A 70,074-nucleotide genomic window follows, 5' to 3' on the forward strand; every position below is an offset into this window, starting at 1 on the left:
AGGGTCAAAACCCCTCTTTTAATGCTCAGTGCCTACTTTTAAAGCCCCAAACCCTCACTTTTAGCATCCAAACCCTCACTTTCAGGTGCCAAAACCTCATTTTTAATGATCAAAACCCTCCTTTCACCCGCAAAGCCTCAGTTTTAGGTCCCAAACCCACACTTTTAGGGTCCAAACCTGTCTTTTAGGTTCAAAGCCTCAGCTTTAGGTCTCACAGCCTCACCTTCAGGGTCCAAACCCCTCTTTTAATGCTCAGTACCTCCTTTTTAGGCCCCAAACCGTGCCCTTTTAGCATCAAATCCAGTCTCTTAATGCTCAAACCATCATTTTCTCATTACAAACCATGCGTTTTAGAGTCCAAAGCCCTTGTTTAAGCTCAAAGCCTCATTTTTAACAGCCAAACCCTCACTTTCACAGTCCAAACCTGTCTTTAAAGTTCAAAGCCTCAGTTTTAGGTCCCAAACCCTCACTTTCAGGTGCCAAACCCCTCTTCTAATGCTGAAATCCTTATTTTAAGTCCCAAACCCTCATTTTTGGTGTTCCAAACCCCTTGTTTAAGGCTAAAAGCTTCCCCTTTTAGGTGCCAAACCCTCACTTTCAGGGTCCAAACCCCTCTATTAAAGAATGAAACCTCATTTTTAGGTGCCAAAGACTCACTTTAAAGCACCCAAACCCCTTTTTTAACAGGAAAGCATCATTTTTAACACCCAAACCCTCACGTTCAGCTTCTAAACCCCTCTTCCTCTTCCTCCCCAGCACGCTGGGCACGCGACGTCCTGAAAGCGCGGCACGGTGTGGGCCAGCTGCAGGGGCCCTGCTTTTATAGGTCCCGAGCAACAGCGAGGTGGCTCTTGGCAGCAGGAGCCCATTGTGGTGTTGATTGTGCCTGTGGGCGACGCGTGTGGCCAAATATGGGGGGTTTGGGCGCGGGGGGGCGGTGGCCTCAGAGATGGCCAGATGTGGGAGAAGGAGGAGGGTGGTGGGGCTGAGGGCTGAGTAATACCCATGTGTCGTAGGGTAGAGCATTTGACCAAGTGCTGTATTTGGAAAGACAGTATTTCAGTCAATGCTTGCTTAGCAAATGGTGGTCTCAGAGGTTCCACACAATCCTGCTGGAGTTTCTGTAGGTCTCAGTTTGCTGACTCTGTAGGGATTTGTGATCCTAAACGCCTTGCCCACGTGCATGCCATGTCCGCCGGGTTGTTTTGCTGTTGGCTGCACTTGGTGAAGGCAGGGAGGCATATTTCACCCATCAGTCCCTGAGGAGGTGAGAGGAGGAGCTGGCAGGAGCTGACGTGGTTTGAGAGAAGAGTGTGACTCAGTAAGAAGTTCTCATGGCTACTCCCGAGGGATGGGCTTTCACTCTAGCGGTGTGTGCCTATAGATAATGCCTTGCAAGAGAGCTTTGGCTGCTGGAAGGCCGTGACTCCTCTAACTTCATCAGTTCTGTGATCAAGTCATGGAACAAAGCGCTTTGCATGCCTATGTATGGCATTATTTCAGATCTCCCTTTCTAGCTAAGTACGTAGGTTTGTGAAGAAACCGGGATGGTGCAGGGAATTCTGCAAAACACATTTAGAACCAATATTGTGAGGGAAATGCTCAGTTTTGAAAATGTGCAAAGCTTTTACGGCCAAACTTACCCGTTACGGTTTGACACTCAGTTCTCTTGCGTGTCAGCTGTAGTTTCTCTTTGCCATCAGATTAAGCGCCTGGGAGAGATACAGTACAATATGCAGGTTCTAGTAGACATAGACATTCTTTCCTACTGAGGTGTAATGTCTGCTTTTCTCTCAGAATGACCCTTCTCTCTCCTGTGATTTTTTCTGCAGCGTTTGGCATCCTGTGTTGAAAAGTACAGTTTGGATCTGGCGGGCGGAGCCTTTCCCTTGCGAGGGCAGGGCAGCAAGGCCAAACTACTCAGCTGTCAGGCTATAGAAACCTTTCCCAACTGCATTGACAGAGAAGACAGCGTTGATGAAGGTTTGTTCCTGATGCCCGTGTTTGGTGATTCTAAACGAAATGGCTTTGGAATCTGAGCAATGAATGCTGTTCCATACCCACAGCCTGAAAGTCTTCAGTATCTGTGTAGGCTAACTTGTTGGGCTTGTTTTATTTCTTTTTTTCCTAAACCTCTTGATCAACTCTTACTCTATAGAAAACTTGATTAGCTAATAATTGTGTATTTGATTTGGCTTAGGATGGATACAATCTGAACTTGAAAAGGGGGGCAGCATGACTGAAACCTATCACAGAGGTGATGCTATGGTGTAAATGTTTAAAATGATTCTTAGCAAAGTGTTGTGTTTCATGAGTGGTGTAACAGAATGAAGCCAAAATAGAAAGTGGTGTTTTAAAAATATCAGATATGTTGGTTTTTATACCAATAAGAAACAATGTCTTGCCTTTTCCAGTCATATCTCCTGGCACCAGTGTCTCAGTCTTCAGCTGGCAAGTGAATACACGCGGCCAGGGAAAACCATCTACTTATTTGGGTGTATTTGACTTTGACTGCTGGTATCAGGCTCAAAAGCCAGGCTCACTAAGGTAGGTTTTTATGAAGCTGTTTTCAGTATCCCTCCCCATAATTCATTGGAAAGTCGGCGTTTAGCTTCTGCGCTTGTTTTCTTTCAGGCCAGAAGAATCCCTTCAGGACTGCCCCTATTTTGCACTGTGGTCACTGGACGCTGTAACAAGCACGACTGCTCCAAACCTCCTTCTGGATGTTGTGGTGCAGGAGCGCAGCCTAAGCTGGAGAGTTCCTCCTTCTTATCCACAACCTGAGCTGTGTTTTCACCCAAGCACCTATAATTTTGGTAGGTATTACACGGCTTTGAATAGTGATAAGCTTAAACTGAGCTCAAATGCCATTTATTGGTTCTCCTGTTCACTGTTTGTCACGCAAAAAACCCAACCAAACCGAAACACCCCAACCCCCCACCCACCCAACTCTGGTGACGTTGTACTGACCAAGTGTGTGCTGTTGTGACACCTGCCTGACAGGCGGCTGGGTCTGGGGGTTGGGTGCTTCTGTAACGCAGCCCGTGAGGTGGTGCTGGTGATCAAATGAAATGACTCTGGGCTGAAGCTCAAAGCGCAGTACCTCGATAGCCCCAGAGGGAAAATCTCTACACTCAGTCATCGTTTTTCTAAAAGAGGTTGTAAGTGATGTGATGAAGAAAATGGGTACTTGGTTGTACCTTTCCAGAGGTTGTGATGAAAAAAATGTAAACTGGTGCCACCATCACGGTGAGAGTATGGAATGTTGTCCAACGTTCATTGTCTCTGCAGATGGCACGTGCCTGCTGAGCTCTGGTGTTGTTCATGTGACGTGCAGCGGCTTCCAGAAGGAGGTGAGCTTTTACTGTATCTTTATGGAGAATGTCAAGAGATGGACCTTTCCTAAGCTTTCCATGGCGCTGCTTTTGGTGTCAGGGACCATTTTATGCTCTTCCTGCCCATCCACACGTGTAACTGCAACTGTATCCTGCCAGTTTTATGCAAATGGTGATGTTTTAGGTCTCCTCTTGGGACTGTAAACCCACCGTTGTCTCCCGTTGAAGCACGATCAGGGCCTGAATGTCTAGAAAGGAAGAGAGCGCTGCTCTAGGAGCAGGAAGAGAAAGTCGGGGAAAGCTGTTCCTTCTCTCTCATCAATGAGTGCAACTGCCTGCGTGGTCCTGAGTTCGGGTTTTGATCCCTGATTACCTTGGAAAAGAGGACAGAACGGAGAAAAGGAAGCATCGTTCCCTCAGAACAACCTTCTCCCCCGTCAGTCTCTCAAAGCATTAGGTTCCGTGCAGGACCTGACGACGGGGGTGTCTCACTCGGATGCGAGTGTCTGCGAACATCCGCTTGCGGGACTATACCTGATCATTTGCTTCCAAGGCAGTGAGCTGCAGCAAACAATTGCTGTTGGCAGCTCTACCCGATGACTTCCCTGTATTTTCCCTTCATCGGTCGGCTTTGCTGCAGCCTCTCAAAGCAGATCTTCACCCCTGTAGCCTTTGCCTTGTGCTACAGGTGCCCAATTGACTCCTCTGGGACTGCCCTCTTGTTGCTGCAACACCTCAGTCACCTTTAGCTCGTGACACCCACCACCTTCTCTCTGCTTTATCCCACCGCAGTGACTTCACCCCCCTCCTTCAGAGGTTTCCCATTTGCAGGGCACCAACCTTTCTCTCTCCTCTGAAGGATTTCCCTGAGAGATGCAACATTTGTGATGAAGAACCCATCTTCACCCAGGCAGGCTCCAAGCGAAATGCTGAGCGAGCGAGTCATCAGGCAGAGGAGCACTTAGTAGGAAGGGGAGAGCAGGCTTTCCCTGCCCTCATCTTCCTCTCTACTAGATTCCTCACCAGATCTGTGGGGGCGCGCTGGGGCAAAGAGCACTTGTGCACAGTGTGGTAGCTAACATGAACGTCTTGGCAGGTTGGCCTGGCCCATAGGCTGTCTCTTTTGCAAGCCTGATGTAGGCTCTGACATGGTGTAGACCTGGGCATGGTGTGAATGGTAGGGAATAAGGGCTGGAGACTGCGCTGGTTTTGGGTGAGAAGGGGTTAATTCTCCTCACTGCGGTGGTCAGGGACCTTTCCAGCTTCCCGCGCTCTGCCGTGTGGGCAGGGGGCTGGGAGGGGCGGGGCCACGGCCGGGGCAGCTGACCCTGATTGGCCAATGGGATGATCATTCCATACCACGTGACACCATGACCGGTGTATTAACGGGGGCAGTTGGCGCGTGGGGGCCCCCCCACTGCCCTGTCCCACCCCTCTCTGCCGCTCTGTCCCTCTCTCCCCCTCCTCCTCCTCCTCCTCCCAGCTCCACCAGGGCTCCAGGACCTGGGCAGCCCCAGGGAGGCGGCCATGGGGCCCGGCGGTGGGGCAGAGCGGGGCGGGGGGACGGTGTCGCTGGATGGTGTCCAGGGAAGGGAACATCAGTCTGATGCTCCAGCGGTGGCTTGTCTACCAAAGCCCAACCTTCCTCGTGGTTTCAAAGGGGACAAGGAGAGCTCTCCAGGCCTGGCCAGGCCCCCCGGTGTAGGGCTGCAACAGTGCTTGTGGTCGGGGCGGGTTGGGGCAGGACAGGCAGGTCCTGGGAGGCGACCAGGAGGGTTTTCTGGCCGCTCCGAGCTGTGTGTCCCCAAGGCTGCAGGAGTGGCCCAGCAAGCTCAGGGGGCAGCTGCAGAGCGGGTTGGCTGCGTGCGGGCACCTGACGCTTGCTCAGAGGGGCCGTGGCTGCCGGCGAGCGCACGGCGATGGAGAGGAGCCGGGACGAGGCTGTGCCCATGCAGCGTGCTGCGAGCAAAGCCACGAGCATCCTCCGCCGTGGCTCAGGAGAGACGGGATTTTGGCGTGGGTGATGCCAGCGCTGCCCTCGGCCACCCAGCAGGGACGAGGGGTGGGCAGGAGCTGCCAGTGCCGGCAGCGTGGCGTGAAAAGCAACGGCCCCTTGCCTCGCAGGGCAGCCCCTTGTTCCAGGGATCCACCCGCCAGGGATTGAAGGAAGGAAACCAGATTGCTGCTTACGGCTTTGCTTTGAGCGTGTTTTGGATTTGAAGAGCGCGTTTAATAAAGGGTATCTTATGTCAACAAAGTGTCCAGAGTCATTCTGTGGTTACAAGGCGAGGGCAGTCGGGGTCTTGGGGGCTCGGTGGGTGGAAACCCTTTCTGGCTGGGAGCATCCACCCACCCGTCCCCCTGCACCTCCCCAAAACCAGCCCAGCTGCTTCAAGTCTCCTAAACACTTCCCAATGTCCCTTTCAACCCGCATTACCGACCCATCCTAAATCCTGCCTCCTCCGAGCCCTGCCAGGATGGAGAAGGTGCAAATGCAAACGAAACCTCTGCAGGGAGAGCCTGGCCGGGGGTAGCGGCAGCTTCCTGGTGCGGGGTGCGGGTGGCCGGGCAGTGGGCACAGGCGCCGGGGCCCCGGCACTGCGGGGACGGATGAGGACACCCAGAGGGGACCTTTCCTGGAGGGGAAGGGGAGAAGAGGAGCGCTGAAGAGAAATCCCTCCAGCGCCAGGGAAGAAACCTCGTGCTGGGAGCTGATGCCTTGAAGGTGAGGAGGGCTGTAAGGGGGGGTTATAATTTGGTTTTAATGGAGGGGCTGATGCGTGGTGGGGGGAAGCACCTTGCGGCAAGTGGGTTGCTCGCAGACAGCCCCACCCTGCGCAGGGGGAGGGTGGGGATGGGAGCGCTGAGGCCTGAAGTGCTTTGCTGCAGGCTGCTCTGGAAAACCCTCGAGCTCTTGCTGCCTTCAGGTGTGTTTTTGCAGAGGCAGGCCCTGCTCCCGAGGGAGGTGACTTGTTAGAAGGGCAGCAAACTGAGGGTTGGGGTTGGTTTCTGGCTGTCGGTCTGCTGAAAAGGGAGATAGAGATTCCCGCTCCCCTGGGAGTCGCCTCCTCCCTCCTCCACGGCTGGTCCCAGCACCCGCCAGCTCCCAGCCTGCGGCCGCTGGGGAAGGGCGCGAGCAGAGGGGACTCTGCCTGTGTGCTGGGGAGAGGGTTTGACCCTCCCAGCTCGTCTGGCCCAAACCCCCGGGGGTCCTGGCAGGAAAAGCCCTTGTTGTCCGCACCACTGGTGGCAGCAGCAGCCCCCGAGAGCGGGTCTGGCCGCCCCCCTGCCCCTTGCTCTCAGGGGTCCTTCCCCCGTGGGGCAGTGGGCAGGAGGAGTGCCTGGTGGTTAAACCTTCCCGGAGACACCCCGAAGCCCCCCACCCCGCAAAGGGCAGGCCTTACAGTGTAAGGGGAAAGCAAACGGCTTCCCTTGGCTTTCATGGCTGCTCTTGGCCCCCTCGGTTGGGGTGCTGGGGGTCCCTCCCTGGTCTCTGTTAAAGCCCTTGGGCGGGCAGTGGTGGGGCTTGGGGAGTTCTTAGAGAGACATGTGTCTGTAATCCTTCTAATTAAATAAAGGCAGGCCCCATCCTTGAATCTGGGGCTCTACCAGCCCCCCTCCCCCCTTCAGCTTTGCCCTGGTCACTGTGGGCTCCTCAGGGTCACAAGTGGAGGGGGGTCCCAGGCAGGAGGGAAGGGCTGGGGCTGCCCCTGCACCAGCCCCACGGGGGCACCAGGATGTGGGGTTTGGGATTGCTGGGGATGGATTTGGCACTGGGTGTGGGGTACGGTGGGATCCCGCATCCTCCCTGCCACCTCCCCGCGTACCTCAACCCTGCCCATCCCCACCCCGGGGCTCCGTCCCTCAAATAGCCGAGTCTCAGCCCAAACTGGCAGGTCCCCTCCACCTCCCCATGGCCATGCGAGGACCAACAGCAGGGCCAGGAGCTGTGTTATTGTTATTTTTGTTGTTATTTGCATTCCCTCCGCCGCTCCCCCCAACCACTGCCGTGAGGGTTTCTGGGCTCTCCCTTACCGGGGGCACAGGAATGTGCAAGGGCTGGGTGGTGACACTGGGGATCAGGCATCCAAACAAGCTGTCGCCCCGCTGAGCCTTATTCTGGGGGGAAAAGCCTGTTTTGAGGGAGCAGAGCGGGTGATTCCGCTCCGCCCACACCCCCTGACTGTTGGTCGCAGCATCATTCGAATGACGGAACCCTCGGCCCCAGCTGCCCCAGTGCAGCCGGTGCTGGGCTCCTCGGCCTCGGGGGCCTCTCCTCGCCCAAAGACACGGGAGTTTGGGCTCACAGCCCGGCAGCGAAGCCGGACACCACAGCCCCAGCCCGGGAATAACGGACGCCTGGATCCACCGGCTCTCGCTGAGTAAGGGTGTGCTTGGGCTGGGCCTGTGCCCCCTCCCCGGGTTGTTTTAGGGCCGCTAGGTGAAGGGAGAGGCAGAAAGAGCAGGAAACCAAGGGAAGCTGGTAGCAGGAGGGGAACGTTAAGATATTTTGGCGAGGTGGTGTAGCCTGAGATTTTGTCCTGCTAGCAGCAGGTGGGAGAATCATTCTTGCTTTGCGGGATGGCAGGGCTGGATTTTGGCTGTTTGAGGGGGGTTTGGCTGGTTTTTTTCTTTCTTACTTTGGCTGAAGGCTTGTTGGGCAGCACTGGCCCGCTGGGGTCTGGGTGACACCGTGGCACAGGGGTTTGAGGGAATTTCCCTGAGTTTGGGGCTGCTCAAGCACCCCGGGGAGGTGTTGTGGCTCCGGTGCGCAGCACCCTGGGGATGGGTCTCGCCCAGCGGCACCCGGAGCACCCAGGGCCAGCCCTGCCCGGGTGCCGGAGAGCAGCTGCGCTTCAGGGAGCTTCAACCCTCTCCCTGTTGCTGTTGCAGGATCTGCCCCATCCCCTCCCTTCCCTTCACGTGCACCCCGTGAAAGCAGGAGCTGCCGAAGTGCCGAGGCATGGCTGAGGGGTGGCTGCGCTGCCTGCAGGCAGGAAAGGACGGAGGGCCGGAGGGCAGCGTGGGGGACTCAGACGACCTGGACGACAGCCTGACCAGCCTCATGTGGCTGCAGGACTTCTCGATCAGCGCCTGCATGGGCAAGTCCTCCTGCTGCCCCAGTGACCCGGACCCCCAGGACTGTCACAGCATCCCCAGCTCTGCCGCGCCGTGCTCGCCCCCGGCCGCCGACCCAGCACGCATGGGCATGCCCCACACTCCCTGCAAGCCCATCTCCTCCTCCACCTTGAGGACGGCGCACCACCCCACGGCCGCGCACCCTCAGCTCACGCAGGACATCGACTACAAGACCAACCCACACATCAAGCCACCCTACTCCTACGCCACCCTCATCTGCATGGCGATGGAAGCCAGCCAGAAGCCCAAAATCACCCTCTCCGCCATCTACAAGTGGATTACTGACAACTTCTGCTACTTCCGACACGCCAATCCCAACTGGCAGGTACGAGATTTGGAGACTTCTTGCCTTCTCCCCTCTCCCCACGGGGCTGGGGAGGGCTTTCCACAGCCCCCACGGTGCAAGGCAAGATCCCGCGGGGATGCTGGATCCCTCTGGCAGGAGAGCGATGCCGGCAGCCGGCGGGGAAGGGCTGTAACGGGAAAGAGCTTGGGTGTGCAGAAATGCCACGGCCATGAGGGCGGCGGAGGGAAGGAGCCATTCTAGGGGAGAGCCCGGGGCCGTGTTGGGAGCGGGGAGGTACCCACTGGTCTGCTGGTCCCTCCGGCTCCTCTTGGCGCTGGGGCGAAGGCGTCTCTGTGCCCAGCTCCACCTTCCTGGCGCTCTCGTGGGGTCCTGAGTCCCTCGGGGGTGAGCACACATGAAATCGCCAGGCCGAGTGCCTCTGGGGGCTGAGGAGCAGGTGTAGGAGAGGGACGGAGCCGACCCCCAGGCAGATTGTTGCGCAAATCCCTCGCTGCGGAGGTCCAGAGCAGAAATGCTGCTGCTTTCCAAGCAGGGCAGAGGGCAGGTCTCCTGACCCCGGGACAGGCAAAGGAGGCTCCATCACTGTGACGAGCCGGTGAGGCCTCAGAGGGAAACCCAAGAGAGGTCAAATAGGGCTGCTGTCCCCAGCCAGCACAAGCGTGCCCTCGGGGGGCAGGGGCCAGCTCCCCCACGCTCACCAGCTCTGGGGACAGCCTGAAGCACAGGGGCTTTTCCCAGCCACCTTGGCTCGCTGCCCTCCTCCGGCACACGACGGGACCTCCGGCACGGGGGGCTTTCTCGGCTGTGGCAGGGCAGGAGGGACCCGGGAGGCTCGTCCCTCTGCTCGGGTTATTTGCAGCCCGCGCCCGCAGCACACCAGCGATCCCGGCAGCGGTGCTCGCCCGGGCAGGGCAGGGCGACGGCGCTGCAAACCCCCTGCCCGGGTGCTGCCCACCTTCTCCCTGCGCAGGGCGGTCGCCAGCGCCTCTGGCAGCCCAGTGCTTTCTGTTCTTCTTTTTTCCTTTTTTCTTTATTCTTTTGTCTTATTATTATTCTTTATTCTTTTTTCTTTTCTTATTTTTTCTACTTTTTATTTCTCCTTTTTCTTTTTTCTTTTTTCTTTTTTCTCTTCTATTTATTTTTTCTTCTTTTTTATTTATTCTTTACTCTTTTTTAATTTTTTTTCATTTTTGTTTTTTCTCCTTTTTTTTTTCTTTTTTTCTTATTGCTTCCCTTGCCTCCCTCTCTCTTTTTGGTCTCTTCTCTACTTTTTTAGGTCTCTTCTCTCTTCGGTTTGGTCTCTTCTTGGCTGTGTTCTCATCCCCTCTCCTCATTCCCATACATGAAGACAGCCTGGAAAGGTCATGCCACCTACTCTGGGGGGAGATGATGGAGATATCCCTGTGGGAGCTGAGTGCTTTGGAAAGGAGCCAACACACCCGGGCTTCAGCCCGGAGGAGGGGTTTTGGGGGTGGCGGGGGGGTGCGGTGTGGGTGTGCGCATGTTTTTCAACAGCTCTAAGTGTTCAAGCCTTGGTTTTCCTCTTCAGCACTACGGGTTATGGATAAATAAGCATAAAGGTATCTAGGCAACATTACAAAAAAAACCACCCACCTCTACCATATCCAATCTCTTAATCCAGTCTTAGCTTTGTGGAGTCCAACGCTGGGGCATTTACCCAATAGCTGAGTTTCCTTTCGAATTAGTCACATCACTCCAGGCACATTCAGGGCTTCAGAACCACTCGACTGAGGCTGCCTGGCCTATGGTTTCCCGGGTCCTCCTTCTTCCCCTTTTTGAGGATTAGAGTGACATTTGCTTTCCTCCAGTCCTCGGGCACCTCTCCTGTCCTCCACGACCTTTCAAAGATAATGGAGGTTCAGCCTTGGTTTTTTTCCTGTTTTGGGTCTAGAACTCCATCCGACACAACCTCTCCTTGAACAAGGGCTTCATCAAGGTGCCCCGGGAGAAGGGCGAGCGAGGGAAAGGTGGGTTTTGGAAGCTTGACCCCCAATACGCCGACCGGCTCAAGAGTGGTGCCTTCAAAAAGCGGAGGATGCCCCCGGTGCAGATCCACCCAGCTGTCACCGACAGAGCCCAGCAAGAAGCACAGAGCGTCGCCAGCCCGGCCACTTCAGCTTGCGCCTCCAGTAACAGCCTCAACGTCAGCGTGGAGTTACAGCAGCTGCTGAAAGAGTTTGAAGAAGTCACCGGTGACCAGAACTGGAACCTAGCGGATGGCAAAGCAGGGCACAAGCGCAAGCAGCCCTTGCCCGAGCAAACGGCCAAGGCGCCTCGGCTTTCCAACCCTGCCTTGCTGACCCAGGAAGAGCAGACTGAGCTGGCATCACTGAAAGGCAGCCTTGACTGGGAAGCCATCCTCAACACCACCCTGAATGGAGACTTCTCCACTTTTGGGGACCTGGAGCTCACGCCTCCCATCAGCCCCATAACACGCGACCTGGACTTGATGCTACACGGGCACCACATCGCCTCTCCCCAGGGGCAGGAGCACGTCCTCACCGAATCCAACCACGACAACCTGGACTTGGATGAAACCTTCATGGCCACGGCCTTCCTGCAGCACCCCTGGCACCAAGGGGCAAACGATTACCTCTCCAACTCCGGCAACGTGGAGGAGGTGTTTGAACTCAGCGACGGCTCTTTGCCAGCAGATGTGAGCGACTGGAGCAGTCTGGTGTCCCTCTTATAAGGGGCCAGTCACTCTCCAAAGCCCGCACAGGCTTTAGTAGGATGCTCCCCCAGAGCTGCTGGGACTTACAAGGGACAAGAGTTTCTAGAGACAGAGACATTCACAGGGACTTTTACCAGCTTCATTGTAAGATTATTCACAGAAACACCGTGGGGAGAAAAAACCAACACCACAGGAACAGCTTGATAGAGCTTTAAAGGCCACGTCAGAAGTCTCTAGTCCATGAGTTTCCTCAGGAGAAGAAATACAACACTGCTTATTTTTTTGCTTTTAAAGGAATACATGTGAATTGTCTTTTTCTTTTTCCCCGTGGCAATGGACACGGCCTACGTTCCTTCAGGGCTAACAGAGCACCCGCTAAATCCCATCCAAGACATGAGATCCTGGTGGCTTAGGGCTCGACAGACTAAGTGCAATTTTCTTACCCCTTCGTCCCTCTGTTTCTCTCTCTCTTTTTCCTATTTTCTGCCTAGGGTAGGTCATAGGTATAGTGTGATAATTAGCTAGCAAGTACGTAGAGGTCCCTTCTAGATCCTCTGAGTTCAACCTCCCTCCTAGGGAGGTTCTACCTAGGGAAGAACAAAAGGTTTATAAATTCAGCAAGTCTGCTTCTTTAGATGTTTTTATAGAATCTATTATCGATTATATATTCAAAGGAACCTGTATTTTTAGCACTAGAATTTCCTAAGAGTGGGGTTAGGGGAAATGCAGTTTGGGAGTTGGTTTATATTTTCATTGTTTAAAGGCTTGTGTTCATCGTTCTGTAAACCAAGACCAGGCAAGGGAGGATTCCTGCAGCAGCAGCAACAGGTTTCATCAAGGGTCCCGGAATTGTCCGCGACAGGAGAGGAGCAGCGGGGACGGGGTCGCTCCCACAACTGGCTTTGGTATTTTTTCTACCCAAACCCCTCGCTGCCGTTGCCAAGGGGTCTAGACCACCATAAACCCTCTCTGCCTTTCACTAGCTGACGTAGGCTGGGGACAGTGTCCCGGGGCTGGGGAGCAAGGGTCATGCCTCTTGCGGGTTTTGGGGGGGGGTCACTGTAGGTGTTGGTATCTGTATTGCTGATGCTTCTTTTTATTTGTTGTTTTTGTGATATTTTCCTGTTTTGGGGCCTCTATATGATACTGAAGAACTGCAGATACACGTGTGCAATTTAACGTTTTTCATGGAAAGTTATTTACAAATTAAAAACAAAAATGGAGAAGAAAAAACCCCTTCTGCCTCCTTGTTTCCCTCCAGCACCGCCGGGCTCTGTCTGACCCTCTCTCCTGTGGGTAGGGGACACCTCAGCAGCCCAGCCCTGGCTGTACACCCAGCCCCGGTACGGGGGTGCCATCACCCCCCTCTGCAGCGACACAGCAATTCTCCACGGGGAAACCGAGGCACAAACCCCCACCTGCGCGGCAACGCTTACACACCGCCCGTGTGGCACCAGGGTGGCCGTGCCTGGTGTCCGAAGTCCTGGGAGCTGCTCCCAACCCCCGGAGCATCCTTCCCTGCCCCTGCGGGGAGCTCCTGGGGGTGACATGATGGTAGCGCGTGGGACTGTCCCTCTGCTTGTGCCAGGGTCGGACCCGGCACCGCAGCTGCCCTGAGAAACACAAGTGGATGTTTTTATGGACATTTTACAGGGAAGGGCCATAGACGAAGGGAGTGATGTCTGTGTATGATGCCAAAGGCTGGGGAGGGGAGGGGTGGTGGTTGGTGAGGTTGCGTTGCATCGTATGGGACCTGGGCATGGCGAAAACGGTGTGGAATAAGGGGTGGCGACCACGCTGGTTTTGGCTGGGAGAGGGTCACTCCTCTTCGCTGCAGCTGGCGAAGCAGCCAGGGACCTTTCCAGCTTCCCACGCTCTGCCCCGTGGGCAAGGGGCCGGGGGGGCGGAGCCACAGCCAAGACAGCTGACCCTGACTGGCCAATGGGGTGCTCATTCCGTACCATGTGACGCCACGACCAGCCTATTACCCGGGGCAGTGGGCGCACAGAGGGGCGGCTGCTGCTCAGGGACCGGCATCGGCGGGTCGGCGGGTGCTGAGCGGCCGCGTCACGTGCCGTGTGTCTGGGTTGTTCATTCCCCCTTCCCCCCGCCCCGGGTTTCGCCTCTCTCTCCTTATTTTCCTTTTCTTTGCATTATTGCTGTTGTTATTATGGTTTTATTTTAATTATTAAACTGTTCTTATCTCAACCCACGAGCTTTCTCACTTTTGCCCTTCTGATGCTCTCCCCATCCTGCCGGTGGGGGGCTGAGCAAGCGGCTGTGTGGGGCTCAGTTGCCGGCTCAACCCCAACAGCCTTTGCTTGTGGGCAGCCAGGCTGGGTGCCCCTACCAGCACCGCCTGGCCCCATCCCTCCCTGGCGCTGCAGAGCTTCCGAGCTACCTGCTGCTCTCAAGCCAGCGAAAGAGCACTGGGCCTACGGGCATCACAAAGAAGCGGTATTTGATGTGCATGCATTTGCAGCAGGATGATTTGAGAATCGGAATACACTTGCCCTCTGAGACAGACTGCTGACATTTCAAACAGCAAACTACTGGGAAAAAAAAACAACCCAGCGATTGCTTCATCAGTTCAACCTGACTTGGCAAGTTTCATTGAAGAGGACACAACTCTGCTTTAGAAGCAGCACCAGCAGTCGGATTTTCAACAACAGGAGACAGTGCAGGGTACACCAACAAATAAAACAACAACAGAGAGACGAAGACCCTCTGAAACAACACATGGATGTGGAGCGTGTCCTCCAGAATCAAACACAGCAGCGGGGGGAGAGGGGGGTCTCTGCCTTGTTACCCTGTCCCTAATACCTCACCTTCCCTTTAGCTGGAGCCTCTCTTGCACTTTGCTTTGTGGGTAAACAAGTTATAGCACATCAGATTTCGTCTGTTATTTATCGCTCGCAACAGGTTAAAGTGTGCATTGGGGTGTGCATGGGGATATTCGTCCTCAAGGGATAAGGAAATCAACTCATTGTTGGAACCCTGAAACCCAAATTTGCAGAGCTTGACTTGACTTATGGAAGCAATAGCACAGAAAAAAAGTGCTTTGTCCGTAATTGAACAAACGCTAAAACCAGGGGAATCAAACACGACCAGACAACTATTGCTATGAAGGGGGCCACTATGCCAGTGCAGAGAGGGGGTCAGACCTCCATCTCAAGAGCCATCCCTGAAAGCTGGCGGAACTGCCGAAGAAACTGTGAGTCTCTGCTCAAAGACTACTTTCTTCTCCCTTTTTAATTTCACTGAAGTACATTTGCTGACCATGCTGACTTCACAGCAATCAAATCCCAGGTAACTTCTCAGTGTCGGGTGACAGTTGAGGACCAAATCTGAAGCATCGTCCACCTGAGTTCCCCACGGCTCAGCTACAGATCCCCATCTGGCATCTTCCCAGTAGTGAGCTACTGAACCACACAAAAATAATTCTTACCTGTTGTAATCCTGCTGCTGGGCAGGAGCCACTGTTCAGGAGCTGAACACAAATGACTGCCATCGTGCTTAGGAGCGATTTGAAACACTGCCCTTCTGCCACCTGCAGCACAGCTAGTTCTGCTTAGCAGGAGGATATTGTCCTCCACGCGTCTCCCAACTCTGGGGGCAAATTCTTACACAAATAACTACTTGCCAAAGTCCCGAGGAAAACCAAGTGTGGGCTGAGACATCCCCTTTCCACGTGGCTCTCTGCTGACAGGGGAAAACCCACTGAAATTCGCAGACTGACTGCATTCACCAACTGCAACTCGCACAGCAGCTTTCAGGAACGGCTCCAGGGCACAGCAGCAATGGCACAGATTGATTTTAAAAGACCAGAGGCGTGATCTGTGGGTGTCACAGCCTTCCCCAGGCAGCCCTCCCGCTCCAGGTACCCCAGGCACACCCTCTACTTTAGCAAGAAGAGGCCCAGCAAAGCCTCCCCACACACCGGAGTGGAGAGCGAGCACCAGGGCCAGCACACGCACAGAGACGCACATTACCTGGGACGAGGACTGCATTCACATCAGGATTATAAAAATAAACACAACACACTTAAAATGGGTATTTCTTTTCCTCCCTTACTCCATCCCATCCGTTTCCAGTCCCTAACCACACTTCTCATTATTTTCCTCAACGCAGTAAGGTTATTTGGACAACACAGGAAAAAATATGAGGGTGGGACAGTATTGGCCAGGTAAACCCACAGAAATACGAACTCATCTCACTTTTGTCACTGTTACAGAGGAGACGACAGGGTGCTGTGACACAGAGAGGGACAACATCACTGGGCTGCTGCGGGAGGTACGTGCTAGTGTTTTATCAGGTCTGAGTTTTCTATTTGCTGCTGCACAGTCTATGTTCCATATCCCAAGGCTGAGGATAGCTGTTCTCAGAGCATATCCTTTTAGAGCCCTCTCAGGTCCCTTTTTACCTATTGCCTTTGTTAGGGCAACGGCCTTTTCTCTCCCATATACAGGGCCCCTCTCCTCCCTCACATCACCCAGAGAACAGACCTGATGACTTGTAAAATAGGGACAGAAAATGTCTGTAATCTCAGTGCTGAACCCAGGGCAGAGAAGAGGTGCTTATCTCCAAAACCTCACCTCTGCTCCTGTCCTAAAAGCCCAGGAAAGAGGATACACAGACAGTGATCCCCCCCTTCAGGGACTTCAGGTATTTTGTCTCTGCTGCGGAAGTATCAAAAATACAAAGTCTGTGCTACCGTTTTGGGTTCTTAAATAACCAACCATCAAAATTCGAAGGTACCTTTAACCAGGCTGTATATCCCCAGGATTACAGACAGCTACCAGACACAGTACTTCAAGTTCTAAGAAAGAACAGCCATAGCCCAGACACTCTGAGGTGCAAGTTTACTTGAGTGACAAACATCAGTGACCTGACAAAGAAGTCACAGAAATGTCAGCAGCAGCACCTTTAGAACAGTGTTTCTTTGTGGAAGCCCAAGCCCTGTGCTCAGATATCTGCCATACTTAGCCGTCACAGCGCCAAAATACTAAATCTGTTACGTGTGCTGTATCAACTGAAAATAGGAGTGGAAACGTCACCTGAAAGTAGTTCCTAGGATTAGGCGCAATTTAGGAGCCCTGTGAAAAAACCCAGAAAGGTCTCAATTGCCAGAATTTGCTTTAAGATAATCTGGAAAATGCTGCAGTATTTTAGGGAGTAGTTATTACATTTGAAAACTTGCTGAGATTTCACACACTCATTGATCTGTAGCTGCGCTCTACTCGTGATGAATCAGACATACAACCACGGATATTGTTGACAAACAACTCATACACCATCCAAAGTGCCCCATGAGCAGAGGGCAATTCGGAGGCTGCTGTGGAATTTAGGGGCAAAGAGGAAGGCTCATGCTGCCTGCCACTGCTAGAACACCACCGGGCTCGCACTTACAGCCACGCACCTCCCGAAGGGGAGGAAGGACAAGGACATACTTTACATCACCACACAAGGGTTGCTTCATCCACTTACCTTGAGGAACACACTCCAAGGCCAGTAACGCATTTTGGAAGGCCTCTCCACCACTACAGCCTCCATTCCTCGCTCCCAAACAGGAGCCACTCTAACAGTGGTTTCTGCAATGTTTCCAGCTGAAGGAACAGAAAGCTCATCTGCCTGGTTCATTTTCCGTGTCAGAACAGCAGTGCCATTCTTGCCTTGAACCGCATACAGCTATTTACCTGATCCTTGACGACAGCAGCACCTCTCCTCTCATTTAGGGCAGCATTACAATACCAGGAGAGGGTGCCGCCCAACCAGAAACGGAGCGTGCATCGACAAGACAGCGCTAGGCACACCCATTTCAATTAACCCCCAGAACAAGGCCACGTTTAGAAGCGCAACACTGTGGTGTCCAGAATTACTGGGGAGGGCCTGAAAGCACTGCAACAACTACTGCAGCAATACACCCAAAGCTTGCACGCAGAGCCACATAAATTCAGGGTTTTTTGCTTGCAGATGCTTCATGGGCACCAGGAGGCTGCTGTAGTGTTTGTGCAAGAGACGCTGTAACTCACCAGTGTACTTCATTTATTCAGAGCCAACACCAGAAAGACATGGCAAAACCACAAGCTAACAATGGCTACTCATTGTTATGTGGTGGAGAGGCAAATCTTTAAGAAGGCTGGAAAACACGACCGTTCAAATAAGGCCGGCGGAGCTGACATACTACTGGGCTGTATGAATACATGAATGACAGCAACAATCCTGTAGCCAGGATTGCATTTCAATAGCGGTAATTTCAATCACTGCACCTGATTCTCTCTCCTCCGTAAATCTGAGGAACACAGAATACAGAATGACAACCTGGAGCACAGAGACCAGCTTAGGGCAGAAAAGAGATCTTAGAAAGAGAACTACTAACATTTGCTAACATGCGAAACTGATTACTGCGTTTCAAGTTTGGAAAGGATTAACGCTTCCTTCATAATACCTGCACAAACACAATACTGTTTGGGATATTGTTCTTTTGCTCTTGCCTGAAACGGACATTGTCTTTAGGAAACTAGTCGCAATCACTTATGAAGGAAACTGCTTTTTTGCATGGCTCGCCAGCTGGCACCCTTGCTCTTTCCTCTATGGCTAGTATGCAAAAACCCCAGATTTGGGGCAGAAGAATACCTGCCATCTCCTGCCCCCTCTCCCCAAATGCAAGAAATAGTCAAACACTGACAATCAGACTCTTCTGGGATGGGAACAAATTAGAAGTTTACACTACAGTGCGTATCTGCCTTTAGTCTAAAAGCAAGAAAAGCAAACACATCGAATAGGGAATCTCTCCAGGTACAGGAAGCAGGATCTGCAACTCGGCTCTCAGAAAAAGCAAGCAGACGGATGACGACACCACAGAACTAGAGTTGCTTTGCAAAACAGCAGTGCACACGTGTGTGTTAAGTATCAACCGGTCAACTAGCGTTGGAGATGAATGCTTGAACGGTCTAAAAACACGTGTAAGACTGCATCTGGGGTGCCTCAGTTTGAACGGGACAGCTCGAGGGCACGAATGTGAGGGTGCCTCTGTACCGCTATACTTTGCGTCCCAGCCTCTCTCCTCGGTTGGCACAGGCCAGTTGCCAGATTTGCCCGAGAGCTCCCCAGCATGGCCACAAGGTACCGGTACCACCAGCGCCAGGTATCCCCACGGCTGGGAGCAGCATTGTCCCCACCCTGGGGCAGAGAGGGGCAGCACAAAAACAACCCCCAAAAGGGCCCCATCCCGCCCCAGTGGTGGGGATGGGGCAGCTCACCCATGGCAGCACCGCAGGGCCGCCTGTACCGGCTGCATCCCTTCCCCTTTGGAAGGAAATTCACCTCTCCACAAAAATCATGCTTGGGAGGGAAATTGTGGGCATGGGAAACCATTGGGATAGGAAACCATCCCAGGGCTGAGAAATCATTGTTGGCATGGGAAGCCATCACTGGGATGAGAAATCATCGTTGGGATGGGAATTCATGGCGGGGATGGGAAACCCTCATCCGGATGAGAAATCAGCACAGAGGACAGAAAATCATCAGCAGGATGGGAAATCATGGTGATGGTCAGTTGCTGAGGCATGACAAATCCAGCCCTGGCAAGGCTGGCTCAGGCAGGTGCTGGCGGAATGATCGCCCTGGGGACAGAACCCCAGAACAGTGTTTGCCCCAAACAAACCCCACACTGACCCACCGCCAGGCAGGTACAGCATCAGGCTCCTGCTCCTCGTGGTGCTCCTGCCCTCCAGGTAACCCCCCAACGGGCTCTGCCCACCAATACCTCACCCCACCACCCCTCTTTGCTTCCCCCAACAGAGAGGTTCCCTCTCCGGCTGCCCACGGCATCGCAGGTGCCCAGCATGAGCTTCACCACCCCAGCCATGCCAGCACCGGTCAGTGCCCACGTGCTGCCCTCTGTCCCGGGGCTGGCAGTGTCTGGTGAGCCTGCCCAGCTCCACACCGTCACCCACCAGCTGTCCCAGCCCACCGTCTGGCAGGCGGTGCCAGGGCCCCTGGGGGCCCCGGGGCAGGTGGTGCAGCTCCCCAGCAGGGTGCCACCTCCCCCAGTGGCACAGCTCCCTCAGTGGGTGCAGCTCCCCACTGGGGTGCAGCTCCCTCAGTGGGGTACAGCACCTGAAAGGCATGCAGCTCCCCACTGGGGTGCAGCTCCCCGCTGGGGTGCGGATGCCCATGGGGGTACAGCTCCCTGCTGGGGTGCAGCTCCAGCTGGGGTGCCTCTCCCCCATGGGATGCAGCTCCATGCTGGGTTGCAGCTCCCCAGTGGGGTGCAGCTCCCCAGTAGGGTGCAGCTTCCCCATGGGGAGCAGCTCCCCCACCGGGTGCAGCTAAACCATGGGGTGTCGCTCCCCACCATGGCTGCTCCCTGTCCCCCTGCCTACGGCTGGGGACAGCAGGTGGTGCCACAGGCGCTGGTGCCCCACCAGCCGAGGGGGATGGGGCCACGGACCCTGGACCAGCAAGAGCCCATGGACCCCACGGGCTCCTGCCTGCTGCGTGCCCCTGCCCACACCGGCGACCCACCACCGTGCCGCCCCACGGCTCAGCCTTGGGTCCAGGAGCACCCTGTGCTCCACACCCTGCCCGGCAGCGCCCAGAAGCTATCAGAGGGCTTCAAGAAGGAAGTGGTGGCCATCGAGGACAGTGTCCCTGCTGCCAGCCCCCACCAGACCGCCCTGGCTCTGCCAACCTGCAGAACCAGGATGGAGCCTAAAGGTGAGCTCTGGGGGGTGGCAGAGCCCGCGGGTAGCTGCCCTGTGCCAAGGAAAGCTTGCATCACCCCGCGCTTGGGTTGGATCTCTTTGCTTTTTCAGCAGTGGAGACCACCCCGGCAGCCCCAGAGAAGCCCGTCGACCTGCCCGAGCAGGGGCCACAGGCCTTCGCTGAGGCCTGTCCTGAGCTGGCAGAGGACACCATGGCCAGCTTGGTGCTCTCCTGGCTCAACACCTTGGAGAGCGAGGACAGCCTCCCCGATGGGCCTGACAGCCCCAGCCTCGCCGCCTTCCTCCACGAGCTCCCTGACCTCTCCGAGTACGTGGCGGAGGGCGGCTGCCCCAAGGAGCCAGCAGCGGCGGCGGGGCTGGGGGTCGGCGAGGTCTCTGTCGACGACGTCGACGACTTCACCAGCTTCCTCAGCCGGGTCCCTGACTTCTCCGAGTACGTGGCAGAGGGCGGCTGCCCCCATCAGCAAGTGGTGGCAGCAGGGCTGGGGGACAGCGAGGACACCATCCCTAATGGCCTTCATTTCCCCAACAGCCTCATCAGCGCCGATTTCCTCGATGACCTCCACAACTTCTCCATGTACACGGCAGATAGCGCCTGCCCCCAGGACCATGCGGTGGTGGCAGGGCTAGGGGACAGTGAGGACACCACCCTGACCACCAGTGTCCCCAACGTGACTGCCGAGGCCCTTGATGAGCACCCTGACCTCTGTGGGTACGTGGCGGACGGCGGCTGCCCCAAGGAGCCACTGGTGGCGGCGGGGCTGGTGGATGGCGGGGACACCATCCCCAATGTCCTCGACTTAACAACTTCACTTAACAAGCTCCCCCACCTCTTGGAGTACAGGGCAGAGGGCGGCTGCGAGGTGGAGAAGTTGGCAGCAGTGATGCTGGTGGATGGTGAAAATATCCTCGCCGATCTCCCCGACAGCCTGGACACCACTGCCTCCTTGCAGCGAAGACCCTGACCTCCTGGAGTACGAGGCGGAGGGCGGCTGGTGCAAACGCCGCCTGCAATCGGGGATGCTGGGGGATGCCGACCCCTTTAGGGGTGTGCCGGCCTCCCCCTTGCAAGACACCAAGGGGAACCAGGGCGGGGTGTCGGCAGTCCTCCCCACCTGGCTGCCCTTGGATATCTCCGAGGAGAGCTCTCCGGAGACTGCAGAGGAGACTTCTGAGGACAGACCTGTGGACAGTCCCCAGAACGATCCCCTGCAGGCTCCTCCGGAGACTGCAGAGGAGACTTCTGAGGTCAGTCCGGTGGACAGTCCCCAGAACGATCCCCTGCAGGCTCCTCCGGAGACTGCAGAGGAGACTTCTGAGGTCAGTCCGGTGGACAGTCCCCAGAACGATCCCCTGCAGGCTCCTCCGGAGACTGCAGAGGAGACTTCTGAGGACAGTCCTGTGGACAGTCCCCAGAACGATCCCCTGCAGGCTCCTCTGGACAGTCCCCTGCTCAGCGTCCTGCAGTCCCCACTACTGACGCCCTTGGCCAGAGCCCAGGTGCACCCCCAGCGTCACCAGCCCCACATGGCCCAGCTGCTGGAGGAGGCGCTGCGGAGGCAGCCCCGGGTGGTTTTGACCCACTTGCCGCTGCCGCCGGGTGTCACCTCCTGCCGGGTGGGGCCCAGGTGGGGAGAGGTGGGCAGCAAGCAGGCAAACCACAAAGGCAGAGCTGCATGGGGATGGCACGGGGCAGGCAGCAGCGGGCTGCAGGCGGGAAGCAGCAAGCGCAGAGCGTCCAACATCAGCAGCGTGCCCGCCAAGCAACCTAGAAACCAGGGCAACACCAAGGGGCAAAGGCCCTTCATGCACCAGAGGGGACAGATTTAAAGCAGCCGTCCCACTCAAACACCACAGCATGGAGGCCTTGAACTGCTGCTCTGGGACTCCCACCCCACGCCCCACCCCAGCCTTGTGACCCTCAACTGCTCCAGTCCCACAGACCCATGCTGGAAGCTACAGCCCCCCGCTGCCCGGGGGCTGCGATACGTTCCAGGGAACACACAGCATTGCCAGGTGCCAGCACAGCTGGTGTCAGGGCCCAGCCGGGCCCCGCAGCTCCCGGCAGCACTGGGCCGCACGCCCCTGCAGCACCCCAGGGAGGCCCCAGGAGGCCCCGGCCCGGGATGAAGCCGCGGAGCAGTGGGCGCAGGGGCAAGGCGGGGCAGACACGCTCACCACTCCAGTGAGACACGGGAGTCCCCTCTGCCCACCCTGATGGGGCCAGTCCTAGGCCCACTGGGTGCCACCTCTGATCCCACTGCCTTGACCCTGCGCCGCTGCCGGCATCCCCACCGCAGCCTGGAACCGGCATCCCCAGGAGCAGCATCCCCACCCGGTGCTGAGGACGCTCCGCATCATCCTGAGGGTGCCCTTGCTCAACTCCAGCCACAGTTTCCACCTGCTGGGGCACACAGTGAAGGTGGTGGGGCTGATGCCCCAACCACCCAACCCGGAACCCAATTCCTTGATGGCAGCCCCGAGACCCAGCGCAGCACTGGATGCCTCAAGCCCCCGCTGACGGCAAGAAGGACACGGCACCGGCGGCACCATCGAGCAGCAAGGCACGCACCAGGTCTGCCGCCAAACCCCAGCAGCCGAGCGGGCTGTGCTTGTCGCCCACGGAGGCCAAACCCCACGGGAGGGGCTGCCGCAGCAGCTGCACATGCCGCCACAACCTCCCAACGACTCCCCGCTGTCCTTCGGGCCCTGGGGGGGCTCACGGCTGCGCCCACCCCGCTGGAGGAGCAGGAGCAGTCGGTGCCCATCACACGCAAGCAGCGGCCCCAGCGGGAGCGTGTGAAGGCGCTGGCCCAGGAGGAGCGGGAGCGGGCGGCCCTGCAGGTGTCACCGGGCAGCTGCACGTTTGTGTGCAGAAGGAGGCCAGCATGGACATAGCCAACGACTACGGCTACCCATAACCCACCGGCCCAGAACCGTCCCCCCCTCTTCGGAGCTGCCTTTTCCTCTCTAGCATTTGACTAAGGACAGAGCAGTGCCGCGGTGACGGCCTCGGTCAACACCTTCCTTCTGGCTGCCCTGCGAGGTCTTTGCACCTCTCGTGGTCAAGACAGTGTGATCCTGCTCTACCTCATTTGGCTGCAAGAAGAGTAAAGGAAGAAGCAGCTCCCAGAAGCTTCAGCAAACAGTTTGGCAAGGTCTTCTAGCCTGCTTCCACAGTCACAAGACCCAGTGCTGTTAGTATAATGTCTCATTGCCTTCTCTAGAAAGGCACTGAAGCAGAATGGCCTCCCTGTCACTGCTCGCTACCAGCAGCAACAGAGGCCTCAGAAAGGCCAGGATTTCGAGTCTTTCACCAGCAGGCCAGGAGTAGTGTGTTCTACGGGATGTGGCCACTTGTAGCCACTTGCAGTCCAGACACTCAAGGTGGTTTTAGCTTCAGCTGCGGTGGTTGTAGGCACTGAAGCTTAAACCCAAAAGGAAAGAGAAAAAGAACAGCCCTCCAGGCACACGCTGTTCGGAAGTTAAAGCAGAAGAAAGGCCAGCGTGGCACACGCTCAAGGACAGGGCTGCCTATAGCCCTTTGGCAGGGAAGCTTCTCCCCAGCCAAGCGCATTTCTCCTCCTCTCCTACAGTTCTCCTCCCTCTCTGTCCCCGTACCTTCAGCTGCAAGGCCTGACTGTGATTCAGCACTGCCTGGAAAGTGAACTGTCCCAGGAGCCTTCCCTGCTCCTCAGGTTCCTACTTCAGGCCCAAGAGAAACACGGGGGTGGAGAAACCAGAGCACCTCACACACTGTGGGAAGACTTAACTTCAGTCGGTGAAGCACGGGTTTATTTCAGCTACGCAGTCAAAGCAAGACGAGCGGAAGGAGCAGACAAGAAGCTGCACCTAGGTAGCACGCCACGCTTGCCTACTCAGCGAGTCTAGGCTGCCACCCAGAGAAGGAGCAGATGTTCCCAGGGGGAGGGGGGTAACCTGAGGGTCACAAATGCCCACGGGGATTGAAAGCCAGAAGGGCTAGGACAGTGCGCTGTGCCACCTCCTCTTCCCTGTGGCTCCCCGAGTTCCATCATGCCCCAGAACCTTCCTTTCGAACAGTATATTGGACAGAAGCGCAATACAGCTCCAAGGAGCTTGCTGCTTCTGCGAGCCAGGAGGAGGCCAGAGGCCGCTGGACTCTTTGACCCATACTCACCCCCGGCTTAGAAACGCTGTGCAACACCCAGCCCCCCACTCTGGAGAAACCACTCACGTAGACAGCCATGTCCTTTGGAGCTCTGCCGATACTGTCTCCAGGGAACGTTGTCCTGAAACGTGGTCCATGGTGACTGCTCTGGGAAGGATTGGCACAGACAGCTTGATGAAGGCTTGTCCCCGACTTCCCAGCAAGGGCCAGCACTTTCCCGCATGGTTTTCAGGCTGGAAGGAGAAGAAGAAACTACGTTCACATGGAGAAGGGTGCCCTGGCTCTCATTCCTGCTATGACCATCACAGGGTTAAGAACTGATTTGGCCAAGCAGCTCGGCTCTGAACCGCAGACGGTGCCTTCGGTCGGAACCTGCGGGTACCAAACAGAGAAGCAGCCGTGAGAATTCACGGGTCACAAGAGCACGTCAGTGGAGAAGCACTTGCATGGCAGCGAGCTGGGTGCGCTGCTTGAAGAAGCTCTCTGGCCTCTCTCGGTGTGCAGCAACTCGCCAAGAACAAGCAAGGGATGGTGCAGCTGAAAGGCACCGGCCCAGAGCAGGTGGCAACTAGGGTCCCACCTGGACAAGCCTTTCCTGTAAGGAGAAGCCATTGCTCCCCCCATTCAGTCCCACCTCCTCCCACTGGCACCAGCCAACTCTTCAACTTGTGCAGGCAGCTCAGGGGCAGTGCCAGGACAGCTTGCAAACGCAGCGTGAGGCCCTCCAGCAGGGCAGGCTCTCAGCACCCGCTTGTGCTCACTAAGAGCCCCCGTGAGCTCACGCCCGAGACCTCTGCAGGCACCTTTTCCACTCTGCTTCCATGCCATGCTGACAGTTTTCACGATGACTGGGAAGACAAAGACTGCAGGACCAAGCGACCCCGTTAGAAGCTCATCCAGAGGACCTGGGGCACTCCGGGGGAGAAAATACTCAGCAGGGAGAGACAGGAGGCGAGCAGGTCCATGCAGGAAGGCAGGAGAAGAAAGCTTCGAGGAGCAAAGGAAAGGGGAAAGGCAACGCTCACCAGCATCTTTGGTTCCTTCCCCCACAACTTTTGTTTTTCTGTTTCTTGGTGCTCCCACGTCAAGAATAAGCTCAGGAGACCTCACATAATCCAGCACCGGCAGGGAATAGAAAAAGACTTTTCCTTTCCACATGCAGAAGAGATGCAGAGGCAGAGACCAGCACCCAGCTGCTCCAGCCCCAGCCCTCTCCCACATCCCTGTTTCTTCTTGAATTCCTTAAGAGAGTTGGGTGTTGGCTTTGCAGCACCTCTCTCTGCCTACGGGCATTTGCTCAGTGGGAGGGAGGGTGGGGGGTTAACCCATCCCCTGCCCACCCCACGGGTGGCTGAGCTGGGCTGGGGATGGCTTACGTCCACAAACAGGTATTTTTTATGTTTAAGATAATATGATTCTATTTTTATAAAGAATAGATTTATTTTTTTACAAATAAATATTTTGAAATTATAATATTTGTATTATGTATATGTCTAGGTATAATATCATAAACATATACACACATACATAGATATGTACCTATGTATCCTACCACAAATCCTCAGAGGGAAAGGGAAGGGGGTGTCAGGAGGGACTGGGATGCAGGAGAGGGGTGACATGACCCCAGGGGCCCAGGACTCACCGCAGTTCCTGCTCTCTGCACTGCCAGGCACATGGCACAGCTCAGGCACTTCTGTCTCTCTCTCTGTGTCTGTCTGTCCCTCCCTCCCTCCCTCCCTGTGCTGCAGCCCCGCTCACTCGACTGCCTTCCACCTCAGGGAACCCACGGGTGCCTCACAGCTCACACGGGTCCCACACAGAAAGGAGACCATAGCAACAGGCTGTAGGACAGACAGGGAGGAGTTAGAAAATACAGGCAGGGAGTCAGACAGAGAAAGAAAGAAAAAACCAGTGATGGGAGATGGGAAGAGAGTAAAAGTAGCAGTTCTGGGCAACTGCCCCATTTCCTGATCACTGCCCAGGAACTGCTTGCACCGTATCCGATCGTTGCTCATGGGCTCTTCCCTGAGCCCCTCTGACCGTACGCCGGCAGCGTGGCGTTATAACCTTGCGAGGCGCTCTCCAGCACTCCCTGACCATGATCACCAGAGACCTCTCTCTAACAAACCATCAAGTGCCTCCTCTTCATAAGCGAGCCACCAAATGCACACACAAGCACTGCTCTCTGCCAGGAGAGCCCTCACTAGCAGTTTAAATTAGCAATCAAGACTGGCAAGCACACTTGACAGCAACACTCAGTTCCAGGGTGACAAGACACATAGATAAAATCTAGCCACTGCTTCACACCAGGAAAGTGATAAATGCCGGTCTTTTGCGTTACGCTGACATGGATGTTAATAACGGGAGATAAAGGAACTGACCGGCCTCCAGCTGCGTATTAGTGACAGCTGCTTCCAGCTGGTTCTTTGACTCAAGGCTTACCTGGACCACGGAACTGCTGGATCCTGCGGAGATGAGCATGTTGTTCTCGTCCTTTAGGAAGCTCCTGTGAGACCAATAGGCTGGATCAGAAGCAAAGGCTTTCCTGTGCCCTGGATTCCTAGGGTCACACACGCCTGTGCTGCCGCTGTTCACAGAAGTCACACACCTGCTTCCCGCATCCTTCTCTCCCTGCCTATTAACATTACAATTGCAGCGTCAAACTACCAGCAATCAGGCTTTCACTAATAACTCATGGTTTCGTCTGGGTTTAGACCAAGTTCAACAGCAAGGCACAGCTTCATCTCCTAAGCACACCACAGAAGATGCTGAGGTGGGAAGGCTTGTAGATGTGGCTCATCTAGCCTAACCCACAGCCGCCTTTAGTGACGTATGCCTCGCTTTAGCTTTCGTTGTGCAGAACAATCCCTAGAGTCACACTGATGCAGCCTGCTTGATTTCTGGGTGCAACAAGCCCTCAAATACCAGATTTGTGGTTTCCTAAGCACAACTCTGTTGGATCGGTCAGCTCCAAAACTTAAAAAGCTCAACTCACCTCAAAAATGTTAACCTGCGCCCCTCTCCTATTTTGGAATATCCAGACAGCGAAGCACCACGGAAGCCTTGTTCACCAGACAGTTGCCTGACAAACCCCTTTGTGACACAGAGCAGCAAGTCAACAGGAGCGCAGGCTGCACAAAGTCAGTGCCTGGCAGCAACCTCATACAGAGCAGGAACTCCACTGGCAGAAAACCTCTTCAGCTTCCGCTGGACTTAGGAAGGGACTTCCTAAAGCCTCTTTCCTCCACGGCTACCCCAGCAAGCAGCAGTGGGGCAGCAGTGGGGCAGCAGTGGAGCAGCGCTGCCTGGCTCCCCTCCTGCACCACTGACAAGCAACACAGCAGGCATGGTGCAAAAATCAGCCTCCACCAATGGCCCCGAGTGATCCGCATCAGAGATTCAAAAGAAGGAACGGCGCAACAAATCCACAAACAGAAACACACTGTTTACTACCAAGGCGGAGCAGCCGGCATGGTGTGTGCTATCCTAAAGCACTCTGAACATGAGGGACACAGTTTCACCTCAAACACAGCAAGTGAAATCCACCTGAGGGTGGCACCCCAGCGCCTCTCAAGGGAGGCCAGCCGTGCAGCCGACCTGCTGAAACAACCAGCCAGAGAGCGCAGCGTGACCACAGCAGTGCCCAGCGCCTTACGAGACGCACTGCTGGCACTGCTGCAGGGACAGGGTTTGTGTCCACTGGAACAGAGGCTGCCGTCAACCCAGCGGCAGCCGCCAAACCCAAAATAACCCTTAGACCTGGTAGCATTGCCCCAGTCCAGGAACAAACCCTAAATCCAGACGCACCCCACACCTGGCTGCTCCCACCAGACCTAGCAGCATGCACCTGACACAGCAACACCCCCAAATCCTCAAGTTTCCCCCAAAATTGGCAGCAACCAGCAGACCCAGGCACACCCCCCAAAAACTGTCAGCAACCTGTCAGCACAATCAATATTTATACAGCTAAATAACAAAAGGATTAGACAATACTTTGTCTTCACTGCCCCCCAATCCATTTTCTTTCTCTTATTTCATTTTTTTTTCCATTTTAATTTCACCTTGTTTTGCTTGTGATTTTTATATAAGACCTGCTTTTGTAGAAGCGTGAAAGGTCTCTGTGGTCCCTCTGCTCATGAATCCATTTGCTAAAATAATGTTTTTGAAATCCTCTTTTTTGAAAACCTCTTTTTTAGGTATCTTACTGACCAGTTCATTCATGTCTAATATTGAAAGCTTTTGAAAAGCAGGAACGGGTTTGTTTCTATACAGGACAGCGTTGCTCAGAAATGGACCCCAGTCCCTGCTGGCCTCAGCGACCCAGTGGCACACACTCCTGTTACCGGCTCATCTGGTGGCTGGCTGTAAAGAAATGTCATCTTTTTTGCCGTGGCTGGGGGTGGTGATGGTGGTGTTGCTGGTGTTCTGTCACACCTCTATAATCCATAAAGGAACAGAGACTTTAAGGTGTATCATGTTACTGGTTTGACAGGACTTGCATGCTAGAGAAGAGTTGCTCAAGTGACTTGCTACTTTTACAACCTCTTGCTAGAAGGAGCAAGAGGGAACAGGGAAGGGTGTAGAGGAGGACTGGAGCAGCCCCGTAGCCGGTGTGTGCCGCCAGCATCGCCCTCGTACAGCCGTCTCGCCAGCAAAACGCAGGAGGAACAGAGCAGCTTATGGCCACTGCACGAAGCAGCTGCAGCGCAGGAAGGGGAATTTAACTGCGAGGCTGTGGGACACAGCACGCGTGGTAGCCAAAGCCTCGCGGGAATCATGCGGAGATGTCAAGCTCTCTAAAGGACCCTGAGATATGAACAGGAAGAACTTAGCAATTGTTGACTTGGTATTTCTTGCAAACGGAAGCAGCTGACGGCTTCCTCTTTATTTGCTTCTAGTCCAGTCCTTGGGCCGATAGGCCAGACCTTGCAGCAGGGCATACCTGCTGGAGAAAAACTGCTAAAACCACCTCTTTGTTGCTGCTCCTGTAACCAGAGCGATCGAATTAACCAACCATAGATGTTGCTATACTCCTTGTACAGCCTTATCCAACTGGACGTTAAGTCTGGGGACATGGAGTATACCAATCAGTGTATTCTTTGATCTGCGTTTTAGTCCCTCGGTAATCATTAATGTGAACGAAACAATAGACAATGTGCTTCTGTCAGAAAAGGATGACAAAATGTGGTTTCGTGTAGCGGACTGAGAAAACTGGCCAGGACTGCCAAGATTAAGAGCCAAGTAGGTAAAAGGTAATTCCGACAGGGGGAGATCGCGACCACCGACTCACGGACCACCACCGACCCAAGTAATACCACCTACTCAAAAGAGAACAACAAAGAGGATAACTGAGTCTGCGCAGTAATTTACATATGGAACGAGCAAGTTTGTGCTGATTGGTAGAAAGGACAATAATGAATATCTATGAATATGTAATTTTTTGATCTATAAATTGTACGGGAAAGGTGCGTAAGGTACGCACGTTAGGAGCAGCGATCCCGCGTGCATCCGGCGCTGTGAATAAAGAATGCCTGCTCTTTAATACTAAATTGCTGTTAAAGAGTTGTTTCTGATTTTACCACGTTTTTCGGTAACACTCCTACCAGTCTGTCACGATCCACTGTCGGGCTGAACAATTTGGCAGAGGTTAAACCCCCTTGCTTTCCAACCGACCTCAGGGAATTCTGGGAGGTTGGGGGCGGCTGGGCTTAACTTCTGACTGACTCCAACGTGTTGCCGTGGCCACGTTCCTTCTACATTCTCGGGAACAGAACTAAGACTCAAAACGGAATCCAAGTGCCAAGTCCCTTCATTTGGCCAGCGATGGAGACGCGAGAGAAAAGCAGAGAAAGAGAGAAAAAAGGGAGAAAGGGGGGAGAGACAAAACGAGAGCGACACCAGAGTGTTGTAATACCTACCGCCGCGGGTCTGGGGCGGTCCGTCCTTCCGCGGGGTCCGTCCCTCCGCGCGGTCCGTCCTTCTCTGCGGTCCGTCCCTCCGCGCGGTCCGTCCTTCTCTGCGGTCAGTCCTTCTCTGCGGTCCGTCCCTTCGCGCGGTCCCTCCTTCCACGGGGTCCCTCCATCCGTGCGGTCCGTCCTTCCACACGGTCCGTCCCTCCCCGCGGTCCGTCCCTCCGCGCGGTCCGTCCCTCCGTGCCGACTGTGAGATTTGATTCTGCGCTTTTGAACAACTGAGGAGACGATAAGCAGTGAGTCACGTGTCTCTCTGATAATGTTTTCCTAGCGTAAGCTTACCTGGGGCTGGGGGCATGATATAATTCAATAGGCTGGAAAAGGAGAAAGAGGACAGTTACCCTTTTTCCTTGTGGTAAAGCTGCACTTGAGCCTGAGCTCTCAAGAAACACTGCTGAGTTTATTTCAGTAAAACTGAAATCGAGAGGTTCTAAGGCAGTGTTGCAAAGCCCTTCAGGATTCAAGGGACACCTGGAGTTATAAACGTGAAACGCTCTTTTTTCCAGGTCATAGACGTTAAATAAGTCCATCAATTGCCCTCTGAGAGCTTGCTTGCATATTTTTATGTATTTCAATATTGCTGGAAATTTTTTCAGTTTTCAAGTCCTTTAATGACGGTTCACAGTTTTTAGTATTTCGTATAAAACCAAGCTGTTGCTGCTGACCCCACCTATTGAATAGTTGCGTGTTTTAATTGCCCAAGCCTCTGGCTGAGTATTCATGCCATTGAACGTTACTCACTGAAGGTGTGTGCGTGAGGCATGAATCCAACCTTCGTACCCAGGTGGCAAATAGGAGTTTCCCCAGGGACGGATCCAGAGCAGGGAATTAAGCTCTCACTCTGCACTGCGCTTTGGAGGAGGAGCGGGTTTGTGCCCCTTCTCTGAGTGGATGGTGAGCTGAGGGGTGTTTCGCCCTTAGGGAACCTGAAGTTAAGCCAAAGAATGTCGAGTGAGTTCAAAACCCTGCCCAAGCCTTTGGAACATCCCGGCTCTATTCACTGAGGCAAAGGAGTATTTTAGTTGAGCAACACTTATGCTGGGTAAAATGAGAGGATGAGAGGCTTTTGCTGCTTCAAATACTCATGGAAATGTCATTTTAAACGTGGTTCTTCAGACGAGATAAGTCTGCACCTCTTTTCTTAGCAGGACAAAACCTTTGAGCCTGTTCCCAGAGATAGAAAGAGCACAGGAATTCCGTGGAGTTCCATGGTGGAGGTGAAAGATCCCAACCCAAAGGGTGCTGTGCTGACAAGCAGTGGGAAATACGCGATGCCAGCTCTTCCTGCGTAAGTATGGAATGAATTGGACTGACCGAGCAGTGAACAAGAGAAACCACGCGCACAAGTGTGAGTGGCAATGCAACCGAACTGGCCAGCGCCTGCAGTTACGGGGGAGGAAGCACTGTCACTGCGTCTTAATCTTAAAATCTGTGACACTGTCTAACGTCGCAGTAGGGTGGTCCCCGTGTTCATGCCCCTGGAAGCTGGTTAAACCTGTGCTGTGCTAAGAACGTGTATTTCTGCAAAGCATTTTGGTGGTGTTTGTAGCGGAGTTGTTCTCTTTGAGAGGTCGTTTTGGTTCTGTTTGATGTTGCAAAGGCTCCTTGCAAAACGTAAGAAATTGCCGCTGGACTGAGATGTCCTCCCCCTCTGACTTCTATGAACTCCCGTGTGTGGAAGAGACAGAACTTTTCCTGTTGCTGTAAATTAAGAAAACACTCCTGTGTGCTGAGAGGAGCGGCTGTTTTAAACTGCACTTGGTAGCACTTCTGTTTTGCTGCCATGGATCTCCTTCTGGAGAAGCTGTAACACAGGCTCCTTCCCTTTCTAAAATGTAATCACTCAGAGACTAACTTGATCGGAGACTAACTTGGTGCTGCGCCTGCAATGTACATTTGCCGTCTGGCAAAGGAGAGGTGGGATTCATTTCACCTGATTTCTCGCTGTCAAAAAGTTATTTTTCTGGTCTGAGCTAATTTCTTGCTTGATCAAAGGAAAGGGAGAGTTCTGCAGCAGGAAAATTGTTCCCCCCTCCCTCTTCTGGTGTTGTGGCTCTAGAAGAGTAGTTTAATCTGAAGGCCTATGTTTTAGAAGGTGAATGTGGAGTGAGAAGAATTCCACCTGTTCTCTTCCTTTGATAAAATCCAAAGCTTGGAAGAGTTTTCTTTGACCCATCTTTAAACTTTTCTCTCCCACCAGGCCCTCTCCCCCTCCAGGGAAGCTTCTGTGCGAGGAAAGAAGGAAAAGCCTCCCTTTTTGCCAGAGGAGCCATCGCCCTCTTCTTCCTCCTCATCCTGCTCTGGTGATCCTAGTCCAGATGAGTTGTTGTGTCTCATTTGTGAAGATACAATGTCCGATGCCGCTGTTAGTGCCTGCTGTGGAAGCAGTTCCTGTGACGGATGTAAGTGCAGCTCCCATGGTTGTTACTTCAAAACATCACATCTGATCTTCTGAAAGCAGAAAGAGGAGATCAGGGAATTACTTTGTCACCAGTTCTATTTAAGACTTAAGCAGAGCCTGAATAGGAAAGGACTTGTCTCACTTAAAGGGAAAAAAGGCAGGAAGCTTTTTTCCCTTTTTACGTATGTAGTTAAATCCTCTTGACAGGTGGAAGGAGGAGTTTGAGAAGAGAGCCTAACTGCGCAGGTGATTACAGTATTAGATATCAAACGCGTTTGGTTTGTCCGCAGCCCTTTCCCTCACACAAAATTATAGAGCCATCTCTGGTGCCTTCCTGTGGTCTGCAGCCAACGGGGAGCTGGGCATTTCATCCACACTCTTCTCCACGGGAGAGGTGGTTAAAAACTTCAGAGCTGTGCCGGTTGTAGCTGGGATAGAGTTAATGCCCTTCAGCGTCGCTGGCATAGTGCTGAGGGCACACTGATGTTTCAGCTGCTGTTAAGTAGCGGCTCCGTGTCGCTAAGTAGCGCCTCTACTAGTCAGGGGCCTCTCCAGCTTCCCGAGCTCTGCCCGACAGGTATGAGTGGCAGCGCCAGGGACCCCTCTGCCCGCCCAGCTCCATCAGGGGTGATGCCCAGGTGCGATGGCAGAAGGAGGACCCGAGCCGTGCGTCAGTTGGCCAGAGTGAGTCGGCCAGCATCAGTCGGCCAGCATCACCTGCCCGGACTCAGCTGGCTGGCACCAGTCAGCGTCAGCGTCTGTTGTCGGGAGTCAGTCAGGACTTAATCCTGTCGGCACCGCTGACCCCCCGTCTGGGGTGTGGGGCTGAGCGCGGTGGTTCAAGTGCCGCCTTAGGCCCGTCAGTCAGGGTGGCTGTGTCAGCCTTGGCTGGCAGCTGTCACCTGTGTTTGGGCACACGGTGCCGTGTCCTGCTCTGCTGAGGGCGGCTCCTCATTCCCTGCCTGCTTCAGCTCGTTTTCCTGCATCCACATGCCTGGGGTTTGCTGGTTTAAGGCAGTGAAACGAACTTAATCAGGCTTCCCTTAACTTTGTGTCTTCTGCCTAGTGAGCCGTCGGACGGAGCTTTGGAGGAAGAATGGTGACAAGCCCCTGCTGGTGTGGTGGTGTTTTACTGGTGTGGAGGAGAGGATACTTCAGTTGGTCGGAGCGAGTCCCCAAACCCCTGGGCCTGTCGCGTGGGCTGCCAACGTTTCCGCAGTTCCCCTCGTCGGGCGGCTGTTTGCAAGGGGTGTGTTTGAGCACTGGGGGTTCAGCAGCCGCCGGGCCCTGGCCCTGGGCAGCCTGCTCTGGGTGACCCTGCCTGCGCAGGGGCTGGACCAGCTGCCCCCAGGGATTCCGGAAGGCCTTTCTCTCCCTTGTGACTCCGTGACTCTGGAACCGGTGCTGCGAGGGGCCAGCGCTGTGGGAGCACTGGGAACGTTGTCTTCGCTGGGCTCTGCCTCTGTCAGGACGGCTGCGTGTGTGCTCTGCCCTGAGACACTCGGCGCCTGCGCCCGTCTGTCCAGGTACGCCAAGCAGTGTGCAACAGAGCACACTTTCAGGAGTGACCTGAGGAGCTTTTGCTAGCTTTGCCGTGTTGGAGAGGGACTGCAGCTCCTGCATGCAGGAATAGTCGTGTTGGAGAATAACCATAGGAGGCAGCTGGGTAAAGTGGCTCTAGTGTCAAACGCTGATGTGTCTTGGGTTTGGGTTTTTTCATGTAAAGGGAAATGAAATCTGTGGTCTGCATCAGATACGGGATCGGGGCTGTTGGGGGCTGTATTTCTGGGGAAAATGTCACTGAACCAGTCATTAATAGTAATTCAGAAAGCTCTATAATTGTGATCTTTCCCTGCTGTTCAACAAAGCGGATGCTGTTTTTCTCAACAGAGCATAGTTTTTCTTCCATTTCTTCTTCTTTGGCTTCTTCCCACTCTTTGTCCTCTTTCCTTAGACAATGTGACCCGAGCAGTGTCAGGCAATGGTGTCCCTTCTCTGACCACCAAGTAACTAACACTTCCCTGAGATCACTTTAGCTTCCACATCTGGCTGAGTGAAAGAATAATGCCCGTCAGCCTCAGCCTCCCTCCGTGCGAGAGTGAGCCTCTACGTGCACGAGGGAGTCCAGAGTTGACTGAGAGTGCCTTGGGTGCTGCCCTTTCTAAAAGCAAAGGGGTTTCTTGCAGCTCTCCTTGCAAAGTGAGTGTGTGGTTTCACACGTGCATGAGCTAGCAGGACGGCTTACGGCCACAGAATGGAGATGGGCAAATCCCCTCTCCTTCTCCCCGGTGCAGTGTCCTGCCTCCTTCCTTGTGCCAGCTTTTATGCTTGCTGGCTCTCTCTGCAACCCCGTTTCACTCTCTAAGCTGGTGGGAAACTCTCTGCTCTTGTGGGTGCGTTCCCTGTCTGCTTGGGGAGTTAATGTGGCTCCTAAGGAGCTCTAAAACGTGTGCAGGTCAGGGCAAGGGAAGGCACAGGGATACAGGAGCAGAAGGAAGGAGCAGATGGAGAGAGGGGGGCAGCAGCAAGGCCTCTCTTTTGGTGGCACTGAAGTGAACCTGGTTTGTGACATCACGTCTTCAGCTGCGACTGACCGTATCTTTAGCTTTTCCTTCAGTAAGCCCGTAACATTGTTGGCCTTTGAATCTGACTTTCATGTACTACATGTCAGTCAACGGTGACATCCCAGAACACTGACTTGGCTGGATGTGATTCTGCTCAAACATGTAATTTCTCAACTTGTTCTTTCTTATTTATTTTCTGGAGCTTTTTAATGCAAAACTCGGTCTCTGACTCGTGCCGCCTTGCTTGACTTGACTCCAGTGTCTTGGGCTTTTTCCCCGTGTTGTTTATCCTGTCAATACCCCTGCGTCCCTTTTTGTTGGTGATCTCGTAGGCATCAGAAAAGCAAAGGATTCTCCTTTTGCTCTGCTGTGAGATCCAAACCTGTCCTGAGTGCCCTTTTGTTAAGGAAAAGAGCCGCAGGAGGTGGACGGGAGATTATTCACGGCAAAGGGATGAAAGTTCTGTCAATCTCAAAAATGTCGATGGCTGTCAGGAGCCTCTTTTTGCATTTTTTTCTCTATTCACAGTGAAGAATGCGAGACCTCGCGGCTCAGGTAACGAGCAGCCTGCTGCAGTTTCCCGAGGTGACCATTCAGGCTCTTGGGGAAGATGAGCTCACCCGAGGTTCTGTGCTGCGTGGGTGGTTTTCCAGAGGTGAGCCTTTTCCTTGAAATTGGGTCTTGCTGTGAAGTTGTTACTGCCTGGAGGTGACCTGAGGCACGGGGTCACAGTATCAGCTGTGTCAGGTTGGTGCTGCTCAGGCGCGTCAGGTTTTGAGAGAACAGAAAGGATGAACTATGACAAAATGATGAAAAATGTTAACATTAAAACATTAGTAGAGTTAAACTTTGAAAGGACAACAGCCTGCGCCAGTCTTGAGCTATTAAAATAACACGGGCAAGTCCGTGAGCCCTCCTCAACTTCTAATTGAAGGAAAGGCAGTTTTCAAAAAAGTCCTGGTGTGGTTTTGGGCTGTATTTATTTGTACCATCATAACATCCCGTGCAGAACTAGTTCTTCCACAGTGTTAGAGAGGCAACCCCCCCTGCTTTTTCTTTCCTAGCCTGACTAAAAACAGAAGGAAGAGGAAAGCCCTGTTAGGCGCTGCAGCCAGGTTTGCAGAGTATTTAATGGGACGCAGAGGAGTGTCCCGGGAGAGCTGCTGAGAGCGGCTGAGCAGATGAGGTAGCTGACTTTGTCGGTGATCTGAAGGTAGCGCTGGGGGCCTGCCTGGGTGTCCGGGCGCCTGTGAAGACCATGTAGGATCTCTCTGTGTGACTGTAAGTGCAGTAGTTGAGTTAATACTCCCTTTGTGTTGGAAGTAGTTCAGTGAAACTAAATGTGCTAACTTCTCTCTGTGATCAGCGTGTGTAAAAGTTGAAATTGGCTCCCGCAGTGCCCATTTTAAGGTAATTCCTTGTTGAAGTCCAAATCCCTGCCCAAAGTAGGCGTGTGTCAAGCAAAGTTAGTAAACTAGAAAAGAATTGGCTGAGATTTTGCCATATTTGAAGTATATGCTTTAGGAGTTGTATTCTCCTATGTATTTAGATGATTTCTAGCAAAACCAAGCTGAATATGGTATAAAGACTAGAGACCAATCTATTGTAATCTTTATCCCAAACAACCAGAACTCTTCAGCGCAGGAATGACAAGTCCAAATGCAAAATAATAAGGTGGTTCATTTTACGATGCATTGGTTGAGGATTCAGTGGGTGATTTTCAATAATCGACCGGAATTGGGTAAGCCTCTCTTGCTCTGTGAGGTACTTCTGTTGAAGCAAAGGGGCAGTGATTGTGATTTTCCCGTTGTTTTCAACCCTCTCTTGGGAGTTTGCTTTAGCCAGCCTTTTCTCTTCTTCCAGGGAGAGATGGGCTGGCCTGGCTGGCGTGTGGCCCTCAGCTGGAGGTCGTGAGCGCTGTGACGGGAGAGCGGCTCTCTGCACACCGTTTCAGTGGAGCCCGTGAGCAGCCTCCCACCATCCGCGTGGTGAAGGAGGTTTCCTGGCAGACGGGAACGGGGCTGCTGGTTGGCTTGAGAGAAGCAGAGGGAAGTGTTCTCTGCCTGTACGACCTTGGAACATCAAGCGTGGTTACAGCAGTAGTTCTGCCAGGAAGGGTAGGTCCTTTTTAATGGGGGAAACGTTGTCAGGTGCTGCATAACGCTGTTTCAGGAGCAGCTTTGGAGCGTCTCTTTGCTAGGACGTCCATTTTCTCTATTGTGTCATCATACTGTCACTGCAGAGTGTCCAGTCGAGAGCACCTTGATGTGAAATCGTGGGGTTAACGGTACCGTTATCCTTTGAGTTTGCTGAGAGAGTCAAACAAGTTTTCTGGTTTTACAGTAGAGCACGTAGTTACCTAATTCTCCACTTTGACAAAAAGGCCTTGAAAACTACCTTTTTTTTTAGCCAGAGTGACAAAGACCTCGTCCTCACCCTGCCTTTCAAGTGTTGGTAACATACATGTCCTGAATGGTTCATTATGTCAGAAATACTGTCTTTAAAATATCTCAGACTTCCATGGCTGTGCTGTAGCTGACTTCGGCACATTCCCAGGAGTCTGGGACTAGCAAGCAGGTGACTTTAGAGCAAAGCACATTTTTCTGTTGACTTAGGATGGGAAAAAACAGGCTTCACTGCGTTACCTGGCAGGTGGTTACAGACCGACTTTCAGCCTGAAGCCCTTGAACCTCTGCTTATTGCATATGGTGCTTGTGCGGGTGGGATACTCTGGTGTAATGTTGCTAATTTTCCCTGCCTTCTCTAACCCATAAACTCAAATGACGTCCTTTCCCCTCGGCTCCTTATCTGAATGTAGACAAGAGTCACCTTAAGGTAATGGAACATCAAGGTTCACTCTATCTTTACCACCTTAGAATCTGCGACAGATAAATACTTCCGTATTACTCAGCTTTCCAGAGCGTGATTGGGTTTGACTTGCTAGAATCCAGGCGGGGTTTGTTTGTCTGTAGCGCTACAGTGTGATTGCTGGCAGTGCGCGTTTGTGTGGTGGTGATTTCTAACGAGCTGAGCTGGGTTGGTGCTCCGCTGTGTGGGTTTGCCGATCGTCCTGATAAATCTCAGCGTTTGAGATGGAAAGGCAAGCTGTGTGCTGACATAGACGTGCAGCCATTCAGACTTGTAAAAGCAAACCCGAATTGAAAATATTAATGGTATTAAATTGGTTTATAATGGTTGCATGTTTCAGAGCTCTGGAATGGTATTTTCCCCACTCTTCCTGGTTTGTGTGAGGCAGAAGGGCAGCTTTCAGAGTGAGGGAGCTGAGACAGGATTTCTGTGTTCGTTCCCAGAATGAGCTGGCAGCAGTGTAGGAGAGTGTGCAAAGCGAGTGCCTGGTGCCGTGGGAAAATAGGCAGTTCCAGGAGCTTCTACAGGGAAAACTGAAGCGTTAAAACTGGGAACCTGTATGCAAAGGTGGAAAAGGTGGATTTGGGGCCAGTTGTACAACAACAAAACGAGACCTTAAAAGAAAAAAAGATAACAGCAACACGGGAACTTTGGCTGATTCTGCAGCACGATATGTGCAGTGTTTCTGCTTTCCTCCTGAGAGTCATCAAGGCTTGGAGCAGCAAGAATTCGAATAATCAACGCACTTTTGGTGGTGCTTTGAGTAGCTGAGAAGATTGGAGATTTCATCTGATTTCCAGGAAGTGTGAAACAATATAAAGTTGTCTCAATTACTGCGGGCACTTCTAGGAGTAGAATTCGAGTGGCCCAAAGGAAAGGTAAATTCTGTAGCAGATTGCCAGGCAGCGCAGTCACAGCAAGTGCTTGATACGGGAGAGGAGAGAACTTTGGGGCTTGGAGGTTTGGTCAATTTTTCCCCACCTCTGGGGAGAAAAACCAATATATATAAAAAAAGGAATCCTTGTGGTGCTCACTGCTCTGTTCCATTGTCGTGTAACAGGTTGGTGTTGATGTAAAGCTCCCTGGTGTCACTGTGTGACATTATGCAAGGAGGCTGAAGGGCAGCCCGTGTTCTTTTGTTGTGGAGCCTTAGTGCAGGAGCCCTCACGTGCTGGTGTCTCTGCTGGAGCAGTCAGGGCCGTCCCGGGAGGGGCTGCAGGTGCTGAAAGGTCTGTCTTCATCAGGGCCTTGTACTAAAGCTGCTGGCAGGCGGCTCCGCGTGTTACAGAGCAGCGTGCGCTTCTCCTCAGCGGGAGCTGGCTTTTGGCGAACCAGCTGCTGGGCTTTTTGCCGCTGTTTCGGCACTGAAAACTTTTCTGCTTTCCCTGGTTGCTCTTTTGATTCTAAATGAGGACTGGTGTAACTTTTCCTAAGCTGGTATCTCCCTTCCACTATCTGTAACAATACTCCATTGCCGTGGCAGCGGTGTGTCTCCCCTGCAACTTGGCCGCTGCCGCGTCTGACTGAGAGCCGAGATTTGCCCTAATACCTGTTTGGCAAAGAAGGCGTGGGCTGTATCCCAGTGCTGACGGGCTGGGGGCCGTGGGAGAGCGAGAGTGAGTTTGGTCTTTCTTACTCCAGTCCCTTAAATACGGTCAAGTTTCTTGCATTTAACGGATTTTCTGTGTTGTCTTCGAGTTAATGGTTTCTAAGTAGAAAATGGAACTTGGTAAGCTGTGATAATAGACTGCACCATTGCAGTTGGAGTGAGCTCAGCGAAATCCCTGCAGGAAACCCAGTAAACGGAAGGCAGTAACGGATTTTTGTACCGGACATTTTTGGGGGTTGGTTTGTTTGTTTGTTTTGTCTGGATATAATTGGGATCAATGCTGTGTTTTTAAGTCTGAGAAACCTGTATTTACTTTCTTGCTTCTGATGGGCTGGTTCTGGTTTCACTTTTGAGTGATTTCTATCAAAGCTTGTCAAAGAGCTTAAATACTAACTTGTAGTTTTCCTGTAGGTAACTGCTGTAGAGCCCATAACTAACCCCGGAGGAGCCAGCGTGAGGCCTTGGCACCTGCACCAGGCTCTGCAAGGGTTTTGTGGCGTGGCAGCGGTGGCGACAGATGTTGGTCATCTGCTTGTGGTGGACCTTGGTTTGGATGATCTCTCTTGCAGTCAGAGGGAGAATGAACCATCGGGTGAGCTTGCGGTTTCTAAACTTGAACGGAAAAGTAAGAAAACTTGTGTCTTTTAAATCAACAACACGCATCCCACTTTGAAGCTACTGCTGTGCAGACGTGTATGGCTGCTGATTACAGGTGGCGGTTTGACATCGTCTAGTCCTGAATGGATTAAAAATGGGAGTGGCTTCATACTCCTCCTAAGGTTACAAATACCCCCTCCCACCAGGGTCCCTCTGTCACGGTGACTCTCGCCAGTGAGGGGTAGGAATTTGACCATCCGAGTCGGTGCAGCTGCCTGACAGGAAGGTGTGTCGGACGTGCCCTATTTCCTGGGAATGTTCTTCTGCTTCTGTTCATTGACTTGGGGCAAAGTTTAGGCTTGTTTTTTAAAGTAAATATGCCTTACCAAAATCCCTGCATTTGACCAAACGGAACCTGTACTTGGTGTACTCGGATTGCATACGCTGTTTTTGCTCTTACAAGAGTGGCCTCGGGAGCTGGTGTCACTTCAAGTAGCTTCACCATGAGGCCCAAACTCCTGATGTGCAGAGCCCAGGAAGAATTTGTCTATGGAGGTTTCGCTTTCACCTGGTTTTGAAATAGGAGCGAGGATACCTGTCCAGTCAGAGAGTTCCTATGTGCTCTGAATGCGTACAAAATGGGAAGAGCAGACAAAGTATTGCATCAATGGGTATTTTGCCGGGGGTGGTAGAATTAGATCATACATGTTGTCACGTCAGTGTTTCAAATGCAACCTGAATGGCATAACGCATTCCTTTATTGTGTGGTTTTGTGCGTGCAGGTCTAGCAGTTGTCACTAGAGCTGCTGCTGGCGTTTCACAAGGAAGAGCAACCGTGACCAGAGCAGGGAGACATCTCTGCCTTCAGTTACAGTGTTCTTCAGGAACAGCAATATCGACCCTGTGCTACATCAGCAGAAGCAACCAGCTCGCCGTGGGTTTTTCCGATGGCTCCCTGTCACTGTGGAATATGAAAACTCTGCAGCGGGAGTAAGTCGGCCTTTGCACTTGGTCACGCCTGGAGGTGCAGGGCTCTCAAGGCTCTGCTTGAGGAGGAAGTCTGTTAATTTAAAGAGCCCTTTTTCAGGGAGGGAAATGTGGAGTGTAATCTTGGAGTGTTTAGGAATCCCCTTCTGAAGTAACCATTGAGCCATACCTGGATTCAGTGGGCCGCCTTCTCCCCAGCGGGCTGGGATTGTTCTCCTTATTGTGCCTGTGGGCTGAGGAACTGCGGAAAGCTCCCTTCTCTGGGTTCTGTCAAGCAGTTAGGGCGTGAGAGAGCTGCTTTCCATAAGGCAGTTTGTTCCACCAGCAGTATTCAGTGACAGCAGGAAATGTGTGTGTTTCAATGAAAGAGATTGTAGACATTATTTCTCAGAACCAGCTCCTGCAATGAGGGCACCCATTGAAAGGCTGAAGTATGTTAATGATGGGATTGTGGTGATAATATTCTTTAAAGCGTCCAGGTTGAAAGGAGTGAGACATGAAAGCTCAAGAGCTGATCTGTGGCTGAAAAGACATTCTCTCCCACATTTCAGCCTCGACCAAAAGAGGGGACTGACCCATTCCAAGGCAGCGATGCATGGGAATGAAAGTCTGCTTGGAACACTTGGAGGTGGAATAAGGGTTGTGTCAAGGGATAAGCAACAGAGAAATTAGGGAGATGATTTCAGCTCTGCCAAAGAGCAATCCCCCCTGGAATATCTGACCCAATTCAGATCGGGATTCACTTAAGCAAATCTGCAGTGACTCACCGGGAACTATTGGCGGCATGAATAGAGAGTGGAGGGATAGTGAGGTGGCAAGAATAGATTGTGAAGGTGCAAAGAAGGTTCAGAAGTCTGGAGGAGAAATGCTTTAGATAGTCCAAGTAAAGAAACAAGACACTACTGGTGTTTGGCACTGTTTTCAGCTTGTGCAGAAGAGAGGCTGCATTTTCAGTTCAATATTGAAGCAGGCGACAAGAGTAGGAAGAATCTTTTGCCTGGCAGCTGAAGGAATCTTTCATGTTCCTGCGCCGCAGGCAGAGGAGGAGATAAAGCCAGGTTATTGCCCGTGATGGACAGTAATTTCCTCACCTCGTGGCTGTTGCATCAAAAGCAGTCGCTCCCGTGACTCCCTTGTTTGAGACGGGAGTGTGACCTTCTGTGCCTTGAGGAGAAGCACGTCAGGGGCTCTTTGCTCAGAAGATGCTTCTCCCCTTCTACAAACAGGCAGGGCCACCAGGCTCACCTGCTTTCTTTGGTTTTTTTAACCCTGCAGGCACCACTGTCAGCTTGAAGGAGGAAGGATTCCTGTCTGCGCCGTTACTTTTCAAGAGCCTGAGCATGATCCTCGCAACTGTTGCTACTTGTGGGCTGTTCAGTCGACGCAAGAAAGGTGAATAAAAGCTTACTATTGGCCACTGATTTTTCTTTTTTTTTTGAGTATTTGTTCACCTAGAGTTCACCCACATGTATTTGTTTTGTTGAATTAGCCGTGCAGGAGATTCTCTCCGGTATGGAAGGAGCTGACGGTGCGATTTGTACAGGATGTAACAGGGATGAAGAGGGACCTACTAGTTCCTCCCTGCTGAAAGGCAGCAAAGCGACAGTGGCTCTATTTCTGTGCTGGCATTCTTAAATGGCTTCCTTTGTTTCCTGATGACTGCTTCATGGTTTGCTTGATATTCACACCGTGGTGTTAAGATACCATGGAGCGCAGTGGAGGCTGCAGCTCCAGAGCACTAAAGGTGCGGATCCACCAGCCTGCTGCCCCTAAAGGAGGAGGTGACAGCATGGCCGGTTCCCTGGTGCCAGCCTGAGCCTTGGTGAGCCAGCTCAGCTCGGCTGGCAGGGAAGGTGTTCAGCAGCCAAGTCGGTGGTTTCCTGCTGGGCTAATGACTGAAACGAGGGTGTGGAAGGTGCCGTGTGTGCAGGGGCGGGACTGGAGCTTTGGTGGGAAGGGAAGGGGAGAAAGATCTGCCCCCTTCCGCATCAGCAAGCTATTTACTCAGCTCGGCTGCTCATGGAGTGGCAATCTTTATCAGTTTGACTGTAAAGCAGTTTTGATTGCGAGCTCTTCAATGTGAAGAACTGTTCCCAACCATTTTTATTCCATAGAACACCTTGAAGCTTCCAGATTGTATGGGTAGCCTTTGCCCCAGAAGCTGTTAGTGTCCAAATTTCCTCCTTTGTGGTTTGGTGGCTAAATGTGACCAATTCTCAGGTTTTGGGAAGGGCTGTTTTTCTTTTGAGCCAGACAATGCTATTAAGGAAACCTCAGCCTAGATCTAAGGAAAGGGTAACGAGGACTATAAAGCAGCTTTGTAACCAAATGTCATCATTTATACCTTTTCCAGTGAAGGCGATGCCGTGAGTTTACATCTGTTGCAGTTAGCGTTCGCAGACAGGAGGCGCTTGGCTTCAGGACAAGTCATGTACGAGGTAAGACGTGCACGTCCGTGAAAGGCTGGAAAGAGTCCTTTTCCCTAAGGGAGTATCAGTGAAGTTGGCAGGGGGAATATTGACCATGACAATTCAGAGATGACTTAAAAAGAAAGAATCTTTTGCTGAGTCTTCCTGGGCACGGCCTTTGTCCATACTTTTTGAAAAGAAGTCGTACAATTTCATACCGCCGTGTCGTGTGTTCCAGCCAGGGCCGTCTGCAAAGAGCCCGTATAAGTTCAGTTCCTGAAGAGGCAGCAGCTTTTACAAATAAAATGATTCTTCATTTAAACACCAAGTGAATGGCATGTAGGAAGAGAAGACAGGGCTTTGAGTAGCTCTGTTTAACCAAACTGCAGAATTGAATAAGGTTCTGTCTGTCTCCCTTCCTTAAAACACGGGCGTACAGCTTTATTCTGTTCCAGTCTTCAGGTTTAAATTCTTGCTTTCCCTTTGAGCTCTGTCAGCAGGACTTCACATGACGCTCACCTGCAGGGTCTCTTCGGTGCTGGTCCTGAAACTTAGTAGCTCTAGAGAGAACTCTTTCTACTTTTTGGCTGCGTTACCTATGAACTCTGCTCTTGAAGCCAGCAAAATACGCAAATACAGTAAAGAGTAGTCTGATTTGGTCAAAAAAGTATATGTAAATTTTTAGAAGTGGCTCCAAAGAGGTTGTGTTTAAAATAGAGATGAAGTAGCCTTACCTCTCTGTTATCTAACAGATAGAAGACGCGTTTTTAGAATGTATAATTTTATTCAGTGTTATGCCTGAAACCCTTGCAAAATCTTTTTGATGGGAAAGTAATCTTAATTCAGAGCATGTCTTTCCTGTTGAGGTGCAGTAGGAGAGGATCTGTGCTCTACAGCCTTGATATTTATTAGCAGTATTTCCTAGAATGGTTAAGAGAAAGCTTGCCTGTTCTCAGAGTAGGTGAGTTAAATGTAACATATCAGGTCATACGAGAATGGATTGTCTCGTGCCAGCTCATGCCAGTTCCTTCTAGAGCTCTGAAACTTTAGGAAACTTGGGTAGAATGAGGTACAATCAATTTTTTTATTTTCTGGTAGGTTTTTGGAGATTTTTAGCTGCTTAGCTTTTGGTTTTGTTTGGTTGGTTTTTAATTGTAGAGCTGCTCTTTGTCCACAATCCACACGCCCATGTGTTGTAGGGTAGATCATTTGACCAAGTGCTGTATTTGGAAAGACAGTATTTCAGTCAATGCTTGCTTAGCGAATGGTGGTCTCAGAGGTTCCACACAATCCTGCTGGAGTTTCTGTAGGTCTCAAAGTAGTTTGCTGACTCTGTAGGGATTTGTGATCCTAAACGCCTTGCCCACGTGCATGCCATGTCCGCTGTGTTGTTTTGCTGTTGGCTGCACTTGGTGAAGGAAGGGAGGCATATTTCACCCATCAGTCCCTGAGGAGGTGAGAGGAGGAGCTGGCAGGAGCTGACGTGGTTTGAGAGAAGAGTGTGACTCAGTAAGAAGTTCTCATGGCTACTCCCGAGGGATGGGCTTTCACTCTAGCGGTGTGTGCCTATAGATAATGCCTCGCAAGAGAGCTTTGGCTGCTGGAAGGCCGTGACTCCTCTAACTTCATCAGTTCTGTGATCAAGTCATGGAACAAAGCGCTTTGCATGCCTATGTATGGCATTATTTCAGATCTCCCTTTCTAGCTAAGTACGTAGGTTTGTGAAGAAACCGGGATGGTGCAGGGAATTCTGCAAAACACATTTAGAACCAATAATGTGAGGGAAATGCTCAGTTTTGAAAATGTGCAAAGCTTTTACAGCCAAACTTACCCGTTACGGTTTGACACTTAGTTCTCTTGCTTGTCAGCTGTAGTTTCTCTTTGCCGGCAGATTAAGTGCCTGGGAGAGATACAGTACAATATGCAGGTTCTAGTAGACATAGACATTCTTTCCTACTGAGGTGTAATGTCTGCTTTTCTCTCAGAATGACCTTTCTCTCGCCTGTGATTTTTTCCGCAGCGTTTGGCATTCTGTGTTGAAAAGTACAGGTTGGATCTGGCGGGCGGAGCCTTTCCCTTGAGAGGGCAGGGCAGCAAGGCCAAACTACTCAGCTGTCAGGCTATAGAAACCTTTCCCAACCGCGCAGCCAGAGAAGGCAGTGTTGATGAAGGTTTGTTCCTGATGCCCGTGTTTGGTGATTCTAAACGAAATGGTTTTGGCATCCAAGCAATGAATGCTGTTCCGTACCCACAGCCTGAAAGTCTTCAATATCTGTATAGACTAACTTCTTGGGCTTATTTCAAAGGAAAAACTGGGTGCTGAAATTCTGTGGGACTTGTTAAAATAAACCCTATTTTTCCCTTCAATGCTTGCTGACATGCTGTAGCGATGTATGGTGGGGTCACCTGTATAACGCTTGTCAGTCATTTTATTGCTCCTGCTCTCGTCTTTGAACAGTAAGATCATCCCCTCCATTGCTTAGGAGCGTTCCCTCAACTTTCTTTTTTCCCCTCTTCCAACCTATGCCTGCACCTGCATCCAGCTGGTGGCCGGTCAGGAGTGCTGTTCCCCAGGGCTCGGTGTTGGGGCCAGATCTGTTTGATGCCTTCCCCAACCACCTGGATGAGCCGGCAGTGTGCCCGCGTGGCCAGGAAGGCCACCAGCATCCTGGCTTGTATGAGAGATAGTGTGGCCAGCAGGAGTAGGGCAGTGATCGTCCCCCTCTACTCGGCAGTGGTGAGGCTGCACCTCGAATCCTGTGTTCAGTTTTGGGCCCCTCACTACGAGAAAGACACTGAGGTGCTGAGTGTGTCCAAAGAAGGGCAGCGAAGCTGGTGAAGGGTCTAGAGCACAAGGTTTAGTTGGGATCTTAGGAAAAATTTCTTCACAGAAAGGGTTGCGAAGCAGTGGAACAGGCTGCCCAGGGAAGTGGTGGCGTCACCATCCCTGGAGGGAGTTAAAAGACGTGCAGATGTGGCGCTTTGGGACAGGGTTTAGTGGTGGACTTGGCAGTATGAGGTTTACAGTTGGGCTCGATGATCTTAAGGGCCTTTTCCTACCTAAATGATTCTACGAGTCTATGATCTGCCTGTGCACTTTGCCCTCTCTGTGTCTAATAGGTTCCTAAACCTACAAGCTCTTAAAGCAATAGCTTCTGGCTTCCCTCGTCCGGACCGACAGTTAAAACTCCTCTGGTGTCTTTCATTACCTTGCAATAATGAGATGTGCATCTCTGGGTTTGCACATCCAGTGATGCTCTGAGCACATCTCTGAGCCGGCTGCAGTGATAACTTTCACAGCCTTTTGTTTGGGTGTGTGAATGCCCTTCCCTCTCTTCTTACTGGCCTTAACTTATGTCTGCTTGTTACAAAGACGACACTGGCATGACTTTCTAGGCTATTTGTGTTTATTAGCTTTGACTTAGTCCTGAAGAGGCAGCTTCCACCTCTTTTGGGGTGCCACCCTCTAACAACAGCGTGTCAAAATCTAATGAAAACCCCTTTGGATTTTCTCCACTTGTGTCACGATTCTGAGGAGAGGGCCTTCTAAAACCTTGTCAAAAACAACCAACACACGCACCCACCAAAAAACCCAAACCAAAACCAACAAAAAAGGCCCTTTTGGTCCCCTTTTCATGAAGTCTGAGGCATGGAAAAATGCTTGTCATTTTTCTGATGGCTCCTCATTAGCTTTTATCCAGAAACTATTCAAGTTGTAGGCCCACATGAGCTTCTGTTGGATGTGGGTTGAGGTTAGAAATGCAGCTGGCTTCTGATTTATGAAACTAATTGACATCTTCAAAGGCAGTTTCAGCGGCTCACACAAGTGAAAGGGCACAGAAGTTCACGATGACACACAGTAAAGCGTGGGAGGCTCCCTGAGCAGCCCTGATGAACTCAGCAGAGAAGAGAGACCCATTTTGCCAAATGACCTGTCTCCTGGTTCCCTGCTCTGTCAGGGTAAAGGATGCACCCCCCACTTTGCTCACATCTGGAGAATGCCTTCTCCCCAGAGGCGACAGACCATGCCACTTCTTGAGAGAACCCGAGTGTAACATGGTCAATGTTTGATGTTAAACTCTTTGTTCCAATCTCCTGTTTGTTGGGGTTGGGTTTTGGTGTTTGTTTTGTGTGATAATTGTGTTCTTTCATTCTGACTGTGCTGGAAAGGAGCTATTCGTAACACTCGTAATCGAGTCGAATCTGGAAATTAATCATGCCAGCTGAGTGATCAAGTGTATATGACAAGAATTTGTATGCTTTCTAAAAGCAGCAATGTATGTTTTCCTAGGGTGGTGGGTTGGTTTTTGGTTTTTGTTTTTTTCTAACCATCTTGATGCACTCTTACTGTATGGGAAACTTGATTACCTGACAATTGTGTATTGGATTTGTCTTAGGACGGATACAGGTTGAACTCGCAAAGGGGGGCAGCATGACTGAAACCTATCACAGAGGTGATGCTATGGTGTACATTGTTAAAATTCTTCTTAGTCAAGTGTTGCGTTTCATGAGTGACGTAACAGAATGAATCCAAAATAGAAAGTGATGTTTTGAAAATGTCAGATAGATTGTATTTTCTCCCACTAAGAAACAATGTCTTGCCTTTTCCAGTCATATCTCCTGGCACCAGTGTCTCAGTCTTCAGCTGGCAAGTGAATACACGCGGCCAGGGAAAACCATCTACTTATTTGGGTGTATTTGACTTTGACTGCTGGTATCAGGCTCAAATGCCAGGCTCACTAAGGTAGGTTTTTATGAAGCTGTTTTCAGTATCCCTCCCCATAATTCATTGGAAAGTCGGCGTTTAGCTTCTGCGCTTGTTTTCTTTCAGGCCAGAAGAATCCCTTCAGGACTGCCCCTATTTTGCACTGTGGTCACTGGACGCTGTAACAAGCACGACTGCTCCAAACCTCCTTCTGGATGTTGTGGTGCAGGAGCGCAGCCTAAGCTGGAGAGTTCCTCCTTCTTATCCACAACCTGAGCTGTGTTTTCATCCAAGCACCTATAATTTTGGTAGGTATTACACGGCTTTGAATAGTGATAAGCTTAAACCGAGCTCAAATGCCATTTATTGGTTCTCCTGTTCACTGTTTGTCACGCAAAAACCCACCCAAACCGAAACACCCCAACCCCCCACCCACCCAACTCTGGTGACGTTGTACTGGCCAAGTGTGTGCTGTTGTGACACCTGCCTGACAGGCGGCTGGGTCTGGGGGTTGGGTGCTTCTGTAACGCAGCCCGTGAGGTGGTGCTGGTGACCAAATGAAATGACTCTGGGCTGAAGCTCAAAGCGCAGCACCTCGATAGCCCCACAGGTACAATCTCTACACTCAGCCATTATTTTTCTAAAAAAGGCTGTAAGTGATGTCATGAGGAGAACGGGTACTCAGTTGTACCTTTCCAGAGGTTGCTGTGACAAAAATGTAAACTGGTGCCACCATCATGGTGAGAGTATGGAATGTTGTCCAACGTTCGTTGTCTCTGCAGATGGCACGTGCCTGCTGAGCTCTGGAGTTGTTCATGTGACGTGCAGCGGCTTCCAGAAGGAGGTGATCTTTTACTGTGTCTTTATTGAGAATGTCAAGAGATGGACCTTCCCTAAGCTTTCCATGGCGCTGCTTTCGGTGTCAGGGACCATTTAATGCTCCTCCTGCCCATCCACACGCGTAACTGCAATTGTACCCTACCAGTTTTATCAAATGTAATGTTTGAGTTCCCCTCTTGGGAGTGTAAACCCACCGTTGTCTCCTGTTGAAGCACAATCAGGGCCTGAATGTCTAGAAAGGAAGAGAGTGCTGCTCTAGGAGCAGGAAGAGAAAGTTGGGGAAAGCTGTTCCTTCTCTCTCATCAATGAGTGCAACTGCCTGCGTGGTCCTGAGTTCGGGTTTTGATCCCTGATTACCTTGGAAAAGAGGACAGAACGGAGAAAAGGAAGCATCGTTCCCTCAGAACAACCTTCTACCCCGTCAGTCTCTCAAAGCATTAGGTTCCGTGCAGGACCTGACGATGGGGGTGTCTCACTCGGATGCGAGTAGCTGCGAACATCTGCTTGCGGGACTATACCTGATCATTTGCTTCCAAGGCAGTGAGCTGCAGCAAACAATTGCTGTTGGCAGCTCTACCCGATGACTTCCCTGTATTTTCCCTTCATCGGTCGGCTTTGCTGCAGCCTCTCAAAGCAGATCTTCACCCCTGTAGCCTTTGCCTTGTGCTACAGGTGCCCAATTGACTCCTCTGGGACTGCCCTCTTGTTGCTGCAACACCTCAGTCACCTTTAGCTCGTGACACCCACCACCTTCTCTCTGCTTTATCCCACCGCAGTGACTTCACCCCCCTCCTTCAGAGGTTTCCCATTTGCAGGGCACCAACCTTTCTCTCTCCTCTGAAGGATTTCCCTGAGAGATGCAGCCTTTGTGATGAAGAACCCATCTTCACCCAGGCAGGCTCCAAGCGAAATGCTGAGCGAGCGAGTCATCAGGCAGAGGAGCACTTAGTAGGAAGGGGAGAGCAGGCTTTCCCTGCCCTCATCTTCCTCTCTACTGGATTCCTCACCAGATCTGTGGGGGTGCGCTGGGGCAAAGAGCACTTGTGCACAGTGTGGTAGCTAACATGAACGTCTTGGCAGGTTGGCCTGGCCCATAGGCTGTCTCTTTTGCAAGCCTGATGTAGGCTCTTCCATTCAGATTGGGTGATCTGATGTCAGCTCCACGTTGGAAATAATTGGGAAATGCAGAAATTTGTCACACCCTTTGCTGAATTGAGACTAGATCATTCAGAGGCTTGTTAGGCATTTGAGCAGGGATTGCTTGTGAATGTGAGTAAGACAAATCTCAGAATTAGGGACAAGAAGCTTGGTTTGGGGTTTTGTTTGCCACCGTAAGTTGTACTCGGTGTGTTTCCTTGTCTGAGACTGGTTTTCAGAAAAAGATGGAAATCTGATGTGTGTATTCGAATGTGTAGAAATGGCTTTGAATGTGATGATTTTATTTAGAAGGGAAAGATACTTCTGAATGTGCTTAAAAAGCCAAAGAAACAAGCAAACAAAAAGCAAAAGCCCTAAAAAGGAAAATTTGCTGAGGGCTCAGTCTTGGGCCCCTCGGGACAAGAAGGACATAGAGTTGCCGGCGCGTGTCCAAAGAAGGGCACCAAAGCTGGGGAAGGGTCTGGAGAACAGGTCTCATGAGGAGAGGTTGAGGGACCTGGGGTTGTTTGGCCTGGAGGAGAGGAGGCTGAGGGGAGACCTTATCGCTCTCTGCAACTGCCTGACAGGAGGCTGTTGTGAGGTGGGGCTTGGTCTCTTCTCCCAGGTCACTAGCGATAGAACGAGAGGAAACGGCTTCAAGCTGCATCAGGGGAGGTTTAGGTTGGATATTAGGGAAAATGCCTTCACTGCAAGGGTGGTCAGGCGTTGGAAGAGGCTGCCCAGAGAGGTGGGGGACTCACCATCCCTGGAGGTATTGAAAAGACATGTAGACGTGGCACTTGAGGGCACGATTTAGGAGACATGGTAGTGTTGGGTTGACAGTTGCACTCAATGATCCTAGAGGGCTTTTCCAACCTTAAGGATTCTATGATTCTATGTTTCTATGATCATTTCACCTGGAAGAAGTATCAGAACACCAGCTGCACTCAGCTACTCCTTAACAGTGCACGTCTGTGCCTGCCTGTGCTTTGCCCTTCTGAAGGATTGCCACGGCATTAGAACACAGTGTTTGAAGCACCTAAAACTGAAACCTATTAGAACATCAATGTTTCACTTCTTTTCTGTCGTTTTGGGAAATGACAACTTAATGTTTGGGGTGTCGTAACTCCTTCATGTCTTCATAGCCTGGAAAGCTGCTTGACCTTGGCTTCACTGCTTCCATGCAAATGTTGCAGAGTTCTGTTTGTTCTGGCCCCTTCGCGCATTCCTGATGGCAAACTTCTCTGCACCCCATGTGCCATGGGTATAAGCAGGGCACGTTGCTGGGAATAGTTAATTGGAACGCAGTAAACTGAGAGGATAATGCAGAGGCATGCAAATAAAGATTAGAATTAGCCTTTGGGAAGTTGTCGTGTCAGGGGAAAAATTCCATGTGCTCCTCAAAGCAACAAGCAGCCCAGCCTGTGATGCCTGAGTGAGTGTAGAGTTAGAAACAAGCACTTACTGTTGGTGGTTTGGATGTTGAAAGCAGGTAGGATTCTCCTTTGATTTCGCCTGTTACTTTTAGGAGGAGCAGTTAGAGGCGGTCTTGTCAGCTGCTGCCCAGACAGGTTCTGTAGGGCTTCTGACTGGCTGCATTAAGCTTTGGACATCTAAAGGTAAGACTTGTTATGTGGTTTTTATGTTGCATGGTTTCTTCGTTTGGAATTCTTGATTCATTTCTTTTTTGTTCTCTCTTTTTAAAGAGCAGCCAAGTTCTGCTGCTAATTTACAGTTGGCCCTTGACTGGACGTGGAGCAGAGTGATCTATACAAAAGGTGCATTTGAGCAAATCTGTGAGTACTAGTGCAGCCATGCTGCAAACCTAGAATCAGTCTTTCCAGTTGAGCTTATTCAGTGATCTGCTGGTAGATGGTCTTGCCCGCAGATCTGGAAGTGCACTTTGAAACTCTGAAATGGCTCTGTAGGCTAACGATTTCATACTTGTTCTTGAAAAGGTGTTGCGCTGTTTGACGGCTCCTGCAGCTCCACTGACCCGCAGAGGTTACAGGCTCTGCAGCACCGCCAGTTGCTTTTGAGCAACCTTAGCAGAGTCTTAAACTGTTTTCTAACAGAGGCACAAGAGCTCGCTGGAAAAGGTTTGTCACAGTATTTCTAACTCTCTGGTGTGTCTTATGAAGATTTGGAACGATGCTGGGGCTGTAATTGTGGAAAGAGGAGCTGTTGTTGGTTTTGCTGTTTGGCAGAAAGTCAAATGTAGCGGGGAGAAGGGGCTTAAATGGGAGGGGTTGGGGCTGCCACTTAACGCGCGTTGAGTTCAGGGCACGAGTTTGTTGGGGAGCTCGTGCGAGTGGGTGGGGAGGCTGCGTTCAGCAAGGAGCTGTGCAAGCACCCGGCTTGAAATTACAGCAACGGGCTGTGGCACTGTGACAAATACTCCCTTTGATTGTCAGCTAGCAGTGCGTAATTGCATGCAAATATTGGATTGGAAATTACTAAAATCAGAGAGGAAGCCTAAATGAGTAACATGTGAAGTGAGTTGCATGAGTTTCTGTAGCTGTTTCTATTAGAACTTGTTCCTGGCATATTGAGGAGAAAAGAGAAAATCCCTTTGCTAGAGTAAACCTCTCTGCTACGTGAAGAACAGGTGCCTTATCCATGAGTGGATTTAGTAGTTCCGACTTCACTTTTTTTTATTAAACCTTTAATGAATCTTCTTCTTTGTAGGGGTTGCTTGTGATTGTGGGCTTTTTCTTCAGTTAAGGAAGTGATACGGAGTGAAAAATGCACAGGCAAAGATTCCTACCGTGTTATTTTTCTACTTTCTCTTTAGTGCAATGAGGGGACTTTTATAAAAAAACAAAAGAAATTGCACACCAACAGTCCTCTTAAGCTTCTTTTCATGTTTTGCAGACTTGACAAACAAGCTGGCGGTGACCAGCCTCGCAGCTTTGTATGCACGAGTGGTCCTCTGGTTCTGTGGGTCCCGTCTCCTGCCAGAGGGCTCAGGTAAGCCTAAACTGTCACGCATCTGTAGCAGTCAGTGCTTCCTATGAACACGTGCTTCCCCGTGGTTTTGTCAAGGCTTCATCAATACCAAGTCGTGCCGGTTCAGTGACAGCAGATGCTGAAGTTCTGCTGCTGAAATTGAGATTTCACTGTTTTTTCAACTCCGTCGTGTAGAATGATGGAAGCAGTTTCTTTCCGGGGTGTTTCTCAGAAACAGCACTAAGCCTCTGAGTGAAGGAGTTGCTCGTGCCCACAGCTTGAAATCCTTGGGATTGTAAACAAGTAACTCCTAAAGCACCAACATGGGAATGCTTGATTTTACAGTAAAAGCCTGACGTGCGTGTTTTGAACTTTTTACGGATTGTTTGAGGAAAAAAATACACCTTGGAAATAGTTCATCATTTGGATGGGTTATAAACCCTATTGTCAGCCTTAACTGTCTTACGCATGTTCACATGACATGTTTAAAAACCCATTCCCTTTGAGAATTGGGGGGTTTTTTTTAGAGTGAACTTCAGCTGACACTACATGTTCTGGATGCTACATCACCTGTAAGCTTGAAATGGCACTTAGGACAAGGAGGAATTGACTCCTGTGTCGTAGGTCTCTTTTAGCAAAGGCAGAAGGAGGATGGGCTTCTTTCAAAGTCGGAGGCTGGCCTGTGCTTTTGATGCTCAGCTTGTGTGTTCTTCTGTCTTTTTAGTCAAAAACTGTAGGTTGAAAATGTGATATGACTTCTTTAACTTACTTCTTATTTATTGCCTGTAGGTGATGAGATGCGTTTCTCTAGACCTTTCTACAATTATCCTCTGATTCGGAGCTACTACGCTGGTCATCGACAGAAACTGGAGTGTTTATCAAGGTAGGACGTGCAGGAAAGCTCTAGAGCAGTTCCGCTGCAAATTCAGAAGCGGCAGCAAGTGGCTTTTCCATCAGCAGCTGTATTTGCTATGCTTCATGCGTTTGCTGGCAACACTCTTGACTGGAGTGATGCGTGTGTCCTGCTGAACAGAGAGGTTCCTTTCCTGTGTTGAAATGTTGATATATACCTCTGCTTAGTGCCCTTTGTTGGTGTCATCATTGTTTTGACGTGCATGTAATTCATTGGCAATTCTGTGTCATTTGTTACCACTGGAAAAGGTCGTGTGGTGAGGACAGGATCAGTCACGGCCAGGTCAGCAAGGCACGGCCTTTGCAGAGCAATTGTTCTGGACACAGAAGAAAGCATGTTTTAGGAAAAAAAAACAAAAAAACAAAGCAAAAATAATCTCTCTCAATGACCAGTGATAGATGGCGATAAGGGGATTGGCCCAAATCTCCTACTCCCAAGCACCGCGGTGTCATTGAAGGAGATGGGCAGAGTCACATGCAGCTGGCACAGCCAGCGCGCTCCTGGCTACTGGATAAAAGTGCCTTCCTCACGGGAACTGCCTTTCCTGGGCTGGCTCACGAGCATAATGGTGATGTGCCTTGGGTTAGGTGAGAACAGATTTTTCTTTGGCAACTGTTCTGTAACCTAAAGAAAGTCCTCAAGTAGCCGTGGCCATGGCACCATGAGCAAGGTGCAGCAGGAGGAGCCCAGGTGGAAGCTGCTCTATGTCAGGCATTGGCTTTCAAGCTCCTCTTCCTGCGCGTCCTTCTCAGGTAACTCTCGTACAGGCTCACGGGCTCCTTAGAAGCACCACCTCCAGCGTGCTGCTTCTGCTCGTCCTCCTCGGGAAATGAAAGGCTGGCGTCGCAGCCCGCAGGAGCCTGCGATGGGCTTCTGAGCAATGCCGTGTTTAACAGGCCAGCCCTCCGTCACTGTGATGGCATGTGCAGAGGCACAAACGTGCTGCTTCAGGTGATACCAGAATTCAGCTGTGGGCTCAGCTTTCTGACCGTGACTGTTTTTCAGTAACAAAAGCGAGGTGCTGAGACCAAAGCCTGACATTTCCGTGCTGTGGTCTCACCGCTGTGTGTGGGAACGCTCCCACTGGAGGCGTGGGGTTTGGGTTAGCTTTGCTCACACTGCCCTTGTATTACAAGTAATGCGGCACAAAAGAAAACCTGAAAACTAAAAGGTCGCTGCAACTTTCCCCTTAATAAGGGAGCTTTTTGGATTCCTATTTGGAGCTCCTTTAATAATTCACTAGGATCTAATGAGCACCTTTCACCTGACTCCAAAATTTCTTTCCAGTCTATTTCAAGTCACGATCATGCCTTTGTCTGTTTGTTCCTTTCTTGGAGTCGTGGGAGCTTTAGCTGGGTTTGTTTTGGCTGGAGGAAATCTGTGACACCGAGAAGCTGGAATTAGTGTTTTCCTCTGTGCAAATCCTCGCTAGGTTTTGTTCCAGAAGAAAATGGGACTCTGACTGCCTGATGGTCGATGGCATGGTTTCCCAGTTAGGAGACCGAGTTGAGAAGTTGTGGCAGAGAGATGAAGGAGGAACGGGGAAATACCCACCTCCTAGTTTACGGGTGAGTGTTGTGTTCGCTGAAGGCAACAACAACAGCCACAACAAACCCCAGCCCCAGCCCAGCCCTCCCCCAAAGCCAATGATTTCTCAAAGAGAGGAGTTTTAAAAAGCTTCTACCTTTTCATTCCAGGCACTGCTGGAGCTCTATTTGCTAGAAGGTGTTGAAGAAAGCCACAAACATGCAATTGTATCCCTTGGAGTTATTTCTGTTACACCTCCAGTATACGCGCATCAGGGGTCTGAAATGTCTGTCACCTACGTGTTCGATGCATTTTCTAATTTGTGCTTCAAACACACTGCGGATGAACACGTGTAGTTAAGAATTAAGTCGCAGACAGAAGCATTGTTTGATTTCTTTGTACTGTGGATTTTTTAGGAATTTTTAAAATGTTTTGTTGCAAAGTCTTTTCTGATGTGAGAAAACAGGTCTACTAAGCAATGTTAAAGGTAGAAAGCTCCCCTAGATTTTCTCAAAATGTAAACTGTTTTTCATTTTTGAAGCACCCACAGCTGTAGCAAACAGCTGCTTCCTCAAGCGCTGCACTAGAATGTGCTGCTTCAGAGCAAAAGGATTTCTGACAGCGGTTTACCAGGACCTGATGTTGCTGAAATCATCCATTTTCCAGCACAGCTAAGAGGGCTTGCTTTTGTGCTGTTACAAGTGCAGGCACACAGAATAATAGAGAGAGAGAAGGGAAAAGCCATTGGGCAGAAACTGAATTTTTAAGCTGCCGAAATACACTGTGTTGCTTTGGTTGTTTGTTGCCTGAGCCGAGAGGGGAGCCTAGAGAGCAGGGGCTTTAAAGCTGTTGCACCCCGGAGCTCTCTGATGAGAATAGACCCCCCAAACCAGCTGTCAGAAAGAGAAAGTGACACTGCCGATGAGTGATCCACATACTGGTTTAAATCCAGTTTTAATCATTCAGAGCTAAGCTGTGCTGTAAGGACACCCGAATTTCACTTGTTTTATATACGCTGGAAAGGAGGGAAGAAACCAACTGTAGAATTTGTTTGCTTTAATAATCAAGCATTGGCCGTTCTCGTGTTTTGAATGTCCAGCTGGTGGCTCCAGTGACTAAAGAGGGAGCCTGAGTTTCCAACGGAACTGTTTAAATATCAAAAGGCAACCTTTCTGAATGCCTTAGAGAAATCAGAGAGTCTGTCTTTCTGGTTATTTATTCAGAATGCAATTTTGTTGTTAGGGCCTGACTATCTTCACGTTGCAACAGCATAAAACGGCAAGACTAATACAAGAGTATTTTCTGCGTCCTACCACTATGATATTCTTATTTCCTTTTATTATTTATTCCTATTATATTAATCATAGGAATAATATTATTTCATGTGATAAATTGTTGGTCTTGCAAATTTATTAGCCTTAATTAGATACTTGATATCAGACAATTTACTTGCTGCTAGACATCATACATTCCTTTCCGAACAAAACAGAAACTTCCGTCGACTCCTTCGCAGCTGCCTTTGCCATCCCTTCGGGCCTTGTTAAGCTTATCCAAGGATTTTGGCTTCTAGACCACAAGGACTATGAAGTAAGCATGTGACAGTTTAGTTAGGCATACGTTGTAGTGCAAGGCTATGATCTAGCAAATGACTTTAAAACCCTGGTGCTTAGCTAATAACAGGTGATAAAACATGGGAAGCTTCTTTTGTAATCCTGCTTCAGCAGCACCTTCAGCAATACGTGATGATCTGCAGTTTGGTTTTAATTACGATGAGAGGAAATGGATTAAGACAATGAAGAAGTCAGCGTTAATAATGCTTGAGATGTGAATTGCCAAAGCCGTCTGTTCAGGTTGTTCTCAGCAGAGCAGTCGAGCGCTTTCTCAAAAGCAGTGGTTTGGGTACTTTAAATAGTCAAATGACCATCCTGGCAGCAAGATTTGAGACAGAAGACCGCAAAAGTGACTCTTCAATCTAATTCATGTTCCTTCTGATGCTGAGGGTTGCTCTTTGCCTGTCACAATTTTAATACAACCTGTCTGGGAGAATAACTTGTATTTATAAGAAGTGATGTTTGCCTATGGGGATTTGGTTACCCTAGCCGAGTGTGAATCACTCCTTTTAAAAGACTCTGGTTTTTTTCTGTATGGCTAACTGATTTTTTTTTCCTGCAAATAGTAAAGAATTTATATTTACCTGTCCGGTATCAGGGACATTCACCCCTACTGAAGAAACTTTTGAACAGTTTTGTTGTGTGCTTGTGTGTCCAGTCTGATCCCCTCTATACAAACAGGCTGTGGCCAGGCTGGAAGGGGCCCAGAGAGGGGCCACCAGGATGATCAGAGGACTGGGAAGCTGCCATACGAGGATGGGCTGGGAGAGCTGGGTTTGTTCAGCCTTGAGAAAAGGAGGCTCAGAGGGGATCTCATCCCCATGTACCAGGACTTAGGGGGTAGCTACAAAGAAGGTGGAGACTCCCTTTTTACACGGAGTCCCATAGAGAGGACAAGGGGGATGGACACAGGTTGCTCTTGGGGAGATTCCGACTGGCCACCAGAGGGAAATTTTTCACACTGAGGACAGTCACCGTTGGAATAATCTCCCCAGGGACGTGGTTGACTTGGCCACGTTGGACACCGTCAAGAGTCGTCTGGACAGGGTGCTGGGCCATCTTGTCTAGACTGGGCTCTTCCCAGATAGGTTGGACTAGATGATTGCTGAGGTCCCTTCCAACCTGGGATTCTGTGATCTTAGTAAACCTGATCTCCACCTTCTGCAGAATTCCCTGGCCCTGCTCTTTCACCCAGCTACAACCAAACCTGTGTCGTGGCAACACGTGAGAATTCTTCGGTCCCTCATGTGCCAAGGAGAGCATGGGCGAGCCCTCAGATACATGCAGGTGATGAAGCCACCATTCGCAAGCAGTTGTGAAGAGCGACTTTTCCTCACTGTGCTGTTGTCCAATAGGTAAAGAAATATCTGCCACCATTTTGGCATTGAAATACTGTGAAAGGTGGAGAACAAACACTAGAAATCACAATCCCCTAAATTTCCTTTAAACTTTGAGCACAATAACTGTGGGGCATCTTTTTAGTTATACTATTAATACGCCTTTACATCTCAAAAAATTAACTACAGGTGCATGGCGGAGGCTTGGGCTCTGCTGCAGGAAGACGCCGCTCAGTTAAAGGAGGAAGAGCTATTAAAAGACATGTATGACATCTGTCGGGAGATGGGACTAGTGGGAGACTTCCTGAGGCTGCCTTTCACAGACTCTGAACAAGTAAGTGTGGGCAAGAGGAAAATCTGAATCCCTTCTTTGCCAAGAGAAGAGGCAGGGTCATCATATATGTTTTAAAATGTGTTATTTCTCATAGAAGTGTTTGGAGAAATTTTTACGGATTCATGAAATTCTTTTAGCCCGGCATCTGCAGCGTGCCAACTGTATGGCAGCAGCACGGCTGAACCAGGCGACGAACGTTCATCTCATGGTAAGCGTAAAAGTCCTGCCGAGTGTGCCAGTTTCTCTCAGGGGTTACTGACCGGTTTAACAGCGCTCAGTAAGAATCCTGCTTTCTTTATCACACCCTTCTTTGAAATACTTGCAATAAGCCTCTGCACCTTACGTTACAGCTGAACCTAAAAGTTGAACAGAATGTGTCACTACTCCAGAGCTACCCCGTGCAGTTGGAAATTCTGTGTTCCAGGCTGTTGTTGACTCCACTTCGAACAGTTTGTTTGTGTCTGAGGATTAAATAAGTATCTCCTGTCAGCCACTCTTACCATTCAGATATTCAGGGACGTACGTTATGTAGGGTTCGGATTATTGGAAGTTGTTTGGGTCACTGTGGAATGAAGAGTGTGGTTTATGTCATCTCCTGTATCTCACACGCAGCTCTGGGTGCCAACCCACAGGCAACATTTGCATCATGGGTTGATGTTTTTATTATTTCCTCAAGTTATAGCGTGAGGTCTGCAATTCCACAGCTTTCATTTTACCACTTTTTGGACAGAAATTCTTACCTAACTTCTGTATCTCAAAGTAGCCATATCAAATTCTGTGTTATGGGAACTTCTGTTGCGGTTCTGTGATCCATGTGCTGCTTTCCGGAACCATAGTTCTCCAGGGAAGCAAACTTATGGGGTGGTTCTGGAAGGTTGAGGTCCTGCATTTGAAAGCTTCCATCCAGGGGGAAGGGGTGTGTAGGCAGCTTTCTCTTCCTCATTTTAATCCTCACTTCCTCTTGTCCAACGTAACCCGCCGCTGCCCTGGAGATTCAGTCACCTGGGGCAGTGGCGTTTCAGGAAAAACAAGGGAAAGGCTGCTGTTTTGTCAGCCACGTGAAACTTGTGGGTGCTGACAAGTGTGTCAGAATGAGGTTCTGCAGGGTGCCGGCATGGTTTTACCTTAAAGTTGTAGGTTCTGCTATTATTCTAGTCTTCCTTCCACTTGCCTAAATATACAGGGTGAAACTTCTTGCTTTACGCTTTTTGTTCACCAGAATGATCGTGCTCCTCGCTGGAGACAGAGAGCAGTTGCCAGAAATTCTCTCTCAGCCCAGCACGGCAAGACCCTTCCTAGAGGTCAGAGGCAGCTGGCTGTAGAGAGAGCCAAGCCTTACCATCTGCCTTCGTCCGGACCAAGAGAAGGTAATTTTTAGGGGGGGAATATAACGCACAACTAACCATCGCTTTGATTGCACAAGGCTGATCGTTTTTCCCTCGTGCTTTACAGCTGCAAGACCAAAGCCATTCTCGACAGTAACAAAACCAGCTAATACAGGAAATGTGCATCCACGGGCACCTTTCAGCAGTCGTGTGTTGGCCAAAGTTAGAGAGTTATGGGTAGGAAATGAGCAGAAACCCAGTTGAGAGAGAGTTTTTCTGTTATGATGATGTTTGTTATGCAAAATACATATATTTATATTATGGTAAATATGTTTAGAGAATTTAAGAGAGCTGAAACTAAAACAATGATTAGCATCAAGCTATTGGTGTACACATCTTGCTAGACTTGATTGTGTGATCAAATAGTGATCTCTTCCCACTTGCTGACACCTTTCTGCTTTGTTTCTGCCTCTTTTACTTAAAAATAGGCAGAACGGTAAAGAGCAGGAAAGAGGCCAGTAGCTGTCAGATGATTTTCCTACAGGTGGTGTGGCCAAATCAACCTCAGTTCTGGTATATTTGGACTTGAGGGCAATGAAGGTCAGTTACTGTCCTTCTCTACTGTCCTTTTGCCATGAGAAAAGACCAAGACCTTGGGCAGATCGTACTATAAGGACATGCCCAGCGTGCAAATAAGGCCGCAGATAACTAAAAGTAGTTTAATCCCCCATCAGAACTTCTTCTCATGGAAGATGACTCTCAGGGTTGTCAGCACACTCCATTTATTTGCTGCAATTCATCCCTTCCCATGTAACCAACCATAAATAGCTTCTGGTGGGGAAGAAGCAAGCTCCAGGCAGGAGCCAACCCATAGTCTCTTGTGAGTTGTTAGGCAATGCTTGTAACCTCTTAGCCTAGGCCAGTCGGAAAATGCAATGAAAGAATAGAATTTCTCGTAGTAAGATAGCATTTGTTTCTTATGTTGTTGGTACTTTTGTCTTCTGTGCAAAACTTGCAGGTTTCCATCGCAGGAATGCTGTTCTCACCAAAGCAGTCACGATAATGAGTGCCTTTGAGATGCTCGGAGAGAAATGTTCTGCGGTTCCTTCTGAATTACAGCTGTTCCTGAAATAAAAAGCGTTTTCCTATGCACTGTGCTTTGTGGGTGACCCATACGTGAGGCAGAGGGAAAAATGCAAGTGGCGGTTCCTGATGTGCCTGTTGGTTCAGGTCACTCACTCCTGGGCCGTGCATCACCCGGCGTGGTTCAAGAGCAGGCTTATCCCACAGCAGCCATCGGTGTGGTGTGCCTTGCTGTTGAACTTGGTTTAAACCCAGACTAGACCATGAGTTATTAGTGAAAGCCTGATTGCTGGTAGTTTGATGCTGCAATTGTAATGTTAATAGGCAGGGAGAGAAGGATGCGGGAAGCAGGTGTGTGACTTCTGTGAACAGCGGCAGCACAGGCGTGTGTGACCCTAGGAATCCAGGGCACAGGAAAGCCTTTGCTTCTGATCCAGCCTATTGGTCTCAGAGGAGCTTCCGAAAGGACGAGAACGGCGTGCTCATCTCCGCAGGATCCAGCAGTTCCGTGGGCCAGGTAAGCCTTGAGTCAAAGAACCAGCTGGAAGCAGCTGTCACTAATACGCAGCTGGAGGCCGGTCAGTTCCTTTATCTCCCGTTATTAACATCCATGTCAGCGTAACGCAAAAGACCGGCATTTATCACTTTCCTGCTCTGAAGCAGTGGCTAGATTTTATCTACATGTCTTGTCATCCTGGAACTGAGTGTTGCTGTCAAGTGTGCTTGCCAGTCTTGATTGCTAATTTAAACTGCTAGTGAGGGCTCTCCTGGCAGAGAGCAGTGCTTGTGTGTGCATTTGGTGGCTCGCTTATGAAGAGGAGGCACTTGATGGTTTGTTAGAGAGAGGTCTCTGGTGATCATGGTCAGGGAGTGCTGGAGAGCGCCTGGCAAGGTTATAACGCCACGCTGCTGGCGTACGGTCAGAGGGGCTCAGGGAAGAGCCCATGAGCGACGATCGGGTATGGTGCGAACAGAGGCTGGGTGCCCGTTGTGCGCCAAGAGCTCTTCAAAGCCCCCCGCACTCGGGAGAACCACAAGCAGTGCCAGGTGGGATTAGCACAAAGTGATGCTACATGGAGTAAATGGGTCGCACTGATCACCCAGCGGGCTTGAATAGGAAACCCCAGTGGCCCAGGAGTCTTGGAAGTGACCATGGGCTGGCCAGAAGGCAAAGACTTTGGAATATCCCCAGAGGAGGGGGTGCCACGTGCTGAAGAGGCCCCACTGTATAACAAACTCTCAGAAGATTAAAAGCAACACGCCCTGTTCATTGTAAGCGCCATGTGCTTACAATGGTGGATGCAAGGACCGGCTGGCTGGAAACATATCCCATCCCCCCCGCCCCTCCCCAGACACCATCCTGGGTCTGGAAAAACAAGTCCTGAGGTGACGTGGCACCCCAGAGAGTGGTCAGACAACGGACTCATTTCCGAAACAACCTCATAGACACCTGGGGCAAAGAGCACGGCACTGAGTGGGTGTATCACACCCCCTGTCACGCACCAGCCTCTGGGAAAATGGAGCGGTACAATGGACTGTTAAAAACTACGCTGAGAGCAAGGGGGGGTGGGACATTCAGGCCCTGGGATGCACATTTGGCAAAAGCCACGTGGTTAGTCAACACGAGGGGATCTGCCAGGCGAGCTGGCCCTGCCCAGTCAGAAATCCTACATGCTGTGGGAGGGGATGGAGTCCCTGTAGCGCACGCAAAAAGTACGCTGGGCAACACAGTCTGGGTCCTCCCTGCCTCAGGCAAAGGCAAAGCCATTCGTGGGATTGCTTTTGCTCGAGGACCTGGGTGCACTTGGTGGGTGATGCGGGAGGACAGAGAAGTCCGATGTGTGCCTCAAGGGGGTTTGATTTTGGGCGAAAACAGGCAATGAACTGAATGGGGCAATGCGAACTGCTATATAATACTGTGTGTCACCTCTGTGTTGTATCCATGATATCAGAGTACGAGCCTCCCAAGCCATGGACGATAAACTGCGACACAAGCAGAGTGCAGCAGTGACGGAACGGTGCCTGACTCGGCGTGCAGCAGCCCAGGTATGGGACCTGGGCATGGCGTGAGCGGTGTGGAATAGGGGGAGGCGGCTGTGCTGGTTTTGGCTGAGAAGGGGTTAATTCTCCTCACCGTGGGGGGCGGCTGCCTTTCCGGCTTCCCGCGCTCTGCCGCGGGGGGGGGGGGGGGGGGGGGCTGGGAGGGGCGGGGCCGCGGTGGGGGCGGCTGACCCCGACTGGCCAGTGGCAGGTTCACTCCATACCACGTGACACCACGACCAGGATATTAAGGGGGGTGGGGGGGGCAGTTGCGGCTCGGGAGCGGCGCGGCGGCGGGTCGGCGGTGGGGGAGCGGCTGCGGCGCGTGGGGTTTGTTCCGGCGGTTCGTTCCCCCTCTCCCGCCCCCCCCCTTCCCACCCCTTTCCCCCCACCCCGCGGGGCTTTGCGCCTCTCGTTGTTCTCCTTTACATTGCATTTCTGTTGTTGTTTCTTTTACTTTCATTTATGAAACTGTTTTTATCCCAACCCACGAGCGTTACCCTTCTGATTCCCTCCCCCATCTACCGGTGGGAGGGGGCGAGTGACTGTGGGGCTGAGCTGCCGGGCAAACCACAGGCCCTAGAAGTGAAGTTTTGGAATTTAACGCGGAGGCTTTTAGCTTTAAAAGTGGGGTTTGGACCCTGAAAGTGAGGGTTGGGGCCTATAGATGAGGCTTTTAGCCTTATACGAGGGGTTTGGATTCTAAAAGGCACGGTTTTCAAAGAAAAAATGCTGGTTAGAGCATGAAAGGACCGGAGTTGATGCTAAAAGTGAGGGTTTGGGAGCTAAAGAGGAGGCACTGAGCGTTACAGGTGGGGTTTGGATGCTGGAAGTGCGGCTTCGGGTGTTAAAACTGAGGCTTTGACTTTTAAAAGAGGAATTTGAACCCTGAAAGGGGGGGTTTGGCTGTTACAAATGAGGCTTTGAGCGTTAAAAGAGGGGTTTGGACCCTAAAAGTGAGGTTTGCAGTCCTAACTATAAGGCTTTGATGTTAAAAGAGGAGTTTGGGTGCTTTAAAGTGAGTCTTTGGGACCTGGAAATGAGGCTTTGAGCGTTAAAATAAAGGTTTGGACAACGAAAGGGAGGGTTTGAAATTTTAAAATGAGGGTTAGTCCATGAAAAGGATGGGTTTTGGACCTCTGAATGAGGCTTTGTGCCTGAAAAGTGGGGTTTGGACGCTTGAAGTGAAGGTTTGGACCTAAAAACTGAGGCTTTGAGAGTTAAAAGAAGGCTTTGAACCCTGAAAGTGAGGGTTTGGCTGTTAAAAATGAGCCTTTGAGCTTTAAAAGAGGGGTCTGGACAATAAAATGGAGGCTTTTGAACTTAAAAATGAGGGGTTGTCCCTAAAAAGGAAGGGTTTGGGTCCTAAAAGTGAGGGTTTGGGACCAAAAAATGATGGTTTGAGCCCTAAACGATGATTTAGACCCTAAATGTGAGGCTTTGCAAGATATAAATGAGGTTTTGACAGTAAAAAAGACAGGTCTGGACCCTAACAGTGAGGGTTTGGGACATCTAAATGAGTCTTTTAGATTTAAAAGAGGGGTTTGCATTCTAAAACTCATGATTTGCAACAAAAAATCTGTAGTTTGAGCAATAATATAGTCGATTTGATGCTAAAAGTGAGGGTTGGTTTGGCACCTAAAAATGAAGCACTGAGCGCTAAAAGAGGGGTTTTGATGCTGAAATGGAGGCTTTAGCTGTGTTAAGAGGGCTTTGGGTCCTAAAAGTGAGGGTTTGGGACTCCTAAATGAGGCTTTGTGCCTTAAAAGTGGGGTTTGGACCCACAAGACAGGGTTTGGCTGTTAAAAAAGGAGGCTTTGTGCCTTAAATGAGGGGTTTCGACCTTGAAAGTGAGGGTTTGGGACTGAAAAAATGAGGCTTTGAGTGTTGAAAGACGGGCTTGGGACATAAAACCCTCCCTTCTAGCATTGAATCCTGTCTATTAATGCTCAAATCATGATTTTTTCCTTCCAAACGGTATGTTTTAGAGTCAAACCCCCTTGTTTAAGGCTCAAAGCCTCATTTTTATGTGCCAGACCCTCACATTCAGGTTTCAACCCCCCCTTTTAACACTCAAAGCCTCATTTCTAGGTGCCAAAGTTTCACTTTTAGCACCCAAACCTGAGCTCACTTTTAGGAGCCAAGACCTCATTTTTTATGTCCAAAGCCCTATTTCCACCGGCAAAGCCTCATTTTTAGATCCCAAACCCTCATGTTCAGGGTCCAAACCCCTCTTTTTATGCTCAAAGCCTCATTTTTACCACCCAAAGCCTCACTTTCAGTGTCTAAACCCGTTTTAAACCTTGCAGCCTCTGCTTATGGGGTCCCACAGCCTCTGCTTCTGGGGTCCTGCCGCCCCTCATTTTTTGAGTTCCAAACCCCTCTTTTAAGGCTCAAAGCCTCCTCTTAAGGTCCCAGACCCTCACTCTCAGGGTGCAAACATGTCATTTTTACTCTCAAAGCCTCTTTTATATCTTGCAAAGCCTCATGTTTAGCTGCCAAACCCGTCTTTTAAGGCTCAAAGCCTCAGTTTTCTTTTCTAAACCGCCACTTTCAGGGTCCAAACTGCTCTATTAAGCATTAAAACCTCACTTTTAGGTATCAAAACCTCATTTGTAATGTCCAAAGCCCTATTTTCAACTGCAAACCCTCATTTGTAGATCCCAAACCCTCACTTTCAGGGTTGAAACACCTCTTTTAAGGCCCAAAGCCTTATTTTAGGTCCCAAAGGCTCATTTTTTTGGTTCCAAACCCGTGTTTTAAGGCTCAAAGCTTCATTTTTAACTCCCAAACCCTCACATTGACGGTCCAAACCTGTCTTTTGGGTTCAAAGCCTCATTTTTATCACTCGAAGCCTCACTTTCATGGTCCAAACCCCTCTTTTAATGCCCAATGCCTACTTTTAAAGTCCCAAAGCCTCACTTGTAGCATCCAAAGCCTCACTTCTAGGTGCCAAAACCTCATTTTTTAGATCCAAAGCTCTATTTTCACCCTCAAAGCCTCATTTTTGTATCCCAAAGCCTCACTTTCAGGGTCCAAACCTGTCTTTTAGGTTCAAAGCCTCAGTTTTAGGTCCCAAACCCTCACTTTCAGGGTCTAGACCTGTCTTTTAAGGCTCGAAGCCTTATTTTAAGTCCCAAACCCTCATTTTTGGTGTTCCAAATCATGTTTTAAGTCTAAAAGCCTCCTTTTCATATCCCAAACCCTCACTTTCAGGGTCCAAACCCCTCTAGTAAGGAATAAAGCCTCATTTTTAGGTGCCAAACCCTCACTTTTCAGGTCCAAACCTGTCTTTTTTAGGGTCAAACCTTCATTCTTAGGTCCCAAGCCCTCACTTTTAGGGTCCAAACCCCAGTTTTAAAGCTCACAGCCTCATTTTTACCACCCAAAGCCACACTCCAAGCATCCAAACCCCTCTTTTAACGCTCAGTGCCTCCTTTAAAGGCCCAAAGCCTCACTTGTAGCATCCAAAAGCTCACTTTGAAGTGCCAAAACCTCATTTTTACTGTCCAAAGCCCTGTTTTCACCTGCAAAGCCTCAGTTTTAGGTCCCAAAGCCTCACTTGCAGGGTCCAAACCCCTCTTAATACTCAGTGGCCTCCTTTTTAGGTCCCAAAGCCTCCCATTTTGCATCAAATCTGCTCCATTAATGCTCAAACCGTGCGTTTCAGTCCAAACCCCTTGATTAATCCTCAAAGTCTCATTTTTAACAGCCAAGAGGGGCCCAAACCCCTTTTTTAATGCTCAGTGCCTCCTTTAAAGCCCCAAGCCCTCACATTTAGGTACTAAAACCTCATTTTTATTATCCAAGCCTCCTTTTTATATCCCAAACCTTTACTCTTGGCATCGAATGCGGTCTTTTAATGCTCAAACCGTCATTTTCTCTTTCCACACTGAGTTTTAGAGCCCAAAGCCATCTTTGAACGCACAAAGCCTCATTTAGTGGTCCCAAACCCTCACTGTTAGGGTCCAAACCTGACGTGAGGCTCTTCGCTCTTGCTGCAAAAGCTATTTCAAATCACAGCTTTGAATAAGAAACACTCTACTAGGTTTGTTCCAAGTACATTCATCATCCACTTGTTTCTTTCAATATCTGATCATTTCTATTCAAGGCAAGTAAGAACAGGGTCTCTCCCAATGTCAGGCAACACTGGACCTGTCCAGCAAGCGTCAGTCATACTAGAGAGACAGTAAAAAGCTGAGTATTGTAAAACTCCTGCTTCGGCCCTATTGGTGAGAGAACTTTTGAAGGGAAATATTTCTGACCTTCAAGTCAGTCAAAAGCCACAGTCAGTCAGCTATTGCATTTCCTCTGGCTGTGGTTCCACGAATGGATCACACTCAGGTGGAATAAATCTGCTTGAGATGCTTGCAAGCACAAATGCTTACAAACCAAATCATTTCTCTTAGTCTGGCACTGCTTAGCTCATGCAAGGACGTAAGTTTACTTGGTTTAGGTGTAAGGACGTCAGCGGCAAGTCCTCTGGAACTGGGGCTGGAAGTTGTATTTTAGCTTTACGTATCTGGAAATCACAACTCCTCCTCCTTTTTCTTGTTCACTAAGTAGCATCTACGTGAAGGGCATGAACAAACGTAGGCGAGTGCACAGAAACGTTCACCGTCCTTTAACTCTGCCGCATTTCCGATTTTTAACATTATTGTATTTGTGTGTATATACCATATATTAAGTTTATTGGTTAATTTCATATTTGATAAAAATAGTCCATTTGCTTTCCCCTGCCGTTTAATTTTAATGGTGTTTACTGACTGTGACAGAAATGTACATTGTTCACTCAACACCCTTTCCCCTGCGCTTTAATATCCTACTTTTTACTAAAGCATATTTTCACATTTTCTTGCTGTGTCAATATTCCAAACATCCATTTTGCACAAAGTATTTCACCAAGTAATTACGTTTGGCTGCTCCTTGGCTACTGGCTCTAAAAAAAAATTAAATTTTTGAGGTTAATGGGTTTTCTTTATTACAGCTTAAAATACTTCATTGTCACACTGTACTAAATTGCTAGCCTTCCATGTCTCTGTTGGGGGGAAATACACACACACGCACCCCCAGCAGTGGGTTGTTGATTGATTTTTGTTCACATCTGCACAAACACATTTCTTATCCCGTGAAGTAGTTCTCTTTATTCCAGAGGACAACGCCTGTGCCATTATTCCTCAAAAGGAAACAAAACCATCTGCTTCTCATAATTTGCACTTGTATTTCCAGATTTCCTGATTATTTAAAAACCTAAATACTTTGGTATGTGCCACAAGACTTGGATCAACATGCTGTCTTCAGGTTATGCCATGCACGTGCGGTGAGTCTTTTATACAAGCACCAGATCAAATTCACCCCCTGCTGATCAAGTATTTGACAAAATGTTTTTTTGTCAGCGATAACGAACAGCTGACCTGATACATCCATCAGTTAACTCACAAAGTGTAAGGTCAGCTCAATAAGCGTGACATTTGGAGCTAGCTTAAAAAGAAGGCTGGCAGTCACCTAAGGGCTCAGAAATCTTTCAATAATTTATTGGCTTGTTCTTTGCCGCTAAATACTGTAGCTTCATTCTGAAAAGCTACTCTCAACGTTGCCTAAAGGCTGATGCTTTCCTACAGCACTCTCAGGCTAGCTTAACCCCTGAGCTTAAGGAGCAAAGGGACAGGAAACCAAGTCACGCCATCAAGTATCGCTAATAGTCATGCTGTAACCAAAGTGATGAACTTAATCAACCAGGGATGTTGTTATATTCTGGGGACATGGAGTGTACGAATCAGCGTATCTATCGACCTGTGTTTTAGTCCCTCGGCAATCATTAATGTGACCGAAACAACAGACAACGTGCTGATGTCAGAAAATGATGACAAAATGTAGTTTCGTGTAGCGGGCTGAGAAAACCGGCCAGGACCGCCAAGATAAAGGGCGAAGTAGGTAAGAGGTAATTCTGGCAGGGGGAGATCTGGACCCGGGAAGATTTAAGGTTGCTGGGAGGTGTGAAGGTCTGCATGTGGGATCAAGTCAGCTCAGCCCTTTACGGTTTTGAACTGCTTTTCATTTGGAGGAAAACTGAAAGCTTATAACACTGGGAAGCCCTTTACAACAGGAAATCAAAGGGCTATTGAGACACTCCTGCCTGAAGGACTTCAAGGTTTGCAGCTTTCCCTTGGGCAGGATGTTTTGAGGTTTCCCCATTATTAACCTCTGGTGCGGCACACTCCCGTGGGGCTGGGGAGCACAGATCCGATTAAGCGCAGACTTGCTGATGCCACGTTGTCACCGCGGTGGCCACCGTAAGAGAGCCCCGGATGTAGTGCTGTGCAGCAGAAGCTACATCCCTGGACTGTGTCTCAGCCGCTTTCTTACTATACAAATATCTGTGTACGTCGAGTAGTAAAGCCTGCGCAACACAGCTGCATTTCTTTGAGGACTGCTGTGCCATAAGCCACATCTTAGCCCCAAAGTTTTCCTTCCCCCTCAAGCTCGGAGCGTGCACTGCCCTTCATGCAGGGA

The 70,074-nt window shown here is 50.7% G+C and overlaps 1 protein-coding gene and 1 long non-coding RNA gene across 3 annotated transcripts; one reads left to right on the forward strand and one right to left on the reverse strand.

Moving 5' to 3' along the window:
- Window positions 1-1,645: 1,645 nt before the first annotated feature.
- LOC142051441 (uncharacterized) lies at window positions 1,646-26,104 on the reverse strand. 2 transcript variants are annotated; one of them, XR_012658477.1, is made up of 3 exons: window positions 25,998-26,104; window positions 24,422-24,588; window positions 1,646-1,712 (listed from the first exon to the last, which is right to left on the reverse strand). It is a non-coding gene; the product is annotated as an uncharacterized LOC142051441 (long non-coding RNA). The 2 variants fall into 2 exon arrangements; XR_012658476.1 differs by lacking the exon at window positions 1,646-1,712 and adding an exon at window positions 5,595-5,971 and having other exon boundaries at window positions 25,998-26,102.
- Window positions 8,283-11,541, forward strand: LOC142051446 (forkhead box protein J1-like). The gene is made up of 2 exons (XM_075080575.1): window positions 8,283-8,799; window positions 10,694-11,541. Exons 1-2 carry the CDS (start codon window positions 8,299-8,301, stop codon window positions 11,492-11,494), a joined length of 1,302 nt encoding a protein of 433 aa, XP_074936676.1. The 5' UTR covers window positions 8,283-8,298; the 3' UTR covers window positions 11,495-11,541.
- Window positions 26,105-70,074: the final 43,970 nt, after the last annotated feature.

This window comes from Phalacrocorax aristotelis, unplaced genomic scaffold, assembly GCF_949628215.1.
Source record: "Phalacrocorax aristotelis unplaced genomic scaffold, bGulAri2.1 scaffold_34, whole genome shotgun sequence".
Lineage (NCBI taxonomy): Eukaryota > Metazoa > Chordata > Aves > Suliformes > Phalacrocoracidae > Phalacrocorax > Phalacrocorax aristotelis.

What these genes read in the sequence shown, in the direction of transcription:
- LOC142051446 (XM_075080575.1), top strand. Translation starts at nt 8,299, where the DNA reads ATGGCTGAGGGGTGGCTGCGCTGCCTGCAGGCAGGAAAGGACGGAGGG. An exon ending in ACGCCAATCCCAACTGGCAG is followed by an intron (nt 8,800 to 10,693) that starts GTACGAGATTTG and finishes TTTTGGGTCTAG; the next exon opens with AACTCCATCCGACACAACCT.